Source organism: Rhyacophila brunnea, unplaced genomic scaffold (assembly GCF_057557595.1).
Source record: "Rhyacophila brunnea isolate RB1 unplaced genomic scaffold, BYU_Rbru_1.0 scaffold_100, whole genome shotgun sequence".
Taxonomy (NCBI): domain Eukaryota; kingdom Metazoa; phylum Arthropoda; class Insecta; order Trichoptera; family Rhyacophilidae; genus Rhyacophila; species Rhyacophila brunnea.
This window is the reverse complement of record NW_028232753.1, coordinates 38,893-110,981: the sequence shown is the minus strand read 5'-3', so window position 1 is coordinate 110,981 and position 72,089 is coordinate 38,893.

Here is a 72,089-nt window from a genome sequence, read left to right as displayed (position 1 = left end):
TCAGGATAGAAACGTATTTTTTGGAGATAGATCAAGGTGCTCGCACTGTAACGACTCAATTAAAACTGTCGACCCCTTAGCAAGCAGATGTAAAAAAATGCTAGGTCATGACTATACAAGAAGACACAACGAGAATGTAAGATGTCTTTACTTTATGTTGGCAAGAAAATATAATTTCAAAAAAACCAAGAAAATCCGCAGACACTCTGTACAAGAAATAATAGAAAACGAATTCGCAGAGATCAAAGTAGATACAAGAATTAAAACAGACATAAAGTTATCGAATGACAGACCTGATATTTTTGTATATGACAAAAAGAAGAACTGCATCACTCTGATCGAAATTGGCGTGACAAATATTGATAATATAAACATAGTTGAAAACGAAAAATTAAGAAAATATGACCTGCTAGCATCTGAACTATCATTAATATACAAATGCAAGACAAAAATTATTCCATATGTTATAACATGGGACGGCGTGGTGACACGATATCATAAAAGGTATCTGAAAGGAACTAGATGTCACGAACCAGGTTGAGGAATATATTCAAACCTTGGGATTGAGAAAAACCCTTCAATTAATAAGTCACGAAAGAAGAAGGGGTATTGAAGTTGACCTTGGAGAGGAGAAGATAGCCGAAAGTATAAATACGCTGTGCGTTCAGAGAATCAAGCAAGCTGTGCCTGAGAACAAAAACTAAAATTAAGACTATAAATATGGCCCATAAATAAAAAAATAATAGCCCATGCTACAATCGGTATTCTTAGCCCCTAAACATATGACTTATATTATTTGATGACTAAGACACCATATGTTTTACCGTACAGTTCTATTTGTATTCCGAATTAGTACAATCAGGATAATAAGTTTGCCACAAATCATATTTTCTATGCTTGTGACCTTCAACATCTTCAACTTATGATATTTGCTATTAAATCTGCTATTTATGCTACCAAAATTGTCTCTAAAACTTCGTAAAAAATATTTGTTCATATTGATGATTTGACGTCATTTTTTTCTTAAATTTAATGCACCTGATTCGCGTTGATTCTTTAAGGTGGATTTTTCCGAAGAGCATAAATTGTTGCCCTCTATCACTTCTTTAAGTCTCCATTTGTTTTAATAACCTAGTATTATTTCTAGTTTACTGTTTTATACGACTTAATACTGTGTTTGTATTATGACTTTATCGAAAACAAATTGCAATCCTATATGAATCTCTATGTTAATCATTATTTTGTATTTTCCCTGGTAATATCATTTTTAAGATTCGAATCTCCAACCTAGTGGGTTGCTTTAATTTCCAAAATATTTTTCATAGTGTTTATAATTTTTTATTCTATACACTTAACTTGCTTGTAGTTTCGGCATAAGTGAATTGATTCGTGATTTTCTAATTATAATTCGTTGTCAGCTCATGTCTATATAGAAAAAATGTGTTTCATTTCATTTTTTATCTTTAGATATTTTTGCTCTTATTTGTAAATTCTTTTAACAGTCTTCATAATCTTTCTTAAATGAAAAGGTTACATTTTTTTATCACGAAAATATATATTAATAGCCCTTTATGTTTTAATATTAATATTTTCAGCTCATAAATATGTGTTTTCATGATAAATTTTGTTATTATTGAGATAAATGCTCTCAAAATTTCTGCTCATTCTTTAAAAACTTTATAGCGTAAAAGAGTGTCATCTTTCTTTTTTTATTGAAAACACATGAAACAGAAAATAAATCTTGATAAAATTGAAAAATAAAACAGAACATTTTCATCATGATCAGATGCTAATCTACAGCGCTTTCTATTTAACAATCTAAGAAATAATGCCCGTGTTCACAAATGATATATTAGTTTCATAAAACTTAGCGTAAGAATTAACACTTACATTCAATTTATGTAAAAAATGTTTCCAAATTTTTGATACTTTTGTGATAATTAAGCATAGAAATGACGATGCACAATTGACTACATTCAAATATTTAATATATAAGAATATTGAGTATAATTAAAAATATTGCAATTTCCCATGGCTAATATCTACAATAATGCAGTATTTCTCAAATTTCCTTTAAGACACATAGATTTTTAAGTGGTTTTATAAAAATTATAAAAGCCAATTTATTTCTTGTTATAAGGCCTCGGCTAAAAGGTTTCTCGATTGCTAGAATAGAATAAAAAATATTAAATATTAAAAGGCAACTTTACACCATTTTTTTTGTACATAAAAAACCTTTTTACCCGGAACATTATTTTGTTACCGAACAAATTTAAATAGCCCTTTAAAATAAATGAATAAATATATTAAGTGCCGTGCTATCAAGAAAAAGTGCAATAAGACACCTCAAAACAGAAGTTATTATAAATAGACTATCAAATAACCAAAATTTTGTAATAATGGCTCTGCCTAAAAATAACAAACGAATCTATAACTTTAAGTTTAATGGATGTAGCAGAAACAATACTATTTTATGATTGCATTTTTTTACATCGTATTTAATTATATATGATTTTTGGTATTGAATTGGCTTTATATTTGTGAAATTCATGTTATAAGTATTTCAAAAGTCGCGGGATTGTAATCTCAACAGTCGCGAAACAGGCTAAACATTGCAGGTGTATCTTTGGGGTTTATTCATGTGTAAATAGCGAAAATTGAAAGAATTGTTTTGGTGTTGATAATTATGAAGCAAAAATGAAGAAAAGCCAATTAAATGTAAAAGCATGTAGATTGTGTTTTTGTATTTTAGTGTATAAGGAACCACGGGAAAAGGTTCCTTACTGTTTCTATTGAAAAAAAGACACTGATACAATCAAGAAAATAATTTAAAATTATGTTGAACTGATTAGTATATGATATATTGATGGCTAGATGGTATATACGATGGCTTTTTGTATTTTTGAGATAAACTTATAAGTCTTACGATCACGCTTTAGGATCGAAATAACCTAATACAGGCAATCATACTAATGCATTTCAGGGTAAAATCCTTACCATCAAGCTTGCTTCCTTGCGTAAAAACAGAACAGAAAGACATAATATGGCTTTTTAAATATTTAATTTCTAAAATAGAAACAATATATACTTATGGAAGAATTTTTGATGCTTTAAGAGAAAATATTGGATTTAACATTTTTTTGGTACAATTTTCACATTTTCAACTTTTAAAATGTAAGTTCTGCAAAAAAATTATTGATATAATCAATAAAAAAGTAAAATAACACATATGAAAACAGATATTTTATCACTGTTTTTGGGCCGTATTGTACAAGAGATCAGAAAGTCTGATATTGATGGGAAACAAACACATTATAAACAAGAAAAAAATATCAATCTTAAGAAGGCGGCAATATAAACCTTGAACGTTTTATTTTTATTTTTTAAATAAGAGATTTTATCATAGAAAATAAATGAACCATTTTTATGGTTCTATTGCTTTTTTTGAACCAATTTGAATATATATGACAAATGTCAAAAAATCTTACGAATGAATTCATGAAAAAATTCGTAAAATGCTTTATTTACCCCAGAATTCCTACTCTTATAATCCACAATCCATTATAAAATATTTATTTTCATATTAGATCGAATAACTCAACTTAAAACCTTATTTCGCAAATATTGTATCATTTTTGAAATACCCCTTATAATTATTTTTCGATTTCACTTATTGCTATCTATTCACAAAAAAAAATTGATTTAGTATCATTCAATCGACGCTAAAAAAAACAACGTCAGTTAATTATGAATTAATTAATACTTCCAACGTAATATTAAAAAAAATTTGGTTTTTAACTTAGTTTCATTATTACAATTTATTATACATGGGGTACTGTACTTATATATTGTTTTTCTTTAATTTAATTTTGACCTATATGATAAAATGATTTTGGCAAGAGGGTTTATAGCACGGAAGTTGTATATATAACAAAAAAGAGTGAGTTTAAACAATTTACAAAAATTTTTTTATCGGCATAAAAAATGGGATATAGACTACCAAAAAACCATGCTGACAAAATTTTCTTACGATTGTAAAAACCTTATATACAAAACAAAAATTACACTTCTTTTATATTTATCGATATGAAAAAATAAATATTTTTCCGGAAAAATTTTAGTTTATATATTTTAAGAACCCGATACTCTAATAAATAATTTTTAGAATAAATAAATGTTTTTATAAATAAAAATAAATTGATTCAAAATACTTAATTGGTCAAAAAAATGAGGTTCTTATACTGAATGTATACAATTAGATGCTTATGTATAATAAATATTTAAGAAAGATTTAAAGATGATCAAAAGAATATGTTAAGCAGAGTTTGGGGGTATTTAAAATATATTATTTCTAAACACATCTGTAAAACCGAATAAACACATGTTTTACTTATATCCTTTGAAAACACGTATCAAATCAATAATCATTAGTACTAGGTTATCATCATCCACGTTTGTAAGTGAACATTAAAGTATAGAATATATATTTTTTAGAAAAACGCAGATAGGGAGAAATATAAATCGTGGAAATAGATGAAATAAAATTGGAGAAAAAAGTACAACTGGGAACGTATAGTAGAAGGCGTATGGTTCATCGTTGGTTTAAAATTTGCTGATGAAATTTTATTTATACTCAATGCAAGAAAAATTGTAAATATTTTAGAAAAATACGTGAAAAGAGGTATATAATATATACAATTGAGTGGAAAGTTTATCCAAAAGTATGTGAACCCTTAGAATATATACACTTTTGTTGAATTACATAAAATATTGTAGATGATACTAAAATACAGTAAAGAAATGAAAAATGCACTTCAATGAGGTATAACCGTTATAAATATAATTAAATATGCGAATATGGGATATCTTGTTTTATTTATGTAAAAAAGAGATATAGAGGTGGTTTTTAAAATTATTTTTAAAATTGAAATGCTAAAATAAAAATTTATTCTATTTATGTTTTTTTTATTTATTTTATTGTTAAAAAAAGAAATTTCATAAACGCAACAAATGATTATTTGTTACAAAAAAATTTATAATTGCATTTGAATTTGCATAAAAATGTGATGTATGCCCATTTTTGTAGTGTTTTTTCGGGTGGGGGATATACGTAAAATAATCCGTAATTATTGGCTACCGTTGCATATATGATCCAGTAAAACTATGATAATATATAACGATTTTTATTTTTGGCATGATTTAATCAAAAAAATAAAGTTTTGTGAATTTAATGATGTTTATCATCAATTTTATAAAAAATGATCGAAGCACTTTGATCTAAAGAAGAAAGCCCAAAACTTCATCACGGAAACAAGTCGACAATAATTTGATGAAAAAAGCGTAGGTCTTACAATAAAATTTTATAGAATCAAAAATATCAATAAGAGGACCCTATGATTTTATTTCCGAACAAAAATCATCAAAAATCTACTTATTAGTCCAGTATTTTCTTTCCTTCAATAAGATTATTTTATATTTTATTATCGAATGGCTCAATAGTTTTATGTACTTACAATAATGCTCTAACTTAACATATTTATGATATTCAATATCATTACCGCAACCGTAGAACTTTTATCTATGTAATTTTCTACTCATTTGTAAAAAAAAATCATCAACGTCTTATGTCTACTAACGTGTAAAGTATTCGTTCGTTTATTTTAAATAAATATATATCATAGATGGGTGATGTTTCTGTTTTCATGGGATTTTACCATTTAAGCTTAGTCTTTTTGATGTATAAAGGGGGGTTTTTTGGAGACTTTAAGCCTATATAAGAGATTTTGTATCTATGTTATAATGCACCCTAATCTTCTAAATTTTTCTTGAAATCAAATTGTTTATCCGTTCTTTTGAGTTACTGCTATTTAGATATAAATGATGTTATATTTTGTATATATTCTGCTATGTATAGTAGATTATTTAAATCTCACATGAGTTTCTTTGTGTAATTTTATCTTATAGTTATGAATTGCCACATACTTATTTACAACACACCCCGAAACCTATTTTTATACCTTTTAAATCATAACATGTTTTCATCACTGATTTTCAAATTTTCGGTAAATGAACCCGAATACTTATATTTATTTAAATGAAAATACGCAGGAAATTTCTGCTTAACACTGTGAAGAATAAAAATCATTATGCAGAACAAACCATACATCGCAAACACTCTTTTCTATACAAAACATGTTTTTAGATGTATGTTCTATTTTGTAGCACATTTGGCAACGTAATACTCGTATATTTTCGACTCTTATAGTCATATATTGATAGAATAAAAAACAACAGGCTGCGTTTTGTAAAGGTGATTTCTGTTATGGCATTTTATGGAGTTATAAATAATTTATTTATCTTAAGTTCTTTATTTAGAACCCATAAAATGCGCATTTTTATGTCGCCAGGAGAAGTTTTTTACTAAAAAAAGCCAAGTTTATACAATCTTAGCTTTATTAAGTGCATCATTTGTAAAAATTTTACATAAAAAACCTTTGTGTATTTATTTTTACTCAACAGCAATATAATTCATACAAGGAATAAAACCTAAGGAATTAATTAATTTATTATAAACATCTATAACGCAGAATCAATATTCAAATATTTGTTTTATCTGTATTATAAACTTTTTTTATCTATTTTTGATTAAAGATATAAAAGATGATTTCGACTATATAGATATTTTCCGCCTAAGATTTACACTTCTAAACTTGCTGTAACAAGAATTTATGTACATTGTCGAAACACGATTAGATTGGTTAGTGCATGCATTTGACAGCATTTTGAAATAAGTACATATATTATGCATTAAATAGAAAGACTAGAATATTAAATACAAATATCTGCCTTCTTAGGCATAAAAAGAGCAAAATTAAAGACAATCGGAACCAATTTAGGAGCCAAAATTTATAATTTTAGTGTATTTTTATATCATGAATCATAACGAGTTGTTGTTAAATCATACAAAGGTTAAAAATGTAAAATACGGAATTGTATTATATTTGAAAACAATATAGCATAAGACTGCGAATCATGCGCTAAAAACAATTGGTCTGTATTAAAAACAGAATATATTGTAGTAACATAAACTACAACCATGTTTTTCTAAAAAAATTACAAAAATTGGTTTAAGTAAAACGCGAAAAACATCATTTATACCAATAATTTTCATCTTATCTTAGATATAATTCATATTTAATTATATAGATACTGCATGATAATATTATTTTAATGAACAAATCAATTATTTTTTTGTAAAAAAGAAGTTAAGATAAACATAGATAAAAATAATTGTCATAAGAACGGTTTATTTAAGAAATATAACAGCACATAAAAAATATTATCAGATTTTGAAGATAGTATCTTTTGCTTGTAAAATAAAAAGATAAAAATATCCTTTGTTGCCTATATGTTTTTTTTGAGAAAATTCATTTTTAGCACATTTTTAATTTTTAAACCCAAGATTTTAAATATAGTGGTAGATATGATATCGTGATCTAATTTTTATTGAAATTTGTAGTTTTTATTTTGTTATTTTTTATTTTTTAAAATAGCTACTAGCATTGCAGAAATCTCAATAGTTAAGATGATCTTTAATAAAATATTTTTTGTAAACATCACATTTATAAATGTTAATTTATAACATTTCTATAAATTTTTCATCATAAAAAAACAATTCTTTATATTAAAAGTACACCTTTATAATATTTAAGACATAAAAAAATTTTAAATTGAAGTTAAAAAAGTGAAGATGTAACGTATTATGACAAATAATATAAAAACATTGAAAAAATAAATGAATTAAATCATAATAAATATTCTTTGGGCATTTGACAAAATTTTTAGTACATATATAAAATAATCGAAAAATGCAGAAACCAGGATAAAAACAATATTATATGATTTTGTAATTATTTACTTGCTTATTTTATTTTAAAACTCACAAGAAATATTTGTCTTTTTGGATTCGATTAATTGTGAAAAATAAATAAACAGATGCAAATAGATTAAAAATAATCATCTGAAAATATTATTATTATTGCATTGAATTATTTATTTTTGGTATAAAAAATAAATAACACTACTAGAGAAAAAATAAAAATTCACACATAAAAATATTTCAGATATCTTTTAAAAATAGCATGCCATGATGTAGTTTATTTTATTATAAAATTGTTTGTCGATAAAAAGTATATTTTTTGCGCCTATTTTATAAAATGTGGTGCTTTTACGCATATATTTTGTGTATATTATGCAGAAATATCGTTTATTAATATATTTTGAGGTAAAAAAAACTACTCTAAAGCACCTCGTATCAATTTAGTTAATATATAGATATCTATATAAACTATAATTTTTTTTAATAAAAAAACTATAATCTCTGTGTTTTAAATATACACTAATACCTTTTTGAGATATTTATACAAAGAATAAAACGCTTAATTCTCCGTAATTTTATATATTATAAATGAACATTATCCGAAATCACATAAACTGGCTCAATAATAATGTTACTTCGGATGTTGGATAATAAATAATTTTTAAATATAAAGAGAATAACTATATGCTTTTTTGGGGGCTTTTATGGTGGAGGAAAAATCAAAAATCGTAAAATTATAAATTGAATGGATTCATTTATAAGCCTTTGTCACATATAGGCGAACGCAGGAATTCATAGATAATTAATTTTTTCACCATATACATATATTTCGTATAAAAAAAAGAGTTGATGCGATTAACTGAATTAAACTTATCAACTAGTAATGATTTTTCCGTAATCTAAAAAAAGAAAAATATTTTATGTCCATGGTAGAAAGATAATATAATGCATATATAAATATAGTGTTTTAAAAATATATAAACGTCTGAAACAGAAGTTTTATTCCTATTTCTTCTGATTTTGGTTCTTTTTTTCATATAATGTAAGTTTGGGGTTTGCTCAAATATCCAAATACATTTTTTCTACGAATTATTAATTTTTTTTGGATTTAACAATAAAAAAATCGCAGTCTATATGGATTTATTCTGAGAAAAAAGTAAAAATTTTGGGTAAACTTGATCTAATAATTTTGCTTTATATAAAAACGCATATTTTAATATTTTATGTAAGGTTTATTTTAGAACTAGACAAATGGATTTTTATGAAAAAAATATTTACATGATATGCTTTTTTTTACAAAAAAATCATAGAATATAAATCACCTTTTTTATGTTTATTTTAAACGTAAACTACACAATTCTTGTAATTATTAAGTGTATATATAAATAATACACAGCATAAAGCGTTTGAATGATAGGAAATATATAAAAACACAATATCATGTGGGGTTGTTTGTTTTTTAATCCACGATTTAATTGTCAAATTTGTAAATTGAAACAAAAAATTTATTATGTTCATGAAAAAATTGTGTAAAACAGATATATTTAACAGAAACGTTTTTTATATTCAGATTGACGAATTTTGTTACATAGATTTTTCAAACGATAATTTATTAAAAAAAGTTTATGTTCTATGTTTGTACCAGTTCATGTAATTTCTTGATTTAATAGCGAATATATGATAAAAAATTTCTTTACAGCGAAGAGTTATCATACTGGATCTTATATACCATATATTATTCTATTTTTATTTCCATAGAAGATTTTTTATGCAGAAAATTTTATGTTTGCATCATCACATGTACGTATATCACTGAGATATGCTTTCGAGACTAAATTGAGAGCGACTAGTTTTATCGAGAAGCAAATCATCAAATTATAAAGGGCTGAAAATTTAGGCGCGTAACCGGCATGAATAACCTCTATTAAATAAAGAAATTAATGATAGCCATAATTCTACAGAGGGAAGTAGAAAAGTGTAAGCATCTATCGGAAAATCAATAGGGAACATACAGATTATACAATGATATAAAGAGCAAGCGCTAACAAAAAAGTAATAAACAAGAAATTTAAAAAAAAACTATAAACTAGATAGATTTATAAATCGAAAGCTTACAAGTCAAGATCGTATAAATATTTAATAGTGATATTGGCAAAAATTAATCTTCCAGAGTGGTTTTACAGGTCTAAAAGAATGATAACGAGCATATGAAAAATTTCAGTAAGGTATAACAATTAGGCTAAATTAAAAAAAAAAGCAAAGAATGAGATTGGTTCTGCAGGGTAATAGTCTATTCTCACTTATATTTGCTTTTTTTAGCATGAATCCATTAAACAGAGCACTTAACATTAAAAATTTTCTCTAAATATACCTATAGATGAAACTTCTTAGAAGAATAAGTCATTTCTTATTAATTGATGATCTAAAGCTTGCGATGAAAGAACCGAAAACTTAAAAAATATGACAGAATAACCAGTTAATTTCTTTTATTGCAAAGGACTAAAAATGAATAAAAGGAAGTCTGCAACAAATGATGTTGGTTTAATGAATATACATATCCAACAGAATGAATTTTAATGCCCCAGGATACTAGAGATATAAAATCAGTAATAAAAGATGTAAAACTTGTAAAAAAAACGTGATTAAATTAGTAAAAGAATCATGAATAAAATAAAATCAGCTCAACAGAAAAAATCATCAAAATAATTAACGAGAACCTATAGTCAGATAAAAACTAATGTAAGGTTCTCTTAAATAAAACCAAAAGACTTTGTTAAAATAGATGATCTGATAAGGAAAACTCTATGGAGGGATCTATACACTACAGCACACAAATAAAGAAATATTTTATTTAAAAAGAGAAGAAATTAGGAGAGGACTATCGAGTGTTGATTTTTTATTGAAGAAAATACCTTTTTATTTTAATAAGACACTTACAACCTAAAAATAATATAACCAAGAAGATCAACTATTACAAAATATAACTGGATAAAACACACTTTAGATTATAAACGAATAATTAATGGTTAATTATAACTTAGAAAAATATCCATAGCTCCTTCATGTTGAAGGTTAAAGATTGTTTAATGTGTAAAATTAAAGTTAAACAACAAAATCTAAAATATTTCCGTATTAAAACAACATAATGATTGACATGGCTAGATCTTCAAAGTGGCTATAAATTTGAAATGTTAAAATTAAAGAAGAAGTGAGATTATGTTTCATGCTAGATAGAATGTGTCCTTTGGAGAAAAGTCAAAATATAAAAGCAGTGGAAAGGCATTTAAAGCAGTAGATCACCTAGCAATCCGACGTAAAAGAATGCTTGGCCATTAATATACACTAAGACATAAAATAGTTTTAATATGCATACACTTTATGCTTGAAAAAAATAAGAAAACACATGGTTAAAGAAGTAATTGAAAACGAACTAACTAAGATAAAAGTGGATACGATAATAAAAATAGATATAAAATTATCACATGATTGACTAGACACTTACGTGTACGATAATAAGAGAAACTTGATCACGTTAATAGAAATAGGAATAACGAGTATTGATAATCCAATGAATGTTAAAATCAGAAACCAAGAAAATACGATATATTAGTAAAAGAACCCTTCTTAATTTACAAATATAGATCTCGAATATTGCCATAAGTCATAACTTCGGATGGGGTGGTACAAATAACATAAGTCGTATATTAAGCGGTTGTAATGCCAACAAAACCAGAAACAAGCACACAATCAAGAGGGTTGTGGAAAACATTCAAACTAGTATGTCTTGAGACAGGAGGAAACATTGAAGAAGATCTTAAATATGATGAGATGAAATAAGATATAAGACAAATCTGTTCTATAGAGTAATCCTTAGTTTTGCCAGAAAAACTATGTAGAGCTAAAAATATACCCAACTCATAATACAAATTTTAAGTTGTGAACGAAACTAAAATTTAAAGCAAAATATCAGTATTTAGATACCAAGCGTGCAATAAACTACAATGGTTTTTAATTTTCGGATTTTGGTGTGTTTATCCATAGTTTTTAGTAATTCATCTTAGAATTTACAAAATTTCATTTTCATACCTTCCAATTTCATGTTTTTTGTAAAAATATGCACATAAGAAGAAACATCAACGATAAAAATCGATTTTTCTGTGTTCAAGCGGTGATTGCATCTTATGACGGACTTTTTGATTCTTGTAACAATTTGATTTTGTTATAGCGCAAAACATGTATTCAAATTTTCTTTTGCATTTATAATTATGTTTTACCTGGAATGTTTTATAATCCATTAGACTCAAAATAAAGGAAGATATTGATTTATAGTTCAGCTTAAATTAAAAGGCCTTAATATATAACTTTATAACATTAGATCGTTATAACGCGAAATAATCGAAACTATTGCATTGCTACCATATATTATATGGTCTGATGTAATATTTGTAATTTTTAAACTTAAATTTGATTTTTTTATAGAATTAGTTATTAATGCCAACAATATCCCTTTTACTAATTTAAAATGTAAAGATATGTTTAAAACGCTGTGAAATATTTCCCGTCATTCTATTTAAATGTGTAGTTAAGTTAATACTGCTTCGGCCCAGAAGTTTTTATATTTATCAAAATTTCTTCATGCTAATCATCTTTCACTCTTTTCTATTATTTGGAGTTTTATAAATGCTGTGATTAGAAATAAATCTATGCAATATTTAAATTTGTAACTATTTTGAATTTTTTTACGAGTAACCAATAAGAAGACGCATAAAAAATTTGCCATAACTTAATATTTCCCGTTAAATCCTAATTTAAAAAATAAATAAATTTGAACCATAAGTTGCTAATAGGCTGCTTTTTATAATAAAAACATCACTTTAATCCGAAATACTATCGTAATACTAATTTTATTTTCAGTGTATTCATATTTTGACACATTTATTTTCTCAAATAGATCATCACATATGCGATTTCTGATTAAAATCATATACTTTTTTGCTAGAATTGTGAATAAGGGCACACTGTTTTAAAATATCTTCAAAGTATCATGTTAAAAATAAAATTTGTGATTAATTTATTTAATATCTAACTAAACAATTATAGATTTTATAGTCATTATTTTTTTAATAAGGTAATTAACGCGTTTTTATGGTAAAATACACACAAGAATAAGTCTTTATAATCAGCAAGTTTTTTTTTGGTAAATTTAAGTTCATTCAAAAGTTACAGACCCAACATAAGTCTATAAGATTTATAAATTAGATCTGCCGATCTATAAAATTAAAAAACATCAAGCATATAATTACGTGAATTTTAATTAATATTCATTATTTACCCATAAATATGAAATTATTCTTCCGCTTTAGTTATTATATATTTTTGGCAAATATTATTTTTGACTCAACGAACAACACACGAAGAGGGAAAACAGGTGAAGTATTGGCAACGATCATAAAATCGAGTTCTTCGACCATGAAAATATGCAATAGTCGAGTTTTCCAAATTAATAATGAAATTATACACCCAATAGGAATTATTACGATATGCGGATTATATTACACGCCTTTGTATGAGAATGAACGCAACGAGTTATTTATACTTTTTGAATATGCCCACGAAAATCATCTAAAATGTTCAACATTATTTATAAAAGCAAGTTTATATCATTTTTATGTAAATATCAGGCCCATCTCTATTTTAAGCTTTAATTTTATAGCCGATCCTACGTGGTATGTAAGAATATTAAATCTTAATGGCAGAGAAATAATATCCATAAACAATTTTATTTATATACAATTTTTCTACGGTGAATCTCTATATACATTTCATACTTCAGAGAAAGAAAAACTTTCGAAACCAGGAAATTCAAGTCCTGAGGATAGAATTTCTGCATTTCTATCAACGAAAAATTATTTTCTGAACGTAAAATTTGAATATTATATCAGAAATTGTAAAGACTGGAATCTATGTAATTTTATATATAGCGGAAATAATTTTTTTGTGATAAATGAAGATACGCAAGATCAAACTGTTGTGTTTAACGGAGTGGAATATTGTATCTTGTATCTAAAAAATGAAAAATTTCATGTTAACCTTCGAATAGATAATACAGAAAACAAAAACATAGTAAATTATACACAGATTCAGTGTAAAATCAGTGGTGAAATATACATAATTGCAAACGGTAAAGAATATGTGCTTTTACAGCGTAGAAAGTGTCAATCTTGTTCGTCTGTCACTTATGATTCCACTGAATTAATTGTAAATATAAATGGCGACTTGAACTCTTCAAATTCTACAGAGCAAATTGTGATTGAAAAGAGAAGCGATGAGGCTATTAAAAAATATGAAACTGAATTTATAGAATTCTTAGTGTTGCTATGGGACGAATAAGATTTAGACCATCCAAATGTGGATAATAATATCAGTGAAATTTATTTATGCGTTCAAATAATTTGACAAAATTTTATTTTTTTTGCCATATTTTCTTGAGCTCAACTAACAACTTATAAGCCAACAATGTTATTTTTTTTTATTAAATCATTAGATTCAAGCTAGTGCATAGGAAAATGTATTGAATTTTTTAAAAAATGAAATATACTAATAATTTACCTGAAAAATACAAACGAGTAGTAAATAACTAATTAGAAATTATATAATAGAGTTTAGTTTTCTTGTGCATGTGATGATGTCAACAGAGATTAAATAGATTAAAACCACATATTTATTGATTTTGTATACAAAAATTGGATTTTATATGTCGAATTTATTCTAGTGAACTCTTATCATTAACAGCTTAAACATTTCCCCACGTATGTTCATCAAAAACAATGTTTTGTGGCGTATAAAAAAAAGGTATTTCTAAAGTGAGTCTTTTAGCTATATCATTACATTTTAATGCATTATTTGAAAAATTGGTTTTTGAAAGGCAATTTTGCGACTATTTTACCTTTATCATCAAAATACCACGTTTACATTTCTCTCTGTGTTGTTTAGGGCCTAAATTAGAAGCTTTATAATTTGGATCTGATTTCTTCTATCGCTAATATATGGATTTTATCCATAAATTTCCTTTTCATGTTGGTTGAGATTTAAAATTGGGTATACATTTCAGCCTTCAAAACCTTTATACATTTAATACACTTTCTGGAAACAATTTAAAATATAAACTTTTGGTTTGTATTTGCGCATCATTCGTACTCAACGCGCGAAAAACATATTGTAACTTACATACACGAACTAACTTTACAGATTATAATTCAGGCACGATCCAACAATTTCAGTCGCCTAAAGCAAAATGAGTAATAAAAACAATATACAATCAATTATATATCTTTCGTAATTAATTTTTATCTTTATGATTAAAATTCAAGACGAAATTACTTACTTATTTTTTCATTTATTTACTCGTATGTTCTTTTTATAGGAAGATCGCTTATGATAATTGAATAACATTTGCTTATCTGATACATCTCCACGTGTTATCCTTCACATTTCTTGTTATCGGTTTGATATCGTGGATTGGTCATGTTTTATCAGGCGGTAGTCGATATGGAGGGGAGGATGAACTTCCATCTACTTTCCGTCACTAGTTAATAATGCTATCACCACCACTCTATGCTTACCCATATCTTGCTGAAAGTAGTAAGCTTTGTTCAATAATCGACCCCTTTTTAAGCGTCTTATACAGTGATCTCCCAATTTAAGTTCGAATTTGGTCTTTTTTGAATTTACTTTCTAGTTTCTACAGACCGCCCCTAGGGTATTCCATGTTTTGAGTAAATTCTTATATATCCGAGATGATTTTCTGTTGAGCTCAGGCCACTTATTAAAGCGTATCTAAACCAACTGCGTTATTGCACACCATTTTGGGGAGTAAACAATTATACCCAATGATTTTGGAGCATTCAAAAAAAATATTGAAAATAAAATTATAATTTTTTTTGAATACGTAGTGTCACGAAGGATATGTTGATTTTATAGATTTTGATTTCAAAAAGCTCAATATTGATTTAGGAAATGTGGTTTTGTATAATTATAAACATATAAAATAGGATAGGAATATAAAGATATTACTATGATTATGTGATTATAAAATTAGATTCAAATATTATGAATTTAAGCATTAAAAAGATGAAAAAGCGTATAGAATGATATTTATATATATTTTTGGCGTTATTTCAATCTCTTAAATTTTAACCAGTTTACTAGATAGTTAGCCAGATAATAAAATGCTATTCTGTCTGATAAAAAAATTGGTATATTTTACCGTTTATAATATTTGCATCGAGATCGATGTGAAAATATATTTTTCTACTAAGTTTTTGCCATAGAAAGGTAAATACAAAATATATAAATTTTTATCAGTTTTAAAAAACGTCAATTTATGCATTCATGAATTACATAATTTGCCTTCTATTGTCATTATCGCTGAATTCATGTAATTATGATTTTATTGTGGTTTAAAATATTAATCGTATTTATCATTAAATTTTTCTTCACCTAAAAAGAATGTGAGAAAACCAAATTAAAATTATTTTTTGGAGCTATGTGGATTATTAATTAAAATGTGTAGAAAAACGATTCAAGTATTTATATTGAATTTATATTCATTTCTGGGTTTTAAATAAGGAATCTTCTTTTAAAAAATATAGTTTTTTTCATTCTGCGTTTCTTGCTTTAACTTGTGAATATTTTGAATTCTTGTCTCTTTAAATTTTACATTTAAATGGTTGTGGTTTCGAATACTTATCACAAATTGTAAAAATTTTTTTTTAAACAGGTAACTATTAGGCCGATCCACACTTAGGGAAGGCTTTCGGCTTTTTACATAGAGATGAAACGAACGCTAAAAAAAACTTTGCTCGCTTCGCGAAGGTAAGTGTAAATAATCAAGGACATTATTGGTTGATAGGTATGTTTATTTGTATCAGTGACCCAATTGAAATGATCAAACTGAGCCCTTTTATTAGTCAATCTTTTTGTATACTTATATTGTAATTTAATGGTATCAAATATAGAAAAACATCAACTATGACCTTCAACCATACAAATCCATATTTCAGTCTTAATTGTTTTAAAAACCACCAAGCATATTTAAAACTATTAATTTAATGATTTTTATTTATCGATTAATTTATCTGATAATTCGATGGTTTTGTTGAATTTATCATGAAATGCTCACCTATTATATTTAGATCAAATTAAAAAAAAACATTTGATTTTGTTCAAATCTTGTCTATTCTCATAATGACCTTGATACGTAAAACAGAAGCCATGAAGAAATCGATTTTATAAATTAGAATTTACAATACTTTCTACATAATTTGCCTTTAAAATATCTTTAAAATACAGAAGTTTTTACAATAATAAATTGATGTATTTAATTCTTTTTCCAAGTTCATTTTTATCTATATCAGGATTACAACTCATCAGAAAAACAGGCTGTAAACGCCTTTTTTTTTGTATAACACAATCTAAAGATGCATAAATTTAGGAATATAATGTAAGTTAAATTGATTATATTAGAAAATTCCAACAATACGAAAAAAATACAAAATTTAATTATTGGAGTTATATCTAAGGATATTTAATTCTGCATAGGATCAAGATTGACACTAGTTTTCTAATAAATTTAGATGCTTCCCTTTTTGCATGGGTCTTCATGTAGTGTGTAGATTATATATTACAATGCAAAACGATAACATGTGTTTTATACTAAAAACCCCTTTAAATTTCAGGCTTTCAAAATTTTCTTGATAGTCTTTCAAATTCACCTTAAAAAATTGCATATACCCACATTTGATATGAATAAGTATATCATAAATATTTTGTTTTTTTCTACTTTATATTTACTACGTGGTACGTAATAATATTATTTTAACGTTTTGCCTTGCAAAAAATTACATCCATAATATTATCATTGAAATTTAAACCATACTCATTTGTATTCAAATACCCACATATAAGATATTCATTAATATTCAAATTATCTTTAAGTATGAAAATATATGTAAATATATCAATTTTTTTAGATATACCTATGATATATTAGTATTTTAAGATTTAATTTAAAAGATTTAATTAATATATTATAAAAAAGGAAAACTATAAATGAAATATTAATAAAAAAGTGAAGACAACAATGCGTTAAATAATAGTTAAAAATCGATTATAATTTCATTTTATTTAAAAAATTTTAAAGCAGTCTCAACTGGATTGAATACGACTTAAAATCGTTTAGATAAGGTATATTTAATTTTATGATTTTTTGTACTAAAATTTAAAAATAAACACGTATAAAAAATTATAAAAATATATAGAAAATTTTTGTTTATTTGTTTATATATTACAACAAATTAAAATGGGCAAATAAAGATTCAATGTAATTATTTTCAATAAGCACATCATATACTAGCAAATCTATAACTATCAAATCAGTCAATCGATTTTTGACCATTTCGGTCACTTTTATATGGTATTACATAATATTATGCCATTAATGTAAAGCTGATAGGCATAATCAGTTTGAAAATACATGAATATTTTCAAAACAAAAAATATACGCCAGTATAAATTTATAACATTAGAAATGTTTATTAATAAATAATTATTATAGGAAAACACATATTATCATAAATTATCTTGTTTTTATTCTTGCTGTTATTATTTTTTTATTGTTTAAATTTTCACCATATTTTTAAAGAATTACGAACATGAACCCCAAAAAGAACTATATTTCAAACGCATCTAATAAAATAGAGGTCTTTTTAATCTTTATATGATTTTTCAGCGTAAATTAAATTACAAATATATATAACCTTATTTTTCAACGAAAAAATAAAAAAATTTGTGAATTAATGCTAATTGAACATATATAAACTATTAAAAAAATTTTGTCACATTTTATGCAAAAAGATTACCTTTCGTAGTACTAATTTCCTAATGGGGCAAGGGGAATTTCACACGATTTTTTGATTCGATCTTTTAAATTATAATTCTCTGATAAGCGAAAAAAACACCTTTTATTTTATAAAAATATTGATCTGATATGCCTTTTAAAGTCTTTGTTCAAAAATTATTTACATCAGTTTATTAATACATAACGAATGTAAGATCTGAATAAGTAAGCCTTTGAAAATTTAGGTCTTTTTAAAATAAAAATTTGATGTCCATTTTAAATTTATTTTTTTTGGAGAGTTCCTTATATATTGCAACTAACTTCGTGGCTATTTTTTATTACCGGATTTAAATAACAGAAAATTTTTAAATGATGAAAATATTATAGTGTTGCATATAGTGTTTTTATAATTTCACATCGAATTATTTTATGTGAAATCATTTTTTTTCAATTTGCTTATTCGACTTTATGTAACATAAATTCATATATTAATGCCTATACATAATGTTATTTTATTGCAAGGTAATTAAATGAGACACATAGTGATTTATTCATAAAATAGTTTTAGAATGTAACTACTAGGTTTTTCTAAATGTACAATACCAGGTTCTTAAAACATATATCAAGAATCAATGTATCTTGAATGCTCTTATTGTTTCCCATCCACATATTTATATATAAAACTGCTTGAAAAAAAACCAAGACGACTACTTCTTAGTGTTTTTAAAGAATATAACACTTAAAATACATATATAAATAATTGAGCTATCTGTTATTGAGAATTTTTTTTATTAAATTTTTTTCAGATAATCATATCATTTCCCCATATTATTTTTGTATGACCAAATATATTTTGATCAAGAATAATTAAGAATATTTATGACCTTATACTGAAACCGTTTAGGGTCATTTTAACTACTTAATGCTCTAAACCTACAATTATTTCTCAATAAGATATTAATTTATGTGTTAATTTTCTTTTTATCTATTTAGGCGTAGTCAGCGTGTTAGGAGTATTGCACAACTCCTTGATGCATCTTTTGACACCTTCCCTTGATCTATTTTCATCAACTGCTCTTCGTCTCTCAAATGAGATGAGTTCAAGTGTCTTGCGGAGTGTGAGAGCTTGCTTGTATGCTTCTACTTCGTCCGGTATTTTTAACTCCTTAACATATTTTTTATGATTTTGTGTTACCACCCCATCCCAAGTCATTAAATATAGTATTATTCTTGTTTTACCCTTGTAAATTAAACCAAGTTCTTTCGCCAAGATGTCATACTTCCTATATTTTTATAATTTCTCAATAACAATAATTTTAAGTGTCGCCATTGTTCGATCAACAACTTGGTATATATCCATTGTAATTTCCTATACTCTTATTGCAGTTATTAAATTCAAACTTTTTATAAAATAATGTGCATCATATTTTTTTCTTACTAACCTTTTAATTTTGCTTTGATCATTCATGTGTGTCTGTGTTGTCTTATTCGATTTATATAAATTCTTCACACGTATTGTATTTTTTTACTTACCTAATTTAAATTATAAGTGCTTTAGAAACATTTGACTTATGTACCTAAAATAATTTTATCTAAACTAAAAATAATAATAAAATAATTTTTTTGTAAATTAATTAAGTTCTAAATTACATTAAATTTACGCGGCGAACGCCTAATTATGTCGATTAAGGAAATAAAACTAAAATAATACAAGAAATTTGTGTCCTCTTATCGGTTCTTACACCCTTTATTATTTTGTTCTCGAACTTTTATTTTTCGTTACATATTATACTAGCCTGTGTATTAATTCCTGTTTAATCATTTACAAACATGTAGTTGTGGCATAATTTGCCGTGGATATAATCTATTAACAATCTTAAAGAATATTTAAAAGTTATAATAATGTCTTCGAAAAACGTAACACTTGTGATTGAAATATTCTTTTGCATTTTTTAAAAGTATGAGTATTTATCAACCGTACTTATATTTTTGCGCTATTCGATTTATAGACACTCACCACATTGAACCAATCTTTAGATAAAATTTTCATTCATTAATTATAATATGAGATCATAATATATTGAATTATGAGAGTTTCATTTTATATTTTATATTTTATTGCGGTCATGTGATTTTTTTATGCTCAGCAATTTTGCTGGGATGTTTGTTATTTCTTAAATTTTTTTTGGGCTGGGGATAAATATTAGATTTGATACGAAATTTTTACTAACATAAAACATTGTATATCCTTATAAATCTATGAAAATAAATATTGTGTATCTTATTATTTTCTTCCTCTTAAAGAACGATAAAAATAAAACTATAATAAGGTATCTGCTAAAATATCCATTCTATTTATATGAAATATTCTTGAAATTTATTATTTGCTGTTTAGGCACTACATCAGTTGCTAATTTTTTTTTTTGACTGAAGAGAATGGGAAGGGAATAAAATACAAGCAAAAATTCAATGTGCTGATTTTATTGCATTTATTCTCAGAAATTTCTGGTAAAAATCGTAAATCGAAGAGAAATTCACAAGAAGTTTCAAAAATCGATAAATACTTTATTTTAGTTTCTAATTTAAATTTACAAATTATAAAATTTGCGGACACCGTTTATTTAAAAGTTAAATATAATGTTTAGCCTAAAAAATTGATTCTAAATTACATTTATACATTTAAAATCAAGAAACATGTGTTTAACTCCTTGACATATTTTTTTTGTATTTATTCTAAAATTAAACAAATATTAAATCTAAAAGATGAAAAAAAAAATAATTCTTTCAGTTCTAGAATAAATGTAGAAAATATTATGGTTAAATTTGCACTAAATCACATTTGCAAATTTTTAAATTTATAAATTAAATGTTTATGTGCATAATGAATTTATTGCTTGCCTCAAAAAAAAACGTATAACAATCATAAAGTAATAGTCCCCTTTTTTTTATATCAAAGGATGTAATGGCATATATAATTTTTTAAAATAATTCGTTTATTATATGAAAAGATAGCTGTAAATACAAAAAAAACTTTAAATCGTGATAAAATAGAAAAATTGGCACAAGATAATGATAATTTATATATTGCATATATAAATATCATAAAAATCTCTTGAACAATTTCTTTTTTGATTTTTTAGTAACAGAGAATATTGTTAAATTTTCATATTGAATTCCGCTTTTACGTAAGAATAGATAAAAGGCAATAGTTGTATTTTTTTAATAAGTATACATAGAAAAATCAATCTGGCAGCAAAAAATATTTTTTTAAACTTCCTGTACAGGTATTTGCCAATATAATGTCACTGTATTAGAAAGAAATTGATTTACACTAATTTTAAGCACAACTAGATTATTTGAGCGCATTTTTGTAGTTTTATAAATGTAGAAATTCAAATAGTTACTTCTTTTAATATGATGCTTTTATATATTTATATTAAATGTATAAATTTTGTTTATATTTTCTTGCGAGATATTTTCGAATTGAATATGTCATGACCATCAAGGCTTGTCTAGAAGTTAACAAATGATATTTTCAAAACGATACTGATCATTCCTTTGATATAACTTTTTGGTTCTTAATTTATATTTATATATGAGCAATAATAACGTTTTATTTACATATATAAAACTAGTATTTCAATAAAGAAGACCATTAAAATTTACATTTCAAATAGTTTTATGCTATTTAGCACTTCTAATAAATACAGAAAAATTTTAATATATGTTGTGTTAAATTTAATGTTTCTTCGATTTGGTTTTTGAATGCGTTAGAGTTAAACAAGAATCATCAAGATTAATATTGTATATAGAATACAGATATGTTAAAACGATAAAATATATATTTAAAAATGCAAACAGAATTACTTCTACGCTTTTTTTATTGAATGAAACTATGACCACGAAATAGTGGCTGCAAAAAAATATATCATCTAGAACAATTATATCATTTTTTCAAGTTTCTAATAATAATATAAATATTTAAAAATGTCATTTTTCTTTGTCGCAGATTTTTAGAAGCAAAAAAATGCTTGTAACGCCTGTGTATTCCAACAGTACAAGCTTTGCTAAAAATAGTTTATAATAAAATATCATTGATACATATAATAAAACAAACAAGAATATTTATTCTTCCTACCAGTACAATGTGGAAGAAAATTAAATTTTTAAGCTTAATAGACATATTCTTAGAAAAAAAATTGATATATATTTTTTAATATGAATGAAACTTAGAATAAAAAAACATAATTAAACTATTTAGATTTAAATAAAGAAGTTTATTTATTGAATTTTAAATATTTAAAAAAATATATAAATTACAAATATGGTTAAGAAAATATGATAAATATAATAAATTAAACTTAAGATCTTTTAAGAGCCTGAATAGCCATTTTATCTCGTTCTATCTCATTTCTTAGGTTATCGTGTTCTCTTTTATCATTATCCACACTTCTTTTTACATTACTTTTTTCATTTTCAGAAAAATAAAGATCATTACCACGGTACATCTGTAATTCTTTTTGCTGAATTCCTTCCCGTAGACTTCTAAGTCGCATTAATTTAGAATTCAATGAGGATTCCAACTGATACAATAATCTTTTATTATCTTCATTTAATCCAACACAGAAAATATTTATGATCATTAAAATAAAGCATTGATATTTTTTCATTATGTTTTTTCAAAATTTATTCTTTTTATATGTTTCTTAATATATTTTTTTTATAGAAACTGAAAAATGACGTATAAAAGAAAATAAATTGTTTTTTTAAGTAAAAATTTATATTAATGAATCTTCGAGTTTATTAGCCATATTAAAAATATGAAAAAATACAAACTTCTATGAAGAAGATTGAATTCATATTGAAAAGCCGAGATTTCTATTCTTTTCTATGATATATGCTGTGTCAAACGTCAAATTTTAAAATATAAATCAATCAAGCATTATTCCTTTAAGTATAATTCGGTTCTATAATTCGAAATTAAAACTACTTTACTTTTATTGGCCAATTTCATGTTTTTAATATCTATAAAAAAAGATTGATGAAAGATATTTGATTTTAAAACATCCTTGTCGCAAAGATCAATAAATATTTCAGCACAAATTTGTTCACAGACAATTGAAAACATTTTTGCGTGAATATTTTGAATAATTAAGAGTTTAAAATATGTTTTTAGAGCCCGTCACTATGATAAAAAATATAATAGGAAAACCATTTTAGATAATCAAACAATTTCTTTAAAGCACATTCGATAAATTAAAGGGAATTAGGTGCTATAATTTTATAAAAAACAAAAAAATATAATGCTAATAATAAATATAATTGAAACATTTAAAAAGGTATCATCTTAAGATGATTGCATCAAAATATTATAAACAATTGATATATTTATTACTATAAAATTTTCATATTATCAGACGAGGTAAGCATAAAAAACGCGTGTCTAAATTCTGGCACAACATAAGATCCTTTTGTGATTTATATCGGCAAAAATATGATCTCATAAAATAAATATCAAAAAGAAGCGCATAAATATGAATTAAAATAAACACCAAATATAAAGAAATTAATAAAATGGGTGAAATAATTTTGAAATACAAAAGAAACTCATATATAGTTACAAATATTTTATACTAAAGTGTTGCGTCTACTTTATTTTATTTTAAATTTAAAGCTCTTGTCCAGAAGACAATTATTATATTCCAAGGACGAAAATTAATACAGCTTGATGCAATTTCTCATCTTTGTGAGCAATCGTCCCTTATTTTTACCTGAAAGGCGTTATTAAGCATAATACAGTCTAAATCATTCCCATAATATATAAAAAATACAAATACACCTATAACCTATAAGTAATGTTTATTATATGTGATATTATATTTTATTGGCTACGATAAGAAAAGTACATAAATAAATATAGAAAATTTTGAATATATATAGAATCGTTAAAATGCCAACTTTTCATTGATAATTATAGGTTAGATGGTTTACCCACAACTTTCTATGAAGAATATAACATTGAGATGATTTAGAAAATACTGGTGAAAGATTATTTATTCCGAATAAAATAAATTTGTCTCGACCACAAAGGCTATGGATTTTTTATATTAACTTTTTTTATGACTGAAATATACAATAGATCATTATAATCTATCCTTTGTGACGCTGGTATTTTTTTCATAAAATATAAGTCTAAAATAAATAAAATATGATGATTTATGATCTTTTTTTGTGTTTATATTTCCATTTTATTAAATTTTGAATTTTATAAAATGAAATTTATATTAGTTAATATGCTTTTACACCATGATGGCATTAAAAATATATTTTACTGCTTGAATAATATTTATAAACACAAAAATTATGTTTTTTATTGGAGCGCAAGAGAATCACAAACCTATCAAACAAACATTTTTTTTTAGATAGGAAAATACAGAAAACTTTTAATCACATCTAAATCGATTTTCACTGCGGTTTTGATCTGACTTATAAAAAAATTAGCTTAACCAAACAAAAACATTAATTTTAATACAGGTAAGTTCGAAAATTTCATTTTTATTATTTAATATTTTATATAAACTGTTTGTTCATAAAAATAATTCTGGCTGATTGAGGGCATAAATAATAAGAAATTCAGCAGTTAAATTTCAAAAATGTGTAATTCTATAGACCAATTTTAAATAACAGAGGATTTTGTAAACAAAGATAAATTTTTCATAAGATAAGAATGTATATTGTGTTCATAAAAAAAATTTGAATATTTTAAATCTATAAAAACTATTTATCGAAAGCTTTACGTGTATAGATCCATTATGCGCTTATAGGTTCGTTTTCATAACAATAATCAGCATCGCTTCAATCTTTTTCAAAAATACATTAATATCAACAAAATAAATATTAATGTTGATGTAGCAAATTAACTTAGCATATATGAATGTATTTCCGCACACAAATTATGAATGTGATAAATGTCCCTCTTCATGAGAACAAAAAAAATTTGCCATTTTATTTGAAAATTACTTTTTTCTAATGAGGCTTATTAACAAGCATAATAAAACACTAAGTCACTATAAATTGCATACATCTGGACCTCACAATGGATATTCATAGTTCTATAAAAAAATTGCAATTAAGTCTATGAAAAATACGACTGTGGAATAAAAATTGCTTATGTGTTTGCTATATTAGTATTGGTCTCATAAATGTTTTGCAGCGTTACCATTTCAATATTCTCACCTACAGTAAAAAATGTTTTTCGTTATTCAAAGTATTAATCAAAGACTACAAAAAATACGAAACACACATAAAATAATATACTTTTAAAGAATTACTGGCCCTTGAATTTTATTAAGATCACATTTTTCATTCTAAATTAAATGATTTATTAAAAAAGCCATTTCTTTATTTTTTCTCAAGACTTCTATAAGGCATTTTTTTTGAAGACCATGTAGAGATATATATGCTTGCGCAGTCTATTTGCTAGAGAGGTAATAATATGCCACTGCGAGGTTCTTAATAACATTTATTATTTATCATTGTGTTTCTTCGAAGATAATAATTTGAATCTGCATTTTTATGGTAAATCTAAAAACTCTGCGAATTGCATCTAATTTATCCAAAAAAAATATATTGAAGCCCTTAATGACTCAAATGAAAAATATTTCCTCCCAAATGAATAATTTAAAATTTGGAAACAGAGCTATATATTATTTTTACAGTAAATTCGCATATAAATTGCAGTGTAAAAAAATTTAAAAAAAATTCTTTTATAAATGAGTCGTTTATTTTGACCTTTACACATTAATAATAGCCTAGTAAAATTGTAGAGATTTTAAAGCATTTTCTAAGTTTTAAGACATTTATGATATTTATGGTTATTACCATTGTACCATTATCTATACTTTAAAATTATATATAGTGCTATTTATGAATCAAATAGCATCTGTTTCAAAGATAGAAGAAGATCACAATTATTTTTATATCAAACCAGACCTTAAATTCATTTGGCTTGAAAAGATAGCACGGTATTATACTCAATATTTTAGCAGTATTATAAAATCAGAAGTATCCGCACAATCGAATTTTTTGAAAGATCTATAAAATTAAATTGAAAAAATATAAAAAATGGGCTGTCAGAAATTTTTTTCACGGTTGAAAAACGTGAAATATTTGGTAAATCAAGATAAAAAATCTCATGCAAGTAAAAAAGTGAAATTTACAAATATGTATATAGTAAAATTTACATCTAGCTCATTAATTTTTATCTCGCGAATTCATAACCTAAAAACAATGCTTGCTGTATTTGAATAATCGAGAATATATTTTTGATCCTAAAAAACACATAAAATAATCTTTAAATAAATTCTTTAAAAAAAAATAAAGGGTAGGTAATATAGCAAGGTGATTTTAATTAAACATATATTATTTTGTTCATAACAACGTTTTAAATGGCACTAAAACATATTGGTTCAATAATGGAAAAAAACAGGGAATTTCGGTATTCTTATGATTAGTAAGACAAAAAGATTAAAAAAACATGTATTTTATTGGAACAATATACGAATTTATAAAGTAATAAAAAATAACCGAATTGAAAATTGATACTTTGAATTCGCTAGATTTATAAAATAATAATTTTCAGATTCGGTATTTTGGGGTTTTTAATTTTATAATAAAGTAAAAAATAGACCAGCAAGTGAGACCAGGCTGTAATAAATTTTAGCCTGATTAAATTGAAGATTCTTTCTTTATTAAATATTTGAACTTTTTATACCACAAGGTTTCTTTATAACCATTCTTTATCATAGTTATTATTTAGCTAAAAAAACCATGATAAAAAATACAGTTAAAATTTTGATATGATTTTATATAAAGAAATAGCAATCAGTGATTATTAGAAAGTTATTTACATATTTAATTCGCTTTTGATCTTGTTTATCAAATTTAAGAAATCATATAGTTCATAAAGCAAAATTTAGAGGCTAATATAAATGAAATTTAAAAAATATGCATGAATACCTTTTTCAACCTAGATAAAAGATATACATCTACGAAATAGCTGGTTAGAAATATAGTTCGAATGAACTGATATAAATTTCAAAGAAAAAACCATGAAATTGTGTAAAAAATATATTTCTGACCAAAAAATGTTTGCATCGATTAAAACCTTTAAAAACTTATAAATTAAAAAGCAATGAATCTTTACATGAGCTGAACTATTATAAAAGCATGCCCTTTGTCTCAATATTCTATTTAAGTAATATTGTTTTTATATGATTTATACTGCAAATTATTTTTTAATTGATTTAGTTTTCTTCCATAATTATGCCATTTATAAATATCAACCAATAAAAATATATATATTGAGTATAATTTATTAAAGTATCAAAATTTGAATATAAGCTATCAGAAAATAGAAATATAATTTATTATAAATTTATACTAAAACCAGGTTTTATCTATATCAATTGATAATAAGAACTAAAATAGCCAAAAACCCTATCTATATACAAAAAAAAAGTATAATCCGTGTTTTCGGAAATTTTAAGAACAAAGGCACATCAAAGAAAGCTAATTTACAATAATATTTTATAAATCAAACAAAATTCGTTTTAAACTGTTTTTAAATAAAGATTTTAAATGTAAAAAATCATAAAATACAAAAAAAAGCACTGACTTTCTAAACAATAATGGTAATTTTTAGAATTTAAATGCTGCACCTTAGTGTTAAAATCATTTAGTAAAAGCTTGTATGAAGAAAATGAACTATAATATTGCAATAAATTCATTGTATTATTATTTTATATTTATTTTTGCATGGGAAAAACATAATAGCAACCTATGAATTTTTCTATATTTAATTATATTTTAAATAATGCAATATAAATGTATCTTTTTGAAACTATTTTTTTTCGGCTTGAAACAAACTATATTTTCATAGTTTATAATTGATTTTATACATATATGGTGTCAAGTTATGTTATTATATTTTTTTATCAGTTTTATTAGTAAATTTACATAAAATAATCATGCATTATTATATATAATGAATATTTGAAGAAAATACTGCTTAATAAAACTAATATATATTTTATGCATCTAATATAATCGGCTGCATAGAATTGTATCTTTGTTTTATAAAAAAATTGTGTTTACACCTATTATCTCATATCATTGCAAACAAATACTTAGTTTTTAAAATTGTTTTTTACCTTTTAAATTTTCGTGATAATGTTGTATGCATAAATTAGTGTAATTTCTATATGCGATGCTTGTGTTTATAAATCTGTAAAAATTTTGCTGCACGTTTGAGGCATTTAAAATCAACTAACACTTTTCGCAATATAAACGTTTATAGTCAAAAATTTGCTTTGCATGTAATGTTTTTACTACCACCTATGTCTAGAAAAATTATATTCCTAGTCTTTTGAATTTAATATATTATATAATTGAATTTATTTCATGATCACCATTCTTTTTTTATGTAAAAAAGTCAAGAAAACAGCGCAAGAAAGGATGGTTTCCGTCATCAGATCTGAAAGCACAATCTATAATACAGACAAAATATTTGGAAACTTTTTACGCATATAATCATTCAAATCAATATAATATCGCATCGATACACTCTTTCTAAAAATAAACCCTAGGAAAACTAATAGGATGCGCATTAAATATTATTTCTTCCATTTTGACCTGATAAACAAGCTTACCATTATATATTTATATATATCAGTATCAGTAGGTATTATCATAATTGGAGTCCAAGTTATATATAAATATCTAATATGGTATTTGAATTACTAATACAAAATGATGATATCTTTTTTTTACTCTTAGATACACATTAAATATTAAAATTAAAAGTGAATATTTTTTAAAAATTTATTTTATTTCCATTAATACCGGATTATCTGCGGGAATTAGTTTTTAAACTTATTTAGATTTTATATGTATTTTAAATTTCCAAATAAATTTTTAAAATAAATATATACCTAAACACCCGTTCAGTAAAAACCACATTTTACTACCTTTAGCAATTTAAAATACCAGCTCTTTTTGGATCCCCGTAATATATGCAAAATATCAGAATTGGGCCTGAATTTATAAATAAATTGGTTTTCTTTTATTAATTTTATAAAATTCGAGCATTTTGCATCATATGTTTCTTGTGTATTGCGTTGGTGCTATTTTACATTGTATATATTAAAAATAACTATATAAGTGAAAGTAAAGAATTGAATTGCACGCTTTGAACCAATTTTGTGACAATTATTGTATTTGAATTCTTTCTAAAATGTTCTTCAAAAAATGTAAATGATCAATACCAGAGATTTTCTATTTTAAAATATCTAGATTAGACTCATTTAATTGCCTCCAAATTAGGATCTAATATATCCAGCTCATACAAAATAAGGAATTTTATTTTTTAAAAATGTAGAAAAAACAATCTATTCTTAAACCCCTTCCCCTTTACATTATAAGTAAATTTTATATGAATGTGCACAATCATTAATTTCTGATTTTATTTTAAGGGTTTTTGATGTTTATTAAAATTTTATACTTCAATTTATGATTTTCGTGCGAATATCACGAAAATTTGCTATTGAGCTCCTTATTGCTTTCGAAACTAAAAATATACAATAATACTATGTGGTTAAATTATCAATTTATGCTCGATTGCAACATTATTTGCATATCAAAAAAAATTAAAACACTTTTATCAACAGAAATAGATGTCGCTGCATCAAGCACCACCTTTTCAAGAGATTTTACAAAATTATATTGGGACAATACGAACTTTAAAAAAAAACTTATTAAATTTTTTCATAGCTCAAATCCACACATTGCACATGATAATTTATGAGTTTATATTAAATCTTAAGTAACGCAATTCTAAAAACTATTTTTATTTTTCTCGATTTTTCATATAAAAACCAGTTCATACTATTGAGTCAGTTTATATATAAAATGTTGTATTTAAAATATATTTTAAACTTTTGATAATAAAAATTAATTTCATTTTACAATATAATAAAATTATTTTTAATACAATTTTAAGTGATTACTTTAGCGTTCCTATTGTGCTTTTGAGTATAGGTGTGTCGAGCTTATATTAGAAGATTATAATACTGTCAATCGGTTTTTATATCATCTGAATTATTTGTGGGCACTTAATTATTATTTTTTGCATAGTTTAGGATATTAATTGCATTCAAATAAACACAACCACAAAAACCTAGCGTTTATTACCCCGTAAACCTATAAAAAAATAAATATTTTATAAAAAAGTTTTGAAATAGATGCCACTTTTATTATAAAGAAAGATATTCTTAAAAAATTGCGAAAGTATAATTTTTTTTATTCAAACTTATCAATAAAAAGGATTTTTAAAAATTTAATTTCCAAGACCTTTACTATTATCTTATAAAACTTTTTTTAAAAAATTCCAAATTCAAATAATTTCAGAAGAAAATTTTATCAATTGTATTCTGTGTATTTTTACTGTATTGCTATATATTTCTTTCGCGTATTTGAATATTGGACGTGTCTGGATCATTTCAAAGATTTTAAATTTAACTTAACACAATAAATAACCATATAAAACATGAAGAATGAAATAGAAAGTGTATATTGACCCAGATAGACTAAAGTTTAAATTCAACCAAGATTTTAACATGCAAAACACATTAAAAAGAATTTTGCCAAAAACTGTGGCGTGTTTAACGCGATAAAATATACAAAATTGAACACGCTATTTATGGGTTTATTCTAATATTACTGTTCAATCAAAATCAATTATATAATTAGCATTCTATTAAATTAAGAATCACACATTTTTTATGCCATAATAAGCAGGAAAAATTATTTATTAATCAAATATTTACGTCTATTGCCACTTAGATTTTCAATAAATTTAATTAACCTGCAAAAAAGTCGAATTCTGCCATGAAACACGTCAAATTCTTGTATTTTTATTTTTTGATATTCTATCACGTCAAATACAAACACTCGTATTCCAGGTTCTAAATACCTTGGTGTTTTTTTATTTAAAAAATGATATAAAACAAGCTATTATTCATAATCTTTTTCTATTTCATCATGTGTAATTTGTATGATGCTTTTTTTGATGTCTTGGATTCGCATTAAATACACTATTTGGGTAAATAATAGTATTCAATGGTGTTTGGATTTAGGTTTATCATAGTTGTTTATTTTGAAGCAATGAAAACGAGATTCGTATTGAAAAAACACATCCAATCACGGGTATATACGCGATAAACATATTTATGAATATAAAATTAGAGAAAAGCCATTAAAATACTAATAAAGAGCCCAAATAAAATAATTCAACTTGTCTGTTTAATTTTTTTTAATACTTTCATATTATGTATTTAGAGTTAGGAGAATGAACACACTAAATTAAATATCTATCGCAATTTATTTTAATAATATTTCAAAGTAAAGATATAAATGAATAAAATTAGAAAGATAATTGTGATAAATATATCATGGGGCTATAAAAAATAGCTTTTATCAAAAACAAGGTCGAAATATTGGTAGTATTTATAAAGTTTAAGGGTTTAAAGCCGACAGAATAAAGATTTTACAAAAAAAGTAATCTAAAAAACAAACTAATATGAGAAAGTAATGTATTTGTAAGCAGATTTTGCGCAAATAAAATAGTTTTTTATCAGTAAGTTTTGAGCATTTTCTATTGTGAAAGGTTTAAAATAGTAATAAATATATTTAAAAAAAATCCCAGGTAGTTATTATGAGTTTATTTATTTATAAAAAGGTTTTTTTAATTTTAATTTTTTTTTACTGCTGTATTTTTTTGTTTGGGGGATATTAAGTGAATTTTCTCTAAATAAAACTAGACTCAAGAAGAGACTACTACATGAGCAGGAACAAGGTATAATTTTTGTAGGTTTTTTTATCTAAAAAACAGTCTGTTTAGATATATTTTTTCAAGATAAATTTATGTAATCTCATCAAGTGAAATGCCATAAACTGTTAAAGTCGGAACGAAACAATACAAAAATATATGATTTGAATAGAATATTTTAATTAGAAAACTGTTCACATTTTATTGATGTTGTAAAAAATTATTATATTTAAAATGAAATGTGTGAACATTTAGGACACACATTACCTTACATTTAGACTATTTGTAATGAAAATATTGATAAAATAAAACTAGTATATTGTACTAAAACTTCATAAATGACAGATAATTATATTTAGGTGCTGTATGATCTTTTATATATTAAAATAATACAGGTTTTGCATAGAATATAGCACTTTGAAAACGCGTATTTTTCCTGAATTTTTTATAGAGTGATTATTTATAAAGCTAAAATTTCAGGATATCTAAAATACACTCGTTATAATTTTGTTGATGATTAAATCAATTTATATATAGCCAGAATAATTCGAGGTTAGCCTTATGATAAAAGTACACATCTAATAGTATTTTGATATAAAACCCCAAATATTTTTCATCTTTTTGTAAGGTAAACCCTTCTAATTAATAACACTTTAAGAATGTAATCTTGTTTTGATATAAAACCATTGATATTCATACTTATCAATTTAAAATAAATGTGTTAAAATAAAAATACATATATCTATACTTTGATATGATTTTTTTGAAATATAATAGTTTTATCTTTTGGGTTATTATTAGTCTTTTAATTTTAGATTTTCTCTTCAAGCATAATAATTGGATCACCATGGGCACATCATATATTTACTTTTCTCTTGTATTTTCTTGAATCCTTACTTCTTCTCAAGACCTATAAGTTCGGGTGTTTACTCAATCCTAGGATTGTATATATGCCTTTATTAAGATTGTAATTCGAGCCCTTTCATGCAACCTTTATGATATTATGTTGAGAATCTATCTTGTGTTACTACATATGGTATAATTTTAACATAACATAAAAAAATTTAGTGTAAATTCGATAATTATAGCATAGATCTACAAAGTATTGTTTTGGTGTTGAACCCGAAATATGAAGATAATATAAACCCTGGAATTATAACTTTAAAAGCACATATCACTTTGAAAGCTAAATATATAGACAAAATAAACCCGAGAATTATAATATTGAAGAGCACACACCACTTCTCACTTTGATTATGAACCCTGAATATATATAATATACAAAAAAATTCAAGTTAAAACACCAAAACTATAAATACCATAAAAAACTTGTCTTCTCTAATAGATGTCTAAAAATACATAGAGAAAATAAACCCTATAATTATAATATTTATATGCAAACATCTTTTCAACTCTTTGCATAGACTAAATAAAAGCAAAAACAATTTAAGGTATGTAAAGTATAACTCTTTTTAAATACAGTTTTTTTATAAATAATAACGAGAAATATAATTATTAAAATTTTATCACAAATGGATATTATACATCATAAATACAACATACTTTATTTTAACTTGAATTTTCTTATCAATTCTTCAAAACCATCCAAACTTACTCTTCTCGCTGGCAATCGATTAAATACCTTTTGGCAGACCTTTAGAACAGCAGGGTTGACTTCCTTCTTTGTATATCTACAGATCTGAACTCTTTTATACGTAATATTAACATTTTCATTTCCAAAGGGGAATTCATTGGTAAACATATAGTAAAAGGTGTTGCAGAGTGCCCAAACATCGATTGACTCGAGTGGGATTTGGATGTTTGATGGATAAGGAGATATTTCAGGGGGTGCAAATCCAGGAGTGCCAAGAACTTCATCTCGAAGGATTCGGGTTGGGTTATCCGAGATTATTGAGCATCCAAAGTCAATAATATACACTTTACCGTCACATATCAAAATATTTTCCAACTTAAGGTCTCCGTGATAAACCCCCAATTGATGGAGTGATCTTATTATAGCAATAGCTTGTAACAAGATGTCTTTCTTTTCTTCAAGACACAAGGGCTTTCCTTTCATTAAAGTATTTCTTTCGATTAATTCTCTTTGCAAGTGATATCCATTAATGAATTCGGTAACGAAATAAGCATTTTCTTCATCTTCGAGATAATCAATGAATTTTGGAATTCCGGGTACATCTTTAATTTTCATGTAGGTCTGGTATTCATATCTAATGAAGTCGGGATTGGCATTTGCAATCAGTCCTTTGTTTTGGATCTTAATGACATATTTAGTGTCGTCACCTGGTATGAATGCTTCGCGAACAATAGCATAACGACCTTCACCAACGTGATTCCCAATTATAAATCGGCCAATCTTCTTTCCTTTCATTGGCATTTTATTTAACTGTAGGGTTTGCTTAAATAGTTTCAGATTCTCGAATTTATATTGAGATCTAAAAATATTTCCAAATTTTCAATTTTGATAGTGATTGCAAAAAATAGAAAATGGTAAATTAATTGGATTTTTGTGATTAAAAAAGAAGAAGAAAGATTTGACTTTTAAACAATAATTGTAATCAAATATTTGTGAAAATTGTAGATCCAAAACACTTTTATCATTTTTTTCATTGATTTTGAAAGATTCATTATTATATTGATGTCGTCACGTTTTTTTTTGGATACAAAATGTTTTTCTAAATTAATCGATGATATTCTGGTATTTTCAATCATAAGTTAATGTTCTTCAATATTGAGATTTTTTTATTCACAAGTTAAATTAAGAAATTATGTCGTATAAATCAACAAATTAGATTTAAAAGTTTAGAAGAAAAAAGCAAGTTTGAAAATATGAATCGTCAAATTTATGTATATTAAATTAATAAAAGACTGACTTATAATATTTAAATTATTGTATCAATAAATTTCAATCATAATATAAAGTTTTTTATTACTATTGAATGACACATTATTTTTATGCGTAGCATCATTATTTTATAATGAACTGCAGATTAATTTTCATAATAGTATCGTTATTTTTATGAGTAGCATCATTATTTTTAAAAAAAGTATCGTTTTATATAAAAATTAACGAATATTATCTTATAATGGTATCGTTGTTTAAAATGAATAGTACATTATTTTTATGAGTAGCCTCATTATTTTATAATGAACTGCTATCAATTTTAATAGTAGTATCATCTTTTTTAAGATTGGTAATATTATTTAAAAATGAATGGCACATTATTTTTATGTTTAGCATCATTATTTTTAAGAATAGCATCGTTATTTTAATAACAGCACTTTAATTTAAATAAATACATTGAGGTTTGCGGAATAAAATTTCGAGAAATTAAAATTTATTATTTGTGTTAAATGTTTTTCATATAATAAATTAGAACAAGAATATCATAAAACAGCACTTTTAAATATCTTAACTGTAACTCTCGAATTTTAGGTGTTTAACTGTTATCATCATTAAATAACTGCTAAATGAGTATCGATTAATTGTGAATTATATCGTAATAAATATTATTCTTGTTTTATAACTGTATAAACGAACCACCTTCATGCAGTTAGATTCAAAATGTCAAAATTTTCTTATTTTTGCAAAATTGATTTAAAAAGGTAACAAAGAATTCAAAACCACAATTTATTATAAAAATCAATACAAATTCTAAAATTATAGAGTCATGGATAAAAAACTTTATATTTACCACGATCAATATTTAAATATTTTAACAATACATAAACCAAAAAAATTCACAAATATTTAGCTAAATACAAAATTATACTGAGTGACATATATTCTAGTTAAGTAATTTTTATTAGAACAGAATAGATTCGTATGTATTCGATAATTCAGATGCAATATCTTTCAAAGATATGACTTTAATTCTATTTCATTGAATAAGCCAATAAAAATATTAATTCTAAAGAATGAGAATAAAATCAACAATTATAAAAGCTTTAATTAATTTAAATTTTTAAATCATTGGATGTTTTAAATATGCACAAAAATCTAGCATATTTTCTTTACTTTCTTAAATTATAAAAAAACATAATCATTTACTTTAAATTGAATGTTTCAGACTATGTTTGAGTTTTATATCAAATAAATAACCCAGAATAAACATATTTTCGTCAATATAAATTAAATTACAAAAAACTATTGCCTACATAAACTATACATAGCCATCTAGATTCAATTTATTATAATACATATTATTGCTGTGCTAATTTATTAATATGGATAACTTCGCACAATATTCACAAATAAAAGTTATAATAATCATCACCAACCATGCATAATATAAATCTTGTTAGCATTGAACATTAGTTTTAACTAAATATTACATCAACGTGTCACATATTACACGTTTATGATAAAAAAAAAATCAATTTTAGCATATTTTTATAAAAGATTCTAAGTTATTACAAATTGATTATAAATCAAAAAAGTAATATTATAAAATGTAGAATTAACTAAGAATAAATTTTTAATTACAAATATCATTTCCTAGACATATTAAATACGCACGTCTATATAAAATAAACAATATAAATTTAGTCGAAAAATAAATCCTATCAGTAATTAGACATTACCAACCGAGATTTTATATTGATCAACACATTTATTTAAAATTGTATTCAAAGTGACGCGACCAAATTCAAATAAATTAATTTCTATTTCTGTATTTTATGATTTAAACGTCTGAGATATTTGCACTCATATTTGGAATGTTGATCTTTTGCCAAGTCTAGCCTTTCAATTTATTTAAATCTATCTATGGCATTCCATTTTTGTTATCGTATTGATTAAAACCCTTTCTGAATACATAGTCTAAGTGCAAAAAATTCGGCTCTGATTTTGAAATACATTTTGAGACATTGAAATTTACATTTTTCAAATGTGTCTTAAATATTTCACTCAGTTCGTAATATGAAAGAAATAAATAACTCTGTTAATTAGCAATTGTTTTATTTTGTTATTTGGCTCTTTACTTAACATTTTACTCAGATTTAACTCAAAAATTCTATATTCTTTATTAATTATGTGATAGAATAACATGGAACTCATTTGAATTCGAAATTAGAATCCATGTTCTATTCTAGTAATTAAAAAAAATAATCGTTTATTGAATGTTTGTTATGATTTACTTATTTCGATACTAAATTTGTTAAAAATATTTCAATGTGCTATGCAATACTTAGGTCACAATCATTTCGTAAAATTTGGCTAGTTTAAGATGATTTATTTTAAAATTAAAGCAAATCAGCAAACTAAAAGATTTTTAAAACATATAGTTTGTTTAGTAGCCAAATCCACATACTTGTATCTTGATGGTTTTTTTATTGTTGAAATCAATGGTATTAAGCCCGAAAGTCCTTTTATGATTGTTTAACTAATAATCTAAAGACAACAGAAGCTCAAGCATATGTTCAAACAATAGGATCGAGGAAACAGTTAAATTATTAAGCCTTTATAAGAGAAGATTATAGAGTAAAGTTGTAAATATCAAAAGTAGACCGAGTTATATATGTACTTGAGAAAAACACTTAAAAAATAAGTCTTAAAATGTGTAGATGTATAAAGAAACGTTATGTAATTGAAAGAAGTGAAATGAACTTGAAGAAAACACTTAAATAAATAAGTCTTAAAATGTATAGATGTATAAAGAAACATTAGGAGATTGAAAGAGTTTAAATGAACCTGAATAAAACACTTAAATAAATAAGCATTTTAAAGTGTAGATGTATAAAGAAACATTATGTATTGAAAGAAGTTTAAATGAACTTGAAGAAAACACTTAAATAAATAAGTCTTAAAATGTGTAGATGTATAAAGAAACGTTATGTAATTGAAAGAAGTGAAATGAACTTGAAGAAAACACTTAAATAAATAAGTCTTAAAATGTATAGACGTATAAAGAAACATTATGTAATTGAAAGAAGTTTAAATGAACTTGAAGAAAACACTTAAATAAATAAGTCTTAAAATATATAGACGTATAGATAAGTTTAAATGTCTTAAGAAAACACTTAAATAAATAATTCTCTAAAAGTGGAGATGCTTAAAGAAGCATTGTTAAAATTAAAAGATCGAAAGAAGTATTTGTAAAATCAGCTCTAAAATAAATTTAATTTTTGCATGATAAAATCAAGCGGTAAAAAACTGATTTGAATTGACCTGTAATTTAATTTCATTTATGTATTAATTTTGGTATTCTACAAAGACAAAAATTATTCCATATTTTATAACTTAGGACGGCGTGGTAACACAATATCATAAAAGGTATCTGAAAGAAATCGAAGTAAATAACCAGATCGAGGCATATACACAAAACCTTGGGATTGAGAAAAACCATTAATTAATAAGTCTCAAAAAGAGGAGAGGTATTAAAGAAGACTTCAAAGAGTAGAATATAGACGAAAGTATAAATACGCTGTGTGCACAGAAAATCAAGCAAGTTGTGCTCGAGAACAAGAACTAAAATTATAACCATAGATTTAGCCCTATAAATAAGTCTAAAAAGCGATTTCACGGAAATCAATACGTTATGCTTCTAGAGAAAATGCAAAATTACATTATCAAAATTAACCCATAAATAAATAATATAATTAATACATAAGTCCCCAAAATGAAATAATAGGAATTTAATCAACCCTCTGCTCCTCTAAAAATCGCTAAATTTGATTTTTTTTAGCGTGAAGTCTGCTTCTGTGATAGAGCAGAAATCCTTTAATACATTCTTATATTGTTTAATATATTCTTATATGGTCAATCTCAATGCTTTATATTAGCAATAAGAGATGTTTAATGATACGCGGTTGTATTTCTCTGAAAATACACCCATATTTTGTAATTTAATGGACTCAAATATAAGTATAACATGACTTATAAAAAATACCAGTCGGTATTCTATATATACGAGAATGCCATCTAAGACATAATATTGATACAAATAAATGAGCGTAAAATAGTTTCTAGATTTATGTTTAAATTATTGAAATTTAGACCATTATATTTCTAAATAATCTATTAGCAAAAAAATAAACTAATTATTTGTTCCCATTATCAATTCTAAAATATTGAACAGCCTATAGAAAATATATTAATTTTTATCGATCTCAAAACGCATTTCTAGTATTTCACTGGTTAGTTTATTTGAATTTAAGTCATGTTCTAACACAATATTCGCAAAAGAAACATTTCAAATCTTTTATAAAAAAATATATTCTGCCTTAGAATTTCTCGAAAAGGTCATATTCTTGATCATAGTCGATTTTAAAAAATATTTGTGTAAAATATATATTTACAGTGTATTCAATAAATATAAGAGTATAAACCGGAATAAATAAAAGTAGACACAAGAATAGAAACTGATATAATTATCACATCTTAGAAAGCATATTTTAGTTTATTATAGAACAAAACACTTAATCATATTAATAGAAATGGTAATATCTTCTATTATGAACCTGACTAATGTTTAATATTAGTAATATGCTAAAAATACAATTTACCGGGGTAAGTTAAATACCAATAATTTATAAATACAGAACGCATATAGTACCATACACCATATATTTGAAAAAGATGGCCACAAAAAAAAATAAGTTATATATTAAGGAATTCGGATGCCAGCTGAAGCGTTCCGCAAACAATAGGATTTGGAAGAAATTGGAATTGAAAAATCATACAAAACGAACACAGGGGAGGGTTGTAAAGAAATGTTAAACGTAAACTTCTCTTAAGTAATATTTTTATTTTTTGCTTGAACAGATTTAAATATGTAAAAATAATTATCCGAATAATAAATAAGAATTTATTGGGTGTAGAACAAAATCTTTCACACAATTTACGATCAACGGTTTTTCAATCATTTATGTGATAAAATAATGATTGTTCAAACAAATTTCGAATGATTTTTTTTCGATATTGTTATTTTAGTGTATATTAACTAGATATTTATTTCTACTAATGCAATTTATCAACATTCAAAATAAATACTAAAGAATTTACGAGAACACGATGATCGCATTTTGGTAACTTATTTTTGCTCAAATTTTTATTATAAAGAATATTTATTTTAAAACTCACTATTATATGCTATTAAACAAAGAAATGGTTGTTATATTCTTACTATTTTTTTACTTAAAGCATTTCATTGATTTTCTTGAATGCAATAATGCATAAAAATATTTTTAAAATATTTATTTTCGTAAAAAAAAAACAAAGTGTTAAATTATTGACAAAGTTTGTGTTTTGATATAAAATAATCACACTAATATATTATGTAAATAAAAAAAGCGACTTCTTGCGAATAAAGAACCCATAAAAAAACTAAAAACATATTTTTTTTTCAATATGTACCTCCAACTTATTTATTTTTTTACCTGCTTATATATCTGCAGTAAGTCTTGATCATATAAAAAACAAAAAAAAACTTGCATTAAATCATTAAATAATATTTTCTTATTAAAAGAACACGGATAAGTTAGAAAAAAAATTATATAATTTTTTATATTTTTTATATTGCGATCATAGAGCACTGAAATGTATTTTCAAACTATTTTTTTATAACATTTCCTATTATTATATAGCAAATATCTACATTTTAAAGGAAATTATCTAGTTTAATTAAATAAAAAAATTAAAAGGTTTTATTTAATTCCAATGCAAATCTATGCTTACTTTTAAAAAAGAAAAGAAAACGTTATATTCTTACTTGCACAGATCTTATTTATAAAGAAAGTGTTTTTTGTCATTCTTTCTATAAATTGATAATTCCAGTTTAAATTAATGTGAACTTAAAACATATTCCTAATAAAAAATCTTAAGAAAAAGGCATTATTTTTCAATTTACGATAAGGGCACAAAACCCCATTTATATTTCAATCGCTACTTTTTTTATATCACCAAAACATACAAATTTAGAGATAATATGGTCTAATCCTATCATCTCAAAATTAATTTATAAAATAAATGGGGCTAACTCTATTCCGCTACTTAAATTATTGGACTGTGGTATCTGAAAACATAATATTTTGTGAGAAACGCTACGAAAAATTAAAAAGTCGTGGTTTTTATTATTTTCGACTTTAATTTGAGACCCACCGTCACTAAAATATTTGATAAAAATCGGAAAATTCAAATGTCTATAATATAAGTAAATAAATTGAAAAATATTAAAGAAACGCAGGCAAACCAATAAGAAACTAAAAACTAACATGCATTATCCAGCCATATTTTATTTGGCACTCAAAATAAAAAAGGCTTAAAAAAGCTTAAAATAATTTTTATACATTTTTCTTTCAGCCCATCAGTACATATGCCATCGCGATAATCTCTAAATATTATTATTGGCACAAGGCTATATCAATTGAACAAAGAAGTAATTATGATGCGGATGATAATGCTTTGATTTCACGGAATAGTATTCTACATGTGTATTTCTCACGGTACTTTTAAAATTTCTTCATATGAATTAAATAAGATCAATTTAAATGTTATGAAGCACGAAAATGATATAAAACTAGATCATACCTCATAGTAAATATTCGTAATTCGCATCCAGAATATAAAATTATGCCTCCAAACAGTTTTACGATGTGGTATTTGGCAATTAAAATTCATAATACAACATGATTTACCGGACTTAATTAATACAACGTGTTTAATTTGTCCATAATGTTATATTCGTCATTCTTTATTCCTTGGCTTACCAAAATTTTTTAATGATTGATTTTTCGTTTATTATTTAGTTGCCAAAATATCATTTTTTATTGCACCAGTATCAATTATATTTTTTCGTTTGTTTTTTGATCATCCATTTTTCAATAATATTCGTGGTTTTAAAAATATAAGATGTGATATGCTGTCTATATCGTGGCATCCATAGTATTTTCAGAATAATAATTTTTAGTTTTATCTCACAAAAATCCTTAGATAAGTCACTCATAATTTTTCTTATCTTTGTGATGATATTTTATATTTTTTCTATCAACAATCGACCCTACAGCCAGTTAAAAGCCCTTAATATGATTCAAACTTGATATATACGTATAAAACACATTAGATGACATTATATAGCATAAAACTAGCATAAAAAATAACTTCAATTTCTAAGCAGAAGTATATCAGAATAAAATATATCACTTTTAACCGTGAATATATACATTTAATAGCCATTTGATCATAAAATGTATTTTAAATAAAAATATGTTCTTAATTTACGTGCATAAATTAATCACGAATCATTAATTTTAAGGCGTTGAAATTATATTTATTTTACGCAAGATTATTGATAAATTACTAAGGGGTAATTAATTCCGCCTAGCTAGAACTCTTATAGCAAACATTATTGAGCCTTCCCATGTAGAAAGAAAGTTCTTGCGCAGAAGACATTCACTTGATTACGGAGCTGAAAGAACTTTAATTAATCTAGAACGCATGTGCAAGTAATAAAAGCCTGTATTGGCATAATGGGGGTGTTTCTCAGTTGCCATTACCCGATTGGAGTAATAGCAAGTACTGTTAACATTTTTTAGGATATTTTTTTGCTGAACATAATTCAGCTTAATATATAAGACTTTTAATTTAAGTGATCTGCAATTAATAATACATAAACTAAATTTGATCATAAATTTCACAAAAAAGTGAAAATTTTTCAATTATATTTATCTTAATTTCATGTAAAAAAACAATAATTTTTAAACTTATAAAAAATAAAATAAAAATTTTGTTTCCATTTTTAATTGTTCTTAATATATTAGAAAGCATAAAATAGCTAAATACTTGAACAGAAAAAACTAGCGGATGATAAAAATTTAAATTATTGTAATTCAATGATTTTACCTGGCTTAAACCCCATTTATATTTATATGACACAACAAAAAATTCATTTGCCATATGCACCCTTGAACCCGTTTAAAGTGTTTAGATAACTTTTCTATGATCCTAAACTTATATAGTTGCCGCATCTCGCATCAAAATATGATTTAAAACAATGAAATACTTGTAATCAGAATTTAATAACGAGCCTTTTGGTTTAAATGTAGTATATTTTCAGTCTTGTTTGTGTTTCAATGTAACCTTTTCTCTATTTGAATCTATTTATGTGATCTAAAGAGCAGTACTATAATATAATTTATCCAATCTTAATTCATCTTGTTTATATCCACAATTAAAGGCAAAACTTTAGAGCTGGTTATATTCTTATAAAATATTTCAAATCGTCTGATTGATATCTACAGAAATGAAAATATAATTTTTATGTAAAAAAAGTTTAAGAATATCGATAGTTTTAGAAAAGAATCCTTCAAGGTTTCCATGAATTCCATAAGAAACACGCATTTTATGATAAGATATAACTTTGTGAATATTTTTGAATTTTAAGTATATTTTTGGCATTAAAACCAGCTTAAACATAGTCTCGATTCTTTTTGCCTTTCATTATCCTTTATAGTATTTCATTGAAATAAGAAGAAAAAAAATTATGTTTTTATTTTTTTGTGCTTATGATAAAACAAATAGAGTTATAATTTGCAACATTTATAAAATTTTATATTTATTTTTAGTGATATTTTCTATGATTCGCATGTATTGACAATTTTTCTACCTCAAAAATCCAGAATTGAACTCATGTTTTTAAATTGTAAAAAACTTCAGTGTGCATAAAATACGATTCAATATAGAAAATAAGTAATTAATAGCTTAATTTCTCAATATAATGGATTTATTGCAACAGAAGAAAACCTTTTTGATAAAAATTTAATCGAATTCAATAAATGGCAGTTGGAATATATTCGATGTGCTACAAATAATTAAATCCATTTTTATTCTTTTTTTATTGGAATAAAGAGCATATAGTCATTCCTGTTTATAAATTATGAAATTATTCCACTGTATGAGTTTATAAAAAACCTTTCAATAACTCATAGCTTTATAACACGCTTTATTTTTTAAAACTTAATTTTTTATATTTCAATGATTAGGTCTTCGTTTTGTGATTTTCTTATCATCTTGATAAAAATAAACGAGACCTTATAAAATGGAAATTTATGTTTTCGGGTAATTATTATCCTTACAGAGCATGGCTATGAAAAATTTCTTGTTTGACACCGAAAAATTAAGTTCAATTCTGTATAAAGAGATGTTTTTTCTATCTAATATTCCATATAACGTCTTATATTTTTCGGGGAAAAGTAGTAATCAAAATAATTTATACAACTTTCGAAAATATATATTCAGCACGCAAAATTAAATGATTTTATTGATCAATTCCGTTATCTCCTCCGCCGGGGTTTGATTATTGACATTAAAAAAAATAACAACAACTAAAAAATGCCCAATATTTCAAGTAATTGAGAAGCAAAAGCGAAAACCAGTTTAATTTATTATTACCTTAATAAGAAAAAGTTGCATGAATACCAATTAACTGTTTTTTTTTGCACGCTAACAATTTTACCAATGGTTTTAATACCTACAAAAGATAGTTGTGATAGTTATAACAATAAAAGTATGAATTAAACCATGAAATAAAACACTTACAATAAACCTCTTAAAGTACATGAGTTGAGTAAATTTAAAATTTACATCAAGAAATTTTTAAACTTTCTATTTTTCTATATCAAAAGACACCCATGAAGAAATATATGTATGTTTTTTTGTATGAATCAAAGATACGCTAGCTGGTTAATAAGATTTTTCTGAAAATTACAGAAAAACAATATATTATGATTGGGTGTGCCTAGGTGTATTATTAAAGCTGATATAACAATGCCTAACCATATGGTTTTCATCGATAAAGGGAATATATAGGTCAGACCTAGGCCTTTACTATCTCAGACACAAGAAAACCATTTAGAAAATGATCTGCTGCCGTTTTTTCGAATAGAACCAAAGCAACTCTAATGAATATCATGAAGAGAGTAGTCAGAGATGGTTTAATAATAAATGCGGATCAATGAAAAATATTATAATTATATTCAAGGTCCTTGAACATCAAAGATTACACCAAGCATAACTTTTTCGATCGTACTTTTCTATTTCAACTCAAAATATTGAGTCGTAAACAACAAGCTCAAGAACTGAATTGTAAAAAGAGAAAGATATAAAAGATGAATAAAAACGAATGATTGAAGGTTTTTATTTTTTTGATAGTAATAAAGATAATGTGTATGCAGCACTAATTAACGAATATATATTCAAGAATAAACTCTTACGTATTAAATTATAATAAGATATACATTTTCATGCTATCACAAGAAATAAATTTACCACAAGCCCTATATTTTTAAATAAATTTAAATAATTTCCAACTGGGTATTTGTATATTGATACGATAAAGGTGAGGATTTGTCTCTAGATCATTTTTTTTTTAAATAATACAAAAAACTTTCTTATTTCTTGTGACTTGTTTTGATTTACCAAAATATATTTCAACTTTTTATTATAAATTTTCAATAAAAAAAAGCAATATTTAGTCAATAAAATCAACACAATTCGTTGGTTAAGTACCATAAAAAGAATTTTTACCATTTAAAAACCAAAAAAACCTATATCACATATTTATTATAAAAATCATTTTTAAATGATGTAATCCAACTTTTATACAATAATTTATAATGGCAAAAATTCGTATTTTTAATGTAAAATTATATCATGTCATCGGCTGCATAAATGAATAGAAGTTTTTTAAATAATATTGTCATGAAAAACCACAATTTTTTTATAAAAATTATATAATTCAACCTTTTCTCAGCGATTTCAAATTCTAAGCTTTTTTTTCTATAAATATTTTAATTAATATTTCAGTTGCGTTTATAAAAGATTCGATTTTTGAAATAAAAGGATATGATTTTTTAATTTAAAATTTTATAAAAATAAATATTTTCTGTATATTCTATAATTATACTATAAGTTACGCATCACAAAGGGTTTTTTGGTAATTTAAGACAGAAAAAATATATTAATTTTTTACAGAAATTTAGTGTTTAACATATAAAATATAACCCTTTACCATAAAATTGTAATTAAAAGGCGTGTTTTTTTATAAATCTAGTTTGAAAATAGATGGATTTAAATTATTTTTAATTTGCTTTTGTGATTACATTTATAATATTTATTGAATAAAAACTCTTAATATAATATATATTTTATTTATGGGTTAAGTTTCTTTTTATCAATTTTATTAATTTAGACGTAGTTAGCCCATTTTGAAAATCGCATAACTCCTTGATGCATCTTTTGACACCTTCTCTGATCTATATTCATCAACTGCTCTTCTTCTCTCAAATGAGATTAGTTCAAGTGCCTTGCGACTTAATATTAGAATTGAAATTTATAATAATTTTTTAGATTTGCTTTTAAGAATTACATTTACAATATTTATGCACAAAAAAACTCTTATATAAATAATTCAAGGTTATGGATATTGTTTTTAATTTGTTTTTAAGAATTATATTTACAATATTTATGCACAAAAAACTCTTATATAAATAATTCAAGGTTATGGATATTGTTTTTAATTTGTTTTTAAGAATTATATTTACAATATTTATGCACAAAAAACTCTTATATAAATAATTCAATGTTATGGATATTGTTTTTAATTTGTTTTTAAGAATTATATTTACAATATTTATGCACAAAAAACTCTTATATAAATAATTCAAGGTTATGGATATTGTTTTTAATTTGCTTTTAAGGATTACATTTATAATATTTGTTGACCATAAACTCTTAATATAATAATTTAAGTTTATATATATTGTTTTTAATTTGCATAAACAGAATACAAAAAATTCGAATCTATTTGATTATGCCATATTTGAATATTTTAAATTATTTTTCGTGTTCTGATCATAAACAGCATATTTAAATAATAAAATAATAATTATAATTACATAGACTATTTATTAAGGTTTTTAAAAAGTAATAAGTTAATTAATATAATCAATATATTTATTAAGAACAACAACCTTCTTCCACGAAGTTTCCAAATTTCCAAAAGCAAAATAACTTTCCTACAATTTTACCGAATACAATACTCAATAAAATAAAAACATTTGATGTCATGGACAACATCATAATAGACCATCCCACAAAAAAAGTAAATAATGTCGAAAAGAAAATATATGAGATTGATGAAAATATCGGGAAAAATATTGAAGGTTCAAGAACATGCGTATTTCTGGAACATATGGAACTATTCAAGCTATTCAATTTCATTTTTCTACGAGTCTTGATTAGTTGAGAATTTACCAAAGACTTAACCACTTCATTTATAATTGATATTATCAGTAATGTCAGCAATAAAATGTAAAATTTTGTTTCTGTAATGGGTTTTGATTTAATCAAAAAAGATGATATTTGTCTTTTTTGGTTCAATAAAAGTGACATTCCACAGCAACCACGAATCATTTGTGTATGAAATAAGAGTTCGAGCATATATTTTTATGATTTTATTTATTTATATATTTTTCATCATATATTAAGGGTTGCTTAAATTATATTTCACACCATATTTGCATAAATTAAAATACTTATTTGAATTTCCAAAAAATTGAATTAGAATGTAAAATTTATTCTTCTATTATTTCTTTGTTTCAAATATTTTCCTAATAATCCCCATTCTAAAGCAGAATATAGATTTATACTGTAGAAAATTAACTGGCAATTTTTAAAAAAAAAGATCGTTTTTTTATCTAAAGTTCTTAATTATAATTAAAGAACCTAGAATTAAAATTTTTATTTTTTAAATATTGTTTTTTATAACAAAAACTAAATTGGCTTTTAATTCGCGGATTTTATCAATTATATATCCTGATGAATATTATTAATGAGCATTATAATTCTAAAAATATTCTTTTTTTACATGTATTTTTAAAATGTTACCCTGGAATACTTCTAAATTATGATTAAGGCTAGTAATAGTAAGCATATACACAAGAAAAAGCACAAAAACTTATTTTTAATTTTTTTTATAAACCGGCACAAAAATTTTTTGTAATAAAATATGTAGAAACCGAATAAATTTTAGGAAAAAAATGCAAATTTTTTCTTCTTCTTTTTGAATTAACCATGATAAAATAACTTTTAATATATTCTGTTAGTTACAAAGAAATACTCAAAGTAAAATTAAAAGACAGTATACAACAATCCAAATCGAACCAAGTTATTCCGAATAAAAAATAAATTTATCAGAATAAATGGATGATACGATATTGTTTAAAATCCAATGAAAACACCATTATCGCATTTCAACCAATATAAACCTATCAATTTGACTGTTAAAATAAACTAAAATATCGGGATGTAAATAAATGCGCATTTAAAATTTAACAAAAAAAAAGAAAAGACCTAACAGACATCTTAAAATAAAAGATAAATATTATTTTGAAAAAAAAATGAAACTAAAAGTTGCAATTTACAGAGCTTAAAACAGATTAAATAATTTTTAAAATCAGCACATACATGATTTAAAAGTAGAAATCGCACAGAATAAGCACAATTAAATACGCAAACTAAGAAAAAAAATATGAGTTTGTTTAAACGTTGGTCTTTAAGAAAAAAATTGAGGTTTTTTTCGCTTTTCGAATTCTATTAGTCTCTTTTATAGTTTATTTTTAGCTCGAAATAGTTCTGACACACTTAAAATATTCACATATATTTAGATAAAGATATGGTAACTTTCCTTTAAAAACAACCCTTTTTTAGAATAAAAATTAAATTTTCAATAAAATAATTAAGAAACAAACAATGTCGATAAAAAATCAAGGTTTTTTTGGGTGGAATTTATACCTTTCTAATATATATTTTAGTAATATTTGATTAACAAAAAAATTGAAGTTCTTTACAAATTCAACGAAAAAATATTTTAGTTATGTATTTTTCACTTTTTATTTCACTCGGAAATCTAAAATATAATCCATTCAAAACCTTTTGGCATCGGTAAAAAAGAAATAGTTTGTTGGCTTTACATTATAATGATATTCTACAGGATATTTTGGCTTATGGGTAATTGAAGATTCTGTTTTATTAATAGAAAAAAATCCACTCCATTGAAAAGCCCGATGATTACTCAATTGTGAGACTTAAAACATATTCAAATACATTTTAGTCATTTTAAACATAATTATATATGGTAACTTCTAAGAATTTAAAAAGTTGGTGACCAAATGCATTCATTAAGTGTTTGCAACATTTAACTTTTGAAGTACAGAAATCTTGAGAAATAATGTTTGAGATTTTAGATAACATAGAAAGGCATTAAGGTTTTACTGGCATTTAAAGAGACATCAAACTATAGCATGATCAAATATAATTTTTTTGTTAACAACGTCAAAAACAAATATAACCAATGGAAAAGCTATTACTAGCCGCAAGAAGTCGATGGATTTAGACAATTAGAGAACTAAAATCATGATTAACTGTTTTAAATAAATATAATTTCTCTAAATTGCACTAGAATAATGGTACTATGCACCATAGATTGGGATTTTGGATCTGAAAATATTAAAGGCTTCTATTCTATGGAATTCTTAACTAATATTAACATGTTCTAAACAAAAAACGTATACATAAACTTAAAAGGATCGAATGCACTTGTTACTAAAAAAAAGTGCAACGATGAATAAAAATCATGGGATTAAGAATTATCATCCGGAATTATTTGTATATGGCGAACTGAATGTTTCTATAGTAATATCTAAGTATAAGAAGATAATAAAATTGAAATCATATTTTTTTTAGCCATTAGGATTTTTTCATATTTTACCCAAAATTGGATTAAATTAAACAAATTGAATTTGAAAAAATTTGCCAATTACATGAAATTATTTGCAGGACTCCCTATAAGTTTCAATATAATATGGAAAGGAATATATTCTAGGAAGGTTCTTGATTTAAAAATTATATAAATGTAACCGCGCGTATATATTATATATTATGTATAATATATCATAAATAAATACCTTTTCATTAAATATGACAATTTTTATAACATAAAGATGCCATATCCGCAAAAAGGATTTTTATTTTTTGCTGTTACTATGCGATTTATCTAAAATGGTAGTTTAAATGCTCTGATAACCAAAGTTTGCAATAAACAGCCTTGATTTATGTATAAAAGTTTGTTAAAATATTTCATAAAACGTGAGATAGGAATAAATTTACATATTATGAGATTTTTAAAGTCGTTTACAGAAATACAATATTCTTATCAATTATTTTTATTATTAATTGTTTATTAGATCGAGCAATAAACATTTAAAAAACATTCCGTTATGCTAGTGACGATAGCATTAAGAAGTATCTTGCTATTATTTTATAAATTGTTTGTTATTTGACAATCAAATATTAATAATCATCAAAAATTTGATAAGGTAAGTATATACTTAAATTTTTAACTCGAAACTTATTTTTTGCGGAAAAGTAGTAAATATGTGAGTTTGGTATATTTTTTGCACAAGAAAAATGATACTTGCTGAATTTCTTTACAGCGGCTTTTTGATATCTTATCTAACGCATTATATTTTTATCATAAGAGTTAGACAGAGAATCATTGATTAACCTGTAACTTATTAAATTTAAATTCGTAATTTCTCTATAATATGCATAAGCGACAGAGTTCAATTAGTTTGTTTTTTTATGCAGTCCCTCAAATTAAAAATAAGAAAAAATAATCCCAATTTTTCGAGATTTATCTTCCAAAAAAAACGATGAAAATGTTCCTTTCTGAGTCTACATCGTATCTTAAGCGACCTAATATGAAAATATTTGTCAATTAAGATAGTCTGATCCAGATTATTTAAAATAAATATAAGTTTTTTAAGAGATTGCTGCACGGATTATGCGAAATAAATAGAGGCTTATCCCCTGTTATCTAGTGAAGCTATCCAAAGCATGATTTTATAACAAGTATAAACACAATAATAAATAAAATATAATATTTTATATGCCAGCAAATTAGTAACTATGTAAGCAGAAACTTTACCATATAACGATATATATAATCTTTTTTGTTTAATACATAATGTATATTTGATATTTATAAACGCAAAAATATGCCTATAAATACTAATAAAGAATTCGTATTTGTCATAAAATGAAGATTTGCGGAATAATATATTCATCAATACATTATAGCTTTCCATATAATTATGCAATATCTACTTAATTAGACAGTAAGTATTTATATTCTGCAAATATTTTAACGCAAGAAAGGTATGGTAACGATAATAATTTATTAAACTATAAATTATCCTAAAAAAAATTTTGTCAAAGTAAAATTGCTGATTTTTAGCTAAACAAACATTATCAGCTGAACAGAATATTCGCCGTATAATTGAGTTAAAAGAAAATGATAGATAAATGTGCCCATAATTTCTGTTTTATGGTGTAATAAAGAGATACATATTAAATTATTGATATATACATATGCAAATTGTTTTTATTTAATAGTTTTATATCCTATAATATACTTTGGATTTTCAATGCTAAAATAACTGCAAGACTTGCAACAAACAGTTTTTCTATTAAGAAAATATATATATTTATGTTTTTTTGGGTGGTATGGTTAGGTGGTTTACAAGTCGGACCCCAGTGTGAGGGGTCGCGGGTTCCACTTCCACCCAATCCACTAATTTCCGAAACGAATATACTCTAAAGAAAAATACCCAAGGGGGCAGCCAGTGAACAATAAAATATAAACCATAAAGGATTGACAAGCCATGAGAAATAGGAGGTTGCTGTGTAAGCCGTTAACTGTGCCTCCAGAATGAAAAAGATCCCCTCCGTTCAGCAAGGATATAAGTAAGTGTAGAGTGTGGTTGTAGCTTGTAACTATTGGCGATGAACAGTAGACAGAATCTCATTCCCTCCACATGATGACTGCCGCCTATGAGAAAGGGCCCAATCCACGGTGATTACGGGTGACAATGAGTGCTGGGGGAGTTCCACAGAGAGACGCATCAGTTAAGCAATAGTTCCTATTAGTATAAAGCGAACTTCCTAAAAGTAATAGAAGTAAAACATAAATAAAGTAAATTCGATTATAATTTAAGATTATGATGTTTTTATTCGATGTTTTATAGACTTATTATATATTTTTATTGCTTCCAAATTGTTGACTTGAAAATATGAAGTCTGTATTCCTTTCATTTTTATATTGAATTTATCCATAAAACTTGTGATTAAAATGGCTATGAAAGTAGTGTTTTTTATACATAGGTTTTAATTCGTAATTTCTTATCTATTTAATCATACTGTATGGAAATCTTGATTTAAGATTCTTAAAATCTATTATAATTCAATTTATTTACAGCTGATATGTATCAAAGTTTTTAGATAACTTCTATTGTATTTATAATCTTATTTTTATCTATAAACCTTATACATATTTTCATTTTTAGACAGTAAAAAAATTAATTTATAAAATTTTATCATTATTATTATATTTAAATAGAAGCCATGTTTGCAAAAATGCATTATATCTTATTTTATTGATTTTTGATCCTGTACTTTCTTTCCTCTTTATAATCAAGTAAAATGTAGAAGCTTTTTTAATATTCGTTTATACATAATTCAATCCGATATAAATCATAATATTGTATCATAATTTTCTTTTTTCATACATCATTAACAAAATTTTTTTAAATCATTTCGTATATGCTTTGCTCGGTTGGTGTTTATAGCTCTAAATGTATTGCTTTAGTAATTTGTGGCTATAAAACTCCAAATTATGACGTTTAACGTTACTTAATAGTCTCTTTTTTAGATTTGCGACAATGTAATTCAAAGTAAATAAAAATTTATTTATTTCTGCTTTAATCAAGTTATCAACAACTTTAACTATTTTAAGAAATGCTATAAACACTTTTAACTTTTTATAAGTGTAATCAGATTATAATTATTCATATTTAAAGATATTTAGTCTATATTACTTCTAATTGAAAGCTTGTCTGTCCTCAACATAAAATTGGGATTGAAATGTATTTCTTGAACTTATTTTTTTTTCTTTTTAAGTTTAGCATGAATAAAAACTTCCATTTTGTGTTAGTTTAGGTAATTATGACCAAAAATTGATAGCATTCGCATTGCAGGCGATCTAATCACTCTAAATTTTAACCAGAATGTTTGTGTTCATTATAAACCAGAAAAAAATTATATATTGGATAAAGCGATTCTCACACCATAAAATGACTGTAAGTTATAATCACATGTTTTTTTTGAAAAAAAAACAAAATATCCATCGAATTAGTGCTTTTGCCTTTAAATTTATTATCATAAATGTTTTTGAGTTGTTTTACACTCTTCACATTCTTTTAGATATTTGTTGGATATAGAATTTCTACAATTTTTTTATCATATTAGTATCTGTTTAATATATATAGGCGTTGATTTTTTTTAACAGCATTATTTTCCCTTTGTGAATTCTATACCTACTTACTATTCTCTTTACATTTTAATGATAACTTATTGAAAAAAATAAAATATTTGATTTTATTCCTTTCATTTTGCTATTTACAAGTATAAATCTTTTTAGATATTTGTGGTTATAATAATTTCTCGATCATAAATTACATGTTATAATTACTCATTCTAGTAAAGCCTTCTCTTATAATTTGTGATCACTTATGTGGCATCAAAGCATACGGATGTAAATTTTTGACTTTATTTGATCCTATTCCATACAGATAAATTTTGAAAAAACCAGCTATTAAAAAATTATACTAGAGCACAAATATTCCTATAAATTTTATATAGAAAATATCGCATTCTCTGTAATTCATTTTATATTTTTAAAGTGACTTGCGCATCAATATGACAATATTTGGTGTAATTAGTTGCTAATTTTTCGATTAATTTTAAATCCAAAAATGTCAAGGATATAGATGTCTTTTCTCGCATGTGTTTTGGATTATTTTTTGAGAAACATACTGAGTTTATACATAATGGTCAGATTTTTAGAAATTAGTGCCCACATAATGTATACAGTATGTAATTTTTCAAAGGCAGAACGGTCTTTTACTTTCACGCATCAATGCATTTTAAGTTAGCAATTTTTCACCATAAAATGCTTCTTTAATGTATTTAAATTCTCGATTGGTTTTTAACCATTTAATATTTTACTTTTTTTTTATCAATTTACTCGTTTTTGTTTTCATTTACTTTCGCACTTCGTAATAATTGAGCACATTAGTATATAAAAAATATATATGACCACTAAAAATAGGCAATTTCTACCTCAATACACAGAGGATGTGACTAGGCGTTTTACTTTGCCGATTTTACCGTATTTATTATGATTTTTCTACGAGACATTGGGCTCCATATAGAATATATAGTCATTTTTAGTCTGCCGATAATTTTAATGCATCACAATGTATTATTTCTTTTACACTATTGATTGTTTTCTTAAAGATTTAGACTGTCTGTTATTAAGATGGAATGTATTAATATTTCTGATGTGTTATTTTAAAAATAATAATTGTAGTTTTTATATATTCTATGCATATGAACTTAAGTTACAGCATATTATCAGCATTTTTTAATATATAATATTTTAAGCGGGCATTTTTTTATAAAAAAATCATATCCACGGGCTAAAAATAGATCAGGATATATATTTTTCTTCTAAATCCACATAATCTCGTATGGGGTTTTTCTGTTTTTTTTCGCATATATCCACCGAAAATATTAATTTTTTTTTAGATCGGTGATAATAAAGATATATTTGATTTCCGTGCTAGATTGATAAAATAGCTTTCTATTGCATTAAATTAATTTTGTATATTTATAAATCACATCTTTTGTTGATAGATTGTTCTCCTTTTTTATACATATTTATGATTGTTCGAACCAATGGCTAACCAAAGCAAGACATGTATCCAAACTATAGATTGAAGCAAACCCCAGAATATTAGGTCTTGAAATAGAAGAGACTTCGAATAAAATGCTAGAGAAGAGGACATAGACAAGTGCATATATATGTTGTGCCTACGGGGAATAAATCGCGCTATGCATGAAGAGAAATCTAAAATTACAACACCAAGATTAACTCACGATCTCAAATGTATAATTTAAATTAATTGTATATTACAACGATATTCTGTTAAGGATAATCAGAATTATTTAATCAATTGCGTATTTTCAGTGAATATATCGGTAGGGTATAATCTCATAGGATTGAATCAGCTTCTTTTGCCATAATATTTATTTTTCTTGATAATTTGCATGATTTTTTATCGACTCATTCAAATTCCGATATTTTAATTATAGCATTTAGGTGATTCTATCATATCAGAAAGCTGTATATTTTTTTTTTATTTTTTTGTAATATTCTTGAATTAATTAAAATTTTGATAGTTATCTTTAAGAATTTTTTATCTTATAACTTAAATAGCAATTTTTTCTTCTTAACATATCTTCACAGAAATTGATTTGTTTTCCCGAAAAAATTCACCGAATTAAATTTGCATTAGGATGTGATCTTTTTTTTGCGTCTGAATGTATTTTTTTAAGTAAATTATCTTAATTATGTACCTGGCATTTTTGAAGGTTAGATCAACAAGGATTGTATTTCATTATTTTTCTTGGTCTGTTTAAAAGTTAAATATCCATAAACTCACGTTTTTAAAAGTCTTTTTTTTGAAAAACTCTATTAACAATCATTTGACGCATAAAGATTAATTAATACCATAGTTCGTTCCATCGGTATATTGACAGAGTGCACTATTTGTGATCATATTCATAAGGAACAAAACAGAATATGTATTAGTCTTTCAAATGTCCTATTTTATTTTTTCAATTATCTTTATTTTTGTTATTAAAAGATTATATTGAATATTTACTATGTAGTTTTGTATATAAATTCATGCCTGTAAATAAATACACATATTTTTTTTTGAAAAAAATGGTTTTAATAATATTAATAAAAAAATTTATGACAACTCAATTCCTCCAAGGAAAGTGGAAAATTTGTTCTTTTATAGATTTGTAAATTAGATATTTCTTTAAAGAAAATTTTTTTCCAAACAACACCATAAGATATATTTAGTATATTAATATTAAAATTTAAAAATAATAAATTCGTAAAATTTTTAAAAACTTGGGAATTAGGTTTAAATATTTTAAAAAATTATTTTCAACAGTAGTTTTTATTATGAGAATCCATTAAATTTCACATTGATTTCTTATTATTTACATTTTAATGCATGAAGCAATAATTTGGCTTCAAATAAAAAATCATTAAAATTATCGCATTTTTTTGTGCGTTTTGGATAAATTTGGACATTTTTGGCGTCTAATTGCGAGCCTATTTCGTTGTTATTCTTTTTAAACCAACATATTTCTTCCATAATAACCAGAAAACTTTCGTAAATTGGCATTAAATAATATTCATAAAGTCTAGATTTAAGATTATCTTTTTTTTTTGAGAAGTGATTTTTTAAAAAATTTATGAAATATGCCACGTTATTCAAAATTTCCTCATCATTAGCATTAAGTTTAAAAGTTAAGACCAGGTGTAAAATATTGATAATAGGCACTACGAGATCGTAATATCGTGATTTTATAAAATAATTGGGTTCATCATGAAGAAACTCTGATTCTAGATTTATCATCACAGCAGAAAACCTTTCTAGTTTAAATCGTTTATTACCGCTCATGATATACCTATAATTGTATATGAAATTACGAATAGAGGTTCTAATCTGACACAAATACATTTTCGTCTCCTTATTTACCAACAGCTCTTCTGAATCATGTGCTAAAATTTCAATATGGATTTCGCAATAAATCGAAATAATCTGGTATATGACATATAGACATATGTGTTGCGTTGAAATAATAATTTTATCTGCTGTTGGCATATCTATTTGTTTCAAGAAATAAATTTCTGGGCATAATAAAAACATCTCTTTATGATCCAAAACATACGTCGGATGAAAAAAACACCCTATTTCAGCGTTACTTTCGTCACTAAGATCTAAAATAAAATCTTCTATCATAAGATACTTTTGTACTCTACTGACTTCATTTATAATAGCATTTCCTAATTTTCCCTTTTCAAAAATTTCATTATTCAGCATTTCATTATTTAAAGAATCTATGTAATTAGAAAACATTGTTTTCCTATAATTTGTTTCATTTATACATTGATGTGTATTTTTTGAAAAAACACCCAAAAGCGCTTTTTTAATTATTTCAAAAAAACATCTAATTTTCTTTATCCCCAGAACACCGTTGCCTGTAATAGATGGTGAAATTTTTTGTTTTATATTGCAATGGTATTGTTCATGGGTTTTTATATCTGCTGCTGCCCCATGTTTATACGATAATTTTCTGTCTTTTGGATTTGATACATTTGAATTTTCAAGTTTTCTTTTTTTATACTCTTGTGCGCCCTCATCGATACTTACATCTCGTGTCTTTGATTTATTCAAGGATGAAGATTCACACTGTAATTTTATACCCCTTTTATTCCCAACTTTATTGACAAAAATATTTGCGACATTCGAAATGTCTTTAAAGGGACCAGCTACCGTTGAATTTAGACCAGGCTTTGGCATGACTGTTTTATACAGAGGCCGTCTATTTTTTATGCAACACATATCACAAGAATTTTCTAGATCTAAAGTCATATTTTCACATGCTTTATTACTGGAAAGATGTTTAGTATAAATTGAAGAATCATGTGATCTTACGCCCGAATAAAATTTAATTCTATGGTCAATTGGGCAAAAGTGAATATGTCGAGGGGAATTTTTTTTGTGTAGCGAAATCGGTTTGTATTCTATTGTGGATCTTAAATTACTAATCTCGCCGTATTGGTCACAAAAACGATTAGTGGAAGAACTAGTATTAGAATAAATATTTCCTTTACGTATCCCATTTGAATTACTATCATCTACACTCATAGTTTTAAGTTTTTTTCCATACTTATCTCTTAATGCAATCAATTTACCACTTGTATTATCCTGATATGTTGCACATTTTCTAAAAATAATCTTTTCCCAATTGGCTTCAAACATGTGATTAAATAAATAAACAAAAAAAGTTATGTAAAACATTTTTTTAAAACAAATTACATCATATATAAAGTTTTCTGTGCTATCAATCAATTTTGAGATCATCAAAAAAATCATGAAGATTAAAATGAGAGATACAATCACCCAATTTAAAAAATACAAGAGTTGATCATGATCGTTAAAAAAAATCATGAAATTTCTCGTTTGTAGCTAAATTATTATTTTTATTAATTATATAAATAAAAATTTTTAAACCAAACTTCCCAGAGAAAAAATTAGCCCAGAATACGGTATAGGTTCCTAAAAAAATTTTCGTGTTACAATTTTGTTAAACAAATTCAAAAATGTTTAAGGGAATTAAAAAAACAAAACTGACCATAAAAGCATCTATTTTTAAAGATTCAGAAGCTTTAAATCAAAAATATTATATTTTTTTCGAGCAATAAAATAACTACAAAGTAATTTATTATAATTTTTTAGCAGAATGTGACATTTTAAAACATGATTAATGCTTCGAGAGTTTTAAAAAATATTTTTTTATATATGTGCATTTTATCCAAGTATATAATTTATTTTTTATGTTTTGGTGTATATTTACTCCTGGGTTAAATTTATTTACTATGATGAAAATCCAGAAATATAATTTTTAATCTATTTCTACATAAAATTGAAATACAAATATTCATATTATTTTTTAGTTACATCTTAAAAATGCATAGATCATATTTGTTCTAACTTTCTTTAATATTTTGATTTAAGTATCTCAAGTTAAAACACCAACTTTTAATCACAAAATATAGATGATTAATCTTGATTTACGTCGCAAAGACTTAAAATCATTCATCTTTAAGAGCTAAATCAAATTTTAATATTTATAGATTCTTTGAAATCACGTGATCTCGAGTAAAATGGTTGATATCTAAGCTTATTAGAATTTCCACGAAATAATTATTAATTTTATAAAAACGAAACACAGAAAAATAATAAATGCGTTAATTACATCAAAATGACCTCAAAAAACCCCAAGGTAACAGAAAAAAACTTCTTTATTTTATGCTTGAATAGTTTGAACAATACTGTTTATATTGTTATATAATTATTTTAGAAACCAAAAAGTATATTTAGACTTTTTTAGCTTTCATATAGTACAGGTAAGCTGTAAAAGACTATTTATTATTATACTAATGTTAAAAGAAGCGAAAACTAATTTTTGAAGACAAACATAAGTTATTTCATGCATGAAATTCCCTCTCTCATTAATTTAAATAGTACGGTAAAAAAATTAAGGTTTGAGTGCATTAAAAAATAAATATGCAGAAAATATAAAATTTTTATAAAATGAATACACCTTATGTGCATATTTATATGGTTTAAAACAACGATAATACATGATATGTATTGTCTTATGTATGTGACGACAACGTAATTAAGCTAGAAATTACATTCATTATATCCAAAATTGACATTTTTACATGATAACTATTGTTTTTTATAGCCTTTCATTCTCTTATAACATACTATTCTTTATTATAAAACACAATTAATAAACAATATCTTCTTTGTGCGGATTCTTATATTATCCTCAAACTGTAGTGCTTAGATATAACTATTATACTTTGTTGAGCTTTTTTTACAATTTTTAATACGTCTTTTGTAAAGGAAAAGATGATCTTTTTTCATGAAATATAACTTTACAAACATCAAAATATTGTAAATTTAAGCACGATAACATTCTATGCGTGAAATTTGTAGCATAGGGGCCCATATAACATTTATATACGAATAGATTACATCTTCAAATATATAATATTATTTTTATAGTATTTATATAATATTTAATTTTTGCCATGGTAGTACTGCGTTCTAGAAGACGAGGCAAAAAAATATTTGTAAAAACTAACCAAGTATAAAAACATCGAAAAATAGCCTTATAGCAATTTCTACATGGTCGCAAATACATCATAAAAAAACCTGCACCTGTGAAAATTCATGTTCCTACCACCCATGAAAAACTTGTCAAAAAAACATTAAATAATATAATATATACCCCATTCGGTAATAATTGTATTTATTAGCTAAATATTTAACTTAATAAAATTTCGATATATTTTATCACTGAACAGGTTCATTATATAGGATTGTTTATTTGATTATTTTTAACATCAGAATTAGCATCACTGCAACATTTAATAATTTATTCAAAGATTCTATAATGTAGACTATCACAAAGAAATTTTCGAAACGTTTTTAAAATGGTTTTTTTACGAAAATACCACTTTCTTAATATAATTCAATGCCTAATGTATAATTCAATATAAATAATATAGCACACGAGAATTTTTTTAAGCCTAAAACAATTTTCCATGATACCTCTGATTTGCTTCGAATAATGCATGATAATAGTATATATCGCAAGAATATTCATCCATTGGTCCTTAAGTTGAATTATATTACAATATAAGAATAATAAATCCCTCTATATAGTTTAAAGTTCAATTTTAATCCGATTGTCTGATGTTTTCTTCCTGCTATGGCATATAAATAGTTCATGTAAAATATAACTGTAACTAAAATGAACCGCATCTAATAAAATTGTTTTTTCTGTAATATTGTACTCTCAACCCAAAAAAGAACCCTCTCATTGATCGTTTATTAGCTTAGAAAAATATATAAATGTCTTTCCAATAGCGAAATGCCCTTTAAAAATACAAATAAAAAACCTTTAATCTATATACCTAACCTAAGAATTATAAGAAATAGAACAATGCATGAAAATGGAATTCTGTTTTAATTATCTAAAATTATCGCATGATTTTTTTAGTACAAAGCTTATGAACGGATTCTAAGGATAAAAATATTTGTGAGGGTATAATATTATATCAAAAAAAAGTATGTCGATATTTTACTCCAGAAGACCTATTAAAAGACTTAATTCTGGTATAACTACCAATTTAAACTAAAATCGAAAAATATGCACTAAAATTTTGTGCTTTAAATTTAATTAACAATATATATAACAAAAAGATCCCAAATTTTATTCAACATCATGGGTAATTCAAATATTTTATTCTGTTTAACGAACAAGTAAAATATTCTGTGATCTTTAAATCAAAACTTGTGATATAAACTAACTCTTAATAATGCGAATATTGTTGTTAAATAGTAAATTTTATATAAAAAAGGTTTTTGTTTAGTTGTTCAAAAACAGAGTTGGGTGTGAAGATTAAAATCCAATAAAAATTTTACCGAATTTTATTCAATGCAATTTTCCAATTTTGTCAATTTAAAAAAAGTGTGATTTCGAATGGATTTAAAGCTATATACATGAAAGAATATAATTATACAACCAAATAATTAATTTCTTTTAGAAAATACGTGTATAATATGCCATGGTTTGTTAATTTATTTGTTTAAAATGCAGAAATAGGATATAAATTCACATTCATGTAGAACGAAAAATTAGAGACACATTTAAATATTGTTTTTATTACTAATATTTTCTGATAAAAAATATATAAATCTATACAATATAAGGTTTGTAGTTGTATATGATCGCTCAACCATTATTTTGGCAAAAATAGATGTTTTAGAAACATGTAGATATATATTTACAAGTTTATAGTTATCTAAATGTTTTAAATAACATTTTAAAATGATTTTATTGATATTTATTATTTCACTTTATCCACATAAATTCATGATATAACTGCACCTATATTGCATTTAAAGATTTTTTAGATTATAGGATTACACTTTAAATAATTATTACATGATATTTATATATTTTTGTTACGGCTTTAGTTCTTAGATAATTTTATAGTAAACATTTGCATGCACTGCATATGTATATATATAAAAAATACTTTAAATTATATGTTTTGCAAAAGTATTTATTATATTAATATTTAAAGGTTTCTCATACTATTATAGTGGGTTTTAAATAGTTTTTAGATTATTTTTCTATTATCAACTATGTTTCTATTTTATTAAGCGAATAGCTAGTAATGGTCATACTTCAAAAATTATTTGTATGCCATCATGTATATTTATAGAATCGTGTTTGTTTTATTCATTCAACCAACTTGCACACATTACTAGCTACTATTCTAGTTTATAATAATCCGTGTGTTTTTTAATGTTATTCATGTGTTTGAAATGCTGCATTGTTTTTATCAGCTAACTGCAAAATATAATAATGTGACGATTAATTTCTTTAGGTGGAAACTATTGCGAATAAGAGAAGCTATAGGACCTTTAATCCATAAAATTTTCGTTTTAAATATAATAATGATATTTTAATTAATATAAAAAAAACTTCAGAATAGAAATATCGAATATATCTAAGAAATAACAATAAATTAAAAAATGAAAAATTGATCGTAATTTTGGGCTGTGAATTAGATAAGTCAAAGTATGAATGTTTTAGAAATGACAAAATACTTATTTTAAGCTATTTAAATATTTTTTTACTTATTATGTTACACTTAAATTGCTTTAAAGTTTCAAGTATAGTAGTAAAATTCCATTTAACTTCCGATCCAATATAAAAAGCATTTTTGTGTGATAAAATGTTCTTATAAATGCTCGGAATGATGTATTATGCGTAGTAAAAATATTATATCATACTTTCATGTGATTATATCTGTTCATCTATTCTGTGAAGTGTAAAATTCATGTTTTTTTACAAACTATAAAGTCGTTTGCAATGATGAATCTTTTCAATCGAGAGAGTGCTTACATATTCTTTAAAAATGGAATGATGAATACATTTTTTATTTGAAAACTTTACTTTTATAGAGTCTTTCTATTGAGAATGGAAACCCCCTATTGATATTATAAAAAAACGGAAAGCCATTAAATTAAGAAAATTGGAAAATAATCATTCATTTATATAACTTTATTCCGTGACAATATAGACTTGTATAAAATCCCGATTTTATTGTAACTACTTGCTTCAAAAACTATTGTTGTTTTCAATATAGCGTGTAAAGAGTGGCATTTTATATCTAATATTTATGTTTTTTGGTATAGTAGCATGTTGTATCGTGCAATTACATGTTTTATGAGAAGAAAAATACTAAAAAGCATAAAATCCACCAGTAATTTATTTCAAAAATTCATATCGGCTGATATTACTTAAAAGAACCAAATACATTTAAGTGAATATAAAACATAATGACATTTAAGTGAATATAACACATAATGACATTTAAAAGTTTTTAGAAAATTTTATAGAGACATGAAATAAAATATGGAAAGCAATATTGCACCATAAAATTGCGGCATAAAATATGAAGAAGACATTTACATTCACATATAAGATCATCCTCGTATTTAATAAGAAGAAAATTAATTGAAGGCTTAAATATATAAATGTTTTAGGCATAAATTTAACTTCGATAGGTCTACTTCTCTGTAATAAAACTCAATCGCTCATTTATTGACTTGCAATATTGCAATAACATCCTTTAAATGCTAATATTTATTTAAATCGTGAGGCAAAAAAAATATACAAAAATAGCCATCTACGACTTCGAAACATGTGCATCCAATAAGATTACGAATGCCTTTAAGTCGTTTAAGTATTTTAGTTAGTAATTTTTTTTTCCTTATATTTAATATTATATACAAAACAGACATGTACAAAAAAAAACAATTAAACTTATTAACTTAAATATAAAAAATATAATTTGAATTTTTTTGCATTTAAACCTTTTGTTTCTAGTTGGAAGCTCCAGTGAAAATTCGTTGTGTTTATATATTTCATACATTCTAAATTATAATTAGAAAACTATAATTTGGTTTATTGCATATTTATTCATATTAACATAATTTTATATGTTGTTATGAGGCTTTATTATAAATTATTCATTGATCGGATTAATTATTCTGACAATTTCATTTTATCTTGGTTTGTTGTATATGAATACATACATTGAATTTGTTTGTTTGATTGCTTCTTTTATTTTATAAACTAATTATTGAAACTTTATATTTTATGCAGAATAGTTTGTTTTTAAATAAACTAAATTTTATATTAAATTTTTCCATTGATTGGGGATTTTTAAAGCTATAGAGTAAATAAACCCGCGAACAATTTCGTAATTTTTTTGATAATTTTACTTTAATTATGATTTACTATTAATAAACTTAAGATCTAATTATTTTTATGATTAATACTAAAATTTTATACTCAGGATATCTACTATTTGTATATTTAAAATAAATTTTTTTTTGAATATTGTGTAATCTATATAAATTTTTCAATTTGAAAGAATAATGGATAGCCTATTACATTTAGAGATATGAAATATTCTTGATTTCAGCCTATAAATACAGAGTTTTTGGGCAAATTATAATTTAATATTGTCTAAATTTATCTAAAACATAAATTATGATGGCAATAAGTAAAGGGAGATAAATACTGCATAGATGCCATTCATATTTAATTAAAATTAAAGTAAATATAATTATATATCCAAACTATAGAAGAAAATTTAATGATGAGAAATTCTGTGGATTTTGAATTCATAAAATATTTGACGATTCAAATTTAGTTTTAAAAACCCACATAACTTTATTTACTATTATATAAATATTAAATCTTATCTAAGGCTAATAAATTCATTTTTAATTGTAAACTACTTAAAAATCATATTCCTGCTTAATAATATAATTATCGTAAATAAAAAATTAGACATCTAAACTCAAACCGAAGCATTTTTATATATTTTTAAATTTTGGTCTGCGGTTATAATGACAGATTTAGAAAATATTGCTTTTTTATAGCAGTTGAAGGGTTGTCTCTGTTTGAATCCAAAGATAAAATTCATAAAAAATTTCAGGCAAAATCACAGACAAATGATTGATAACTGGGTATTTATATATTAACAGACATAAGAAGAAAAAAAAATATAAATAAACAAAACCGATTATCAATTTATTTTTTTATACGATTTTTTTATGCTCTGTTAATGTAATAAAATATCAATTTACGGGGTATTTTAATAATTAAAGCATATAATTCTATTATAGTTTGGTTAAGTGTGATTATGTCGAACAGTATATCGTCTCATCTAAACATATTGATAGAGTATATATTTCTTTTATTATTCAATTTATATTGGTGATTGTTAGCGTCTTTAATAGCAGAAATTTATCTGCTAAAAGTTTAAACTTGCCCTAAACATCTTTAAATTAGTAATTTTTCTCTAAATTTCTTAATTAGTAGGAATAAGACACAGATATAGTCTTTTCACAATAATACATATATAGAGCTAATTCTGTAAAATCCATCAGTCTATGCCTGTCTTGTCTAATTTAAATATATTATACTTCATAATAATGCCTAAGATAATTATTTGTTATCCTTTACGCATAATTAAAACTTTCAATTTACTATTTAACTTTCGATCTATCATCAGTATCATTTTCATCAATTCAAATATTAAATTATATTTGTAATTATTTTTAATAAAACTTCATAAGTGATAATTTCGAGTTTTTAGTTTTTTTCAAGTTTATATAAATCATATGGATTACAAAATATCAATTTTTGTTATAAATATATATTTTTTTAGATAACCTATCTTAATTTAATTTAAAGCTGTTTATATTGCAATATTAAAAATTTTTATAGACTTAAGTTAATTATTTTACTACAGAGGTGTAAAATTTGCCTAAAATCGTAAATAACACCAAATATGGGTAATAAAATTGGGATGTAAACAACTATTTTAAAGTTAATAAAAAATTTTATGTAACAAACAATATATTAGCTTATGTGTTTCAAATTAATAATAGAAAATTGCATTCCAAGTTAAAATAAAAGTATTAAATTCATATATTGGTATAATCTTATTTAAATGGTGCTAAACTGTGAGCGATTTATAATATAAATCCAGAAGAATCCTATTTTTTTGTTTATTTGATCTTTTAGCATATAAATTAAAATCTATGACTTTTAATTAAATAGATTTGTTGATCACAAAATATAATTTAAAGCCTTATAATTTTGAGCTTAAAAATTTATTGTTAAACACAAATTCAATATAAGTTAAACATATTTTAGCGGTGCTCTTTTGTCTTTTTAGAAAATATTTTACTGTTCATTAAGATACTGCATATTTATTTTTTATGTTACCTTAATTAACTTTATTTACGATATTTTTTTTCATATGAATAGGTAATTCATGTTATTTATTCTTGAGGGCGTTTTTCTTGTTATTTGTGCTTTATAATTTTTTTGACTTTGAGCTCTTTAAGCCCCAAAATCATTAAAATCATTTAAATATAAACATAATGAAATAATTATTTTGATTGCAAGTTGTAATTGGAGTTTAAATACAAAAAAAACGTCGTTCGATCTATATGATATCAAAACCAATAATTTGTATCATTTTATTCCCTGTAATCAATACTATGCCCCAGTATATACCTACCAAATGTCTTGTATTTGAAACAGGCTACCTCACTGCCCTAAACTACATAATATATTATGAATGCCTAAACAAACGGAAAAGAGCTCTAATATTATATGTATCATAAAAAATCATATATAAAGCCTTGGTCTTATATATTTTACTTTGATAGTAAATCTGTTTAGCTAGAAGTTAATATTTAATCAATAATAAACTCTTTTTTATTTATGGGTTAATTTTCTTTTTATCGATTTTATCTATTTAGACGTGTTCAGCGTGTTGAGAATATTGCACAACTCCTTGATGCATCTTTTGACACCTTCCTCTGATCTATCTTCATCAACTGCTCTTCTTCTCTCAAATGAGATGAGTTCAAGTGTCTTGCGGAGTGTGAGAGCTTGCATGTATGCTTCTACTTCGTATGGTATTTTAACTTCTTAACCATTTTTTATGATATTTTGTGACCACCCCATCCCAAGTCATAGAAACCTTTATAAATAATATATGTATTATTATATTAGATATCCGCTAGTAATAGAGGTTATATAAAGTAAGTTTACAGTTCGTATTTATATAATTAAAGCTGCCTTTGATAAATTTATTTTATTACATGATAAAAGTGTAAAAATCATCTTATTTTTAACATCGTGTGTTTTTTTTGAGTGCATTACATTAGAAATACCCCACAATTTGTTTGAGAATTCTCTCATATAAATTTTTAATGAATCTATACACGATAAATTTATTTCTTACTTAAATGGCGGTGAAAGGTCAAAAGAATGCTAAAATAACTATTATTAGCCAATTTAAATGTGTTTTATATTTATGGTAACATTTTTATTTCTCATTGCATTTTAGACTTCTTATTCGTTGTATGTATGTTAATTTTGTTCATTATAACAAGTTTATTCAAACCTCTAAAAAAATCGTATAATAGAGGCGAAAAACCGTCAAACTTTATTATTTATTAAACTCAATTAATTCCTTATTATATCTTAATATGATTTTTACACGAATCTAACATAAAATAATAAATTCAAAAAACGTTGAAAAACATTTTATTAATAGAATATCAGTGTTTCTATTTTTTCTTTGGTTTCAAAGTAGCATATGATTGTATATCTCAAACTAAATTTTCACGATATGCTAAATCTCACAAGATCACTTCCGACCAAATTCAGCGAACAAATTTGATGTAGTTTTTTGAGGGTTCTAAAAAACGTTAAATTGCATGCTGCAAGTTCTAATATGCTTATAAGCAAAAACAGCTAAATTATATAAATTTTTACTAGGATAATCTGTTCAATCCACAAAATCTGCAATTCTGATACAAACTCACAATTTTAAAACATAAAAACATGATTCAAATAGGTTAGAAACGTTATCAAAATGCTGGAAATTCCGATTCTATCATAAAAAAATATAAAGTTGATAGAAAATAGAAAAAAAATTTAAGCAGTAAAAATTACATTTGAAGAATTTTATTTATTGTTTTACTATAAAAAAACATTAAAAGAGAAGCTTGAAAATGTCTTTAAATAAAAATAAACACACTAAACTTCCAAAAGTCGTTTTTTGATTATGTTTGTGTAGTTAAGGCATTATATTGATGTATAATATGAACGGTTTTGCGGTGTGAAAGTTAAGAATTTACTTATCTTGATCTTTTTGTTGATAAACATTATTATTCTGGCTCTTTGATAACATAGATAAGAATGAAGAATACTTAATTTGAATGCTAGTTTTTTAACGCACGGTAGTTATGTAAAAAATTCAATCCGCAAAACATTCCTGTTTTATAAAAATACTGCCGACAAAAAAAAGCATAGAAATTATAAGAAAATAGATTATGCATAGAAATTAGAAATATTTGAAGGCAATTACAAATACAAGTGTTTCTTAAACCAATTAACAATCAAAATGGGAGCATATATTATTCGAAATCAAAAATTTACATTTTTTTTGTTTTCTTTGTTGTAAAGTAATATTTGTACTTGTAAAATAAAATGTGCAAAAAGCAACGCCAACTTATAAAACTATGCACGATGTATTGCCATATATGTTTTTAGATTTTATAATCATATAAAAAGCATGGTTGACAATTATTTGGCATTTTTTAAAAATGAAAAAACACGATTCTAATACGTATAACTGCAAATATATTATATAACTTATGTTATATGCCTGATTTATCTGGTATTAAGACGCTTATATAATTTATATGGCTTTTTTTGCTGACGATTCCGTATAGAGGTTTGTTTTTTGATCACCTTTTTACCATGAAAACACCGTTTTTACATGGATTGACATATAGTTCACCCACGTTTTTTATAGAAGTAAAATTTTTATCTGATTATATTGATATTGTCTTATATGTATTAGTGGGGACAAATCTTTATTTAAAATTACATGGTGCTAAAATAGTTTTGTTTTGTTGTAAAAATGACATATAGATTGTATAACAAACAAAAAGAAATATTAAGGGTGATTCGATAGATATTATTTATTTAATTTTTTTTTAAACTAATTATATACCCTTTTTTAAAAGCCTCTCATAACGCCGTTGATTACGTCGGCGTAAATCAGGAATTCGGAGTAATTTTTTATTTCGATGGCAGGATGTCCACAAGGTAATCCCTGCAATATTTTGTGGCATAGTTTGCTACTGTTCTTATTGCCATAAACAATTTCATTCTGTAAAATTATTATAGAACGCGTTTTATTTTGTATATAATCGGAATATAGTTTGTTGCAAATTAGATCATGATTTTCATTTGTTACTTCAAATGCGAATCTAAGAACGTATTTTATTCCTTCTAGAAAAACATCGAAATCTTTTTTCTGCATATATAGGCATATAATATTGAGAAAATTAACGAGTGGCGCAATTTTTAGATTATATATATCATGACCAATACTATCATATCTTTTTAGAAATACTGCCTCGATTAATAAAGTGGAATTCCGCAATATTTGTCCTTTGGTTACATATCCCATAAGCATCATATTTAGAAGGTTCCAACAGAGTTGCCTCATCCAAAAAATTTGTTGATGTGTTTCTTTACTCATTTCTTTGTATACTCTCCAAGTTAATCTATTTGAGCCGCCTGTTGCTGCCCGAATTATATTATTACTCATGGCTTTTAAAATCCTATGGTAATAAATATATATGCCCCTGTAAAAATTTGTATTTGTTCGTCTAGTAAATGGTAGTTTTGCAATTAAAAGATTTATTTCTGGGGATAATGAATTTATTTCTTTGTTTTTTTCTTCTAAAATAACTTCAAACTCTTTATAAGCTGTTAGTATATCAACATTGACATTTTTACAAACAGACCTGAGAAAGTATCTCATATCAATATGTTGAATTTTCAAAATATTTATTAGTTCTTCGGCATTTAAGGTCTGTAAATTTAATATTTGTTGAGAATAAAATTCAATTAATTCAAATAACGAGTATTTTCTATATACCCGCAAGTTGAAATAATGTTTTTTTTTCATAGAGTATTCCTCGATTGACTCAACACTATATTCAGAGAAAATCGAAACATACCATTTTTCGCACATGTCATCAATCCCTTTCTGCATCACTATCTCTAAAAAATAATTTTTAAAATCCGCGCTTAATTTATATAGGCCAATTCTTGTTTTCTGAACTTTCTTGACTTTTTTAATTTTGTCTTTATCTTCTAATCCTTGGCGTGGTAGCAAGCTTATTTTTTTCTTTATCGTGATATTTGAAATCTTTGATAGAACTCTATCTCTTTTTATTTGAACGAGTTCGTCACAATTTACTCTATCCTTAAGTTCGTCTAATATTTTTTCATTTATTCCTGCGGCTAATGTATGCAAATCTTTTGCCTGCTTTCCTTCATTATGTGGATTTGTACCGTAGTTTCTGGATTTCTTCTTTTTACCACAACCAAAAACTTCCCAGTTATACTCCTTTCTAATAGAAGAATATCTACCCTGGTTGCAAATATCAGAGATTTGCGTTTCAACATGTGAAATGGGCTCTAAGTGGCCATTTATGTGGAAGTTTTTCGTAACATCAGCAGGTTTTCTATCTGATTCAATGGATACTTGAATATTTTGAGCTGTAGAACTTAATTCTGCTTGGTTTATGTTTTTATTATTTGAATAATTTCCACCTATAATATTCCAGTATAATTCATTATTGAAAGATCTTGTATTTGGTACCAATTTATTATCATGACGCGATAATTTGTTTTTCAAATCCACCAAACAGATGGAATCGGAAATCACATCGCTTCTTCTTTCATTTTTGAGCATAGCGTTTGTAATTGGAACATCTTTCAAACTATTCTGACCTAACAATGATATCAATATCGGAAAATGTTTGTTTCCTCCCATATTTTCAATTTTCCCACTTGATTCATTTTTATCATGTAAATGCTTATCCTCTTCTTCTCTACTACGATTAACTGATAGATCTAAAGGTAAATTTGCATTTAAAGTATAATTGTGACTATTTGGATCTAATATATTCTGATCATTAGTATCATCTAAGTATGGCTTCCATAAAGCACAACTCACGCATGATATACTAATATAAAGCACCATATGCTTCAAACAAAAAGTAACCATGGGTTTTTCTGCAAACTTTCGCAACAGCATATAAATAGTCAATTAATAAATTCATATATAGAAACTATATAAATTTTTAGTAATTAAATGGAGTTTCTATATACAGAAATTCATACATTAATGCTTTTTTTGGCTACAAATATCGTCTAATTTGGATATGATCAATGAAAATTTTTATTTTTATTTTACTTGGAAAATATTTTCTTCGAAGCATTCATCCTGTCATCGCAAAATTATTTTGCATATTCTCAAATAAAACCATATATCTTCAATAATTTTTTTTTTAAATTCTAGACAGATTTAAACAATGACTGAAACTATTATAACTTTGTTTATTTCTTCTCATTTAAGTCTATTACGATT